Below are 72,089 nucleotides of genomic sequence, written 5' to 3'. Positions count from 1 at the left end.
GACGAGTCCCCTGTGCAGATAGCTCAAATTTGAGTTTTCACACTATTTTGCATCAAGTATTAACAAACAAGCCTTGGCTCTGATACCACTGTTGGGTTTTGAGCATTCTAACACTCCTAAGTGTACATGCAACCCTAATAAACCTTGGATCTATTTTTGTCTAATATTCATGAAAAATTGATTTTCAAGATTCATAATCCTATCTAGCATACATGGGGAACTTTTAACATAAAAGATGGCTAGAATTACATACCTTGTAATTGAATTGATTCCTTGAAAACCTTGAGAGCCTAGCACCCCAAGTGTGATGCCTCAAATGCTTCACACAACACTAAGTACACTTAGAATAAACCTTGAGAGAAACTAGAACACTTGTAAAATCGGTTGTGCCCTCTTTCTTCACACTAGTGGCCGATTTTGGTGAATAATATGATGCTTATATAGTGTATTACAATTAGGGTTACACCATGTAAACCTTAATTGTCATGACCTTTCATTTCTATGACCCATGGGTTATGTAACCTCCATGGAGCATCCTATGGGATTAAACCAACTTGATAACCCATGGAGCTTTGGCCCATTATATAAGTTATGGATGATTTACACAATCAACCCATATATTTAATTAGTCTTCTTTTGATCACATAATTAACTCTAAGTTAACTCTTGATCAATACTAACTAAATATTATTATTCTTATTATTAATATATTAGAACTTATAATATATTAATAAACCATAAGTGTCTTATTTCTCTCATTTAGTCTATCCAAGTGCATGATGCCATGCAACCCAAATGGACCATGTCGGGTCGGGTCAAGTACATACCAAATATAGTTATGGACTTAGACACTATATCCAACAAATAGCTTTCTTGTAACATAGGATGTCGGCACGATTAGGAATTAACTAGTCTATCCCAATAATGAAGTCGAAACTTTTTATGGATACTGGCATCAGGTCGATTGAGAAGGAAAAGTTATTTAGAGTAAGGGTACATCCCATGTATATATTGTTAGTGCACTCGGTTTTCCCATTGGCCATTTCTATAGTTAAGGTATATTTTAGTGGTTGAGAATTTTGTTTAAGTAGGTATTCGAATTTATGGCTCATAAAACTTTTCTCTACACCACTATCAAATAGAATGTAGGCGTATGAATTGTTGAGAAGAAACGTACTCGTTACTACCGTAGGGTCCGCAACAGATTCCTCGTTACCAATACCAGTATTCTTCCCACACTACTGGCATTCCTTGCCTTTGGATAATCCTTTTTGAAATTTCCAGTTTCACCGCACTCATAACATGCCTGGCTTATTCCAACGTCGGGAACTTGAGTGATCGGTTGCGCAAGTAACCTACAGAAACGGGCAGTGTACCCCTTTCTGTTGCAATTCTTACAGTGCATTTCACAACAATTTCCTGTGTGATGGAAATTACACTTGTTGCACTTCGGTAAATTTCTAGCATACTGCTTTGCTGGGGTAGGGGTAACAGGAACTGTAGTAGGAATAGTAGCAGCATGAACGACCACTATCTGCTGTTTCTTGGAAGGCTCTTGGGAAGATTGAACCTTCCTTTTGTTCTAGGACTTTTTCTTGTTGTTGTTGTTGTTGTTGTTGTTGTTGCCTTTGGGTTGTTCTGGAACGACAATCATGAAGCCCTAACGAACTCCATGATCTACTAGAGGTTGTGCCAGTTGTTTGGCACTATCAAAGGTAAAAGGCTTTGAAGCTAACACACTCTCTTGGATCTAAGGCAATAGTCCCTAGATATACCTTTCGATTTTCTTGCTCCAGAGCAACCATTCCAGGACATAGGATTGCTAGATCACTAAATCTATTGGTGTAAGTTGCTATGTCTGTACCTTTCATGGTAAGGCCCCAAAATTCTTGCTTGAGCTTTTGTACTTCACCCCTCAGGTAGTACTCATGCATCATCATCGATTGCAGATTCTCCCAGCCCAATGAGTTAGCCACTATAAGAGTTAGTTACTTTACATGGCCATTCCACCATGTAAGAGCTCGATCAGAAAAGGTGTAGACAACAAATTTCACCTTGCTCCGTTCAACGCATGAATAGATTTCAAAGACTTTTTCAGTTTTCTCTATCCATTGAGTTAGAGCCATGACTCCCCCAGTCCCATTAAAGGTTCTAGGTTTGCCATTTGTGAAGTCCTTATAAGTATACTCCTATGGGCATCCATGACTTTTACCGTGATTGGAGAGATGAGGACCACTCCCAGATCCAATGGCACTGGTTGTATTTATGTGTGACATGGCGGCTACCACAACTGTAGTAACCGCTGTTTGAAACATAGTAGTGTCAAATTGTGGAGGTGGCGGCGGGGGTGGAGTTGGTGTTGAGCTGCATTGACATTGACACACCTTGGATTTCTTCTTGGAGGCATCTTTATCTATAATGATATAAGAAAAATAGTGGTAAGTACTCTTTAGTGATCATGAGTCAGGTGATATCGAATAAGACATATCTTAATAGTGTTCTATTAAGTCATTTACAATTAATGTCTACAAATATAAGTAAACAATCGCAAATTTTTGTTTATAGCAACACTTGTACAGTATAATGTATTCTATACCAGGTTCTTCTACGCTCATTTAGTGTATACAAGTTGTATGTAATTAAAATTGAACAAATTGTTGAACATAATAGGTCTGCCTTACATCCACAACCAAACAAGGAATAGGGCCTAAAGCAGACCTATCATTTCTAGGTAAATAAAATTTTAATTACATAATGCTTATCCATATTAAATAATTATACATTTACCATGAGTAGTCAAAATGTTAAGAAAATTATGGTAACTCCCAATGAAAATAAGATGCTTTTCATTTGATACATTTTTTTGTACATACAGTTGAAAATATTTAACCTTGATATAGATTTACATAATATCTACATAAAGGAAAATTTGATAGTATTACAACCTACAAGTAGTGTATTCACTTAATCATAGGGTAGAATTTTACATAAAAATAAAAGTAATATACATATCCGAGATTCCATTTTATATTAAAATAGAAGTAGTGTAAACACTACTTGCGGTGAGTACGGTTCTTGGCAATGGAATCTGTATCTTGGTGCTCTTTTCCTCTCAAACGCCTCTCTAGTGCGGTTTGATGCTCCCCGAGTGCTCTAATTTCAGCTTGCACAACAATCATTTCTTCATGAAGCATCTCAGTGTGATCTCTAGTGTGATCGTGATCTCCGTCCAGACGAAGAAGGTTAATGGCATTAACTTGGGAGGAAGTGTTAACTTCCAAAATTCGGTTGATCGATATTCTTGATTGATCAACCTGGCGGGAAATGTGGTGTACTATAACAGGGAGGGCGCTGTCAGCTGATACTCCATTGCTGATGTTATAGAAGTCTCTATTCATACCAAAAGGAGGGCATTGTCCTTGTTTCTGGCTCCACCTATGTAGTTATTCACCCCATGCTGGTATCGGACCTTGGAAATCCTGTCTGGCTGCGGGGTTTTGATCAACCGACAGTGGATTGTATACTTATGGATATGAGTCTGTACCTTCTGAATCCTCCTCGGGATCCTCTTCAGGATCATTTTCAATCCAACCATTATTCCCTTGATTAGGGAAGTATGGATCTCCATGTGGGGGATATCCTGCCATAAAGTCTATATGAGAAACTAAAGGTAAGATGCATAGAAAGAATGTAGTTTTATAGTATTACAAAATACTCTTATAGTATTTTAAATTTGTATGTTAAAGGTTCTATATATGGTTTATTGGTAAGTTTTTGAAGCACCTGGTTCCTAGTGTGTAATCCTTGTAGTTAATATTTCTTAATTATGCTTTTTGCCTTGGACTCGGCGAGTTGAAGGACCAACTCGCTGAGTAAAAGCGGGATGAGACGCGGGGTCCAAGCTTTGGACTCGGCGAGTCGGTCCACGGACTCGGCGAGTAGACCCTGTTTGAGCAAAAACCCTAATCCGTGTGTTTGCACCCTATTTAAACGCTCTAACTTGGCCTCCTTTGTCCCTAACACTTCCAGAGAGCTGTAGAAAGAAACCCTAGCCCCCATATTGTTCTTGAGAGTGATTTTAGCTTTGTGAAGAAGGTTTGGAGCTTGGAAGAAGAAGGAAGAGGTTGAAGTGTGCAAGGAGGGGAGGTAGATCCGGAATCTACACTATGAGAAGCTTCCATTCAGGTAGAAAAGTTCTTACCTTGATCACTAGTTCATTAGATCCCCTTTTTTGTCCCAAATTAGTGGGTTTCAAGCCCTAAAACCTCAAACTCCATGTGTTTATGCTCTATGTTCTGAAAGGACTTCAGATTGGGACCTTATGGACATCTTAGAAGTGTAAAGTCTCTGTGGTTGGAGTTATTGAGGTCCCTATTGAGTGTATGACCTCTTAAAGAGCTTGGATTTGCCTTCTTGAGCTTATAAGGCCATGCATGCACGTAAAGTTTGCAACTTTACGTGATAAGCATGCCCTAGGAGCATAGATCTATGGTTTAGAAGCATTGCATGTCTCAGATTTGGTCTGTATGGGAAGTGGGTCGAAGGGACTCGGCGAGTCCCAAAGTGGAACTCGGCGAGTTCTATGAAGATGGTCTTAGACTCGGCGTGTTGGATGAACAACTCGGCGAGTCCTATGAAGATTGCCTAGAACTTGACGAGTTGTTCTTCAAACTCGGCGAGTCATATGAATTGTTACTGTATAAGAGGGGTCTAAGTGTTGAAGGTCTAACCCTTCGTATCTGCACACAGAATTAGCAATTTAACATGTAGCAATAGTCCCAGAAACCCAAATCCTCATAAAGGATGCTCTGGTGAGGATTTGGAAGCGAGTAAGAGATCTGCTCGTAGGGACTCGGCGAGTTGTTCTTGGACTCGGCGAGTCGGATCGCAAATCGGTTCAGTCGTCCCAAGTAGTGAGTCAAGGGTGACTTAGTGAGTGGGGAGAGGGACTTGACGAGTAGGACCGGGTTAGTAGGAGAAGGACTCGGCGAGTCTGTGCCATGACTCGGCGAGTCCAGTCAACTGGAAGTTGACTTTGACCAAGGAGTTGACCTTGGACCAGGGGTGGGTCAGTCATTTGACCCAAGGGTATTTATGAATGGCTAATCTATGTTTATGGATTTATAGCCGGAGGATTACCGGTGCAGTAGCCAGACGTTTAGCAGTCAGAGTTTTGGTAGCTACCTTTCGAGGTGAGTTTCCTTCTAGTAGCAACAGGTCTAAGGCACCAAGGTCGGCCCGTATAGACGATATGTTAGTGTCGGAGTGTGGGCATAGCCTGTATCTCATAGTTGAGTTTGATTATGATATATGCCAGTATGATAGAATTGTTTATACTCATTGTCTGTATGATACTTGTATGTTATGGTTTAGCAGCTGAGTGTGGCCGAGGCCCGTATATCTCTGATAGTGGAGTGTGGGCGAGGCCCGTATCTCTGATAGTGGAGTGTGGGCGAGGCCTGTATCTATCAGATAGCAGAGTATGGGCGAGGCCCGTATCTCTCAGATAGCGGAGTGTGGGCGAGGCCCGTATCTCCCAGCTAGCGGATTGTGGGCGAGGCCCGTATCTTTATGAGTGTGGGCGAGGCCCGTATCTCCTAGTTGTTCATTGTATGTTTGCATGGTATGAGGTATTATGGGGGAACTCACTAAGCTTCGTGCTTACGGGTTATAGTTTTGTTTTCAGGTACCTCTTCTTCAAGGGGGAAGGAGTTGGTGCGGTAGCGGCACATCATACACGCACATTGTTTTCCGCACCATGAGTCATTCTGGGATTTTGTACTTTGATAGTTGATTGTTTTCATGTTTCAGTTTTCAGACACGATGTATGTTATGAAATGGTTTGACCAGACAGTGTTTTAATTACAATCGTTTTCTAAAGTATTGATTTTAAAAAGAAAATTTTTGGACGTGAAATTTGGGTTGTTATAGTTTTAGACTTGTCGCAACACTACTATCACTCCCAAACACATGTTGGTCGTATCTCAAATAAATATAGTTGATCAGGCTATATTTATCCCAGATATGAGTACATAACTGTTCAGGTTTAATTGCAGTGTCCAACATCCAAATACTTTTATGTTGTTACTTACTGTGATGTGGTTCCTATATGTATGAATGTTAGTATACTTCTTATAAAATAATTGTATTTTAAAAGTATACTTGTAGTCAGAGCTCTTTATCCCCAACGTATTTATAGTTGTATATCTTTTATTAATTGATATACTGAGCTTACTATAAACAATACTCTAATACCAATCAGTCACACCCCCAAACCGGAGCGGCAGAAACATTCGGGGGTAGATGACTTCATGTTAAGTATCACAACACATGCATGTAATCAAAGTACAACAACCATTGCATTAATAAAGTATAAATTTTACATGTGTGCTCAATCATTGTATATTGACACCAAAATAGATATGGCAAAAGATAGAAAACATGACTCTATGCTGCTCCGTCTTCTCAAAATCCTAGGAGTGTACCTGTCTACTGGTTCCCTGAGAATACAAGTATTTTGAAAAGAGAGTATCATCATTTAAGTTTGTGAGAGCATAAGTATTTATGTTTAAAAACTTGTTTTCTGTTCCTTGAAATAGTGGGTATGTTTATTGTTCCAGAAAATCCAATATTTTCTATTTTAACAGAAAAGTAGTTTTAATACCATAAAACTATTTTGTGTAAATGTTGTTGTACTATAAAATAGCGTAACATAGTTTTAATTCAAAATAAAATAATAAAAAATGTTTTCTGTATGTTTATGTTTTCCAAATTCTGAAATTTTACTCTTTGAAAACCTTGTAAAAGTGAGCGTGCTTGGTTCCACCAGCTGTAATTGTAAGTCGTAGTATTATAGTGTAATTTGTATTATTGTAAAACCAGTACGTTGTATTGTACTCTTTTGTTTAATTATTCATAAACTAGTTGTATTCTTCATATCTTTTTATGAGTTATTATAACCATACTAAGATTAGTAAGCCTGATACAACGCTTTATGGGCGTTACAACTGTAACGACATTTGTCACTCATAGGCATACCAACCTAACTGTAGTGAACAGTTTGTGTGCAGGATTGTCAATCCTGTATAGAGTTTATAAAACATTTAAAATTGTTAAAAAGAGTTTATAAAACATTTAAAATTGTTTTAAAATTGCTTTCAAATATTTAGAAACCATTTATTTGTAAACACAATATTCTTGTGTTAGACTTGTATCCCCCCCCCCCCCCTTAAATATTAAAAATAGTAAAAATACAGGGGTATGAACTCACTTGATGAATGGTGATTCGGGCAATGTTTTGTTTCTAGGAATGATTTTTATTGACAAAACTGTGAGTTTTTGATGAAAATCGGGCTTTGCGTGGGTCAAGTTAGAAACTAAAAGACTATTTTCTTGTGGACTTCAGGTGTTTCGGGATATTCTTCGAGTGTTAGATATGTTTCCGGGACTTCGAGGGGTTGGAAGAAGGTTTAAGGAAGTGAGAAATGTGAAAAAGGTGTGAGAATGGTGTAAAATTAGCAAAGGAACCGGGAGGGTTCGTACCTCTTATATAAGGTGCGAGGTCTCGGCCGAAGAGGGGAGGAGGGGCATGTGTCGCCTTGCATGCGAGGGGGAGGGGCACGCGTCGGTAGCTTGCACGCGGAACACGTCGGACTTCGGACGCGCCATCGACGCGACACGCGTTGGAACCAGATTGGACCTCGCTTCGGATGAGTAATCAGGTCGGACACGGGGCATGCTTGCGAGGAATGGGGTCATCGCCGAACCCGGGCCTATTATATTCTAAAATTCTCGGTTTTTGTGTCCAAAAGTTTAAAAATTCATAACTTTCGCATACGAGCTCCGTAATTCGTATTATTGTAAAACCAGTACGTTGTATTTGTACTCGTTGGTTTAATTATTCATAAACTAATCCTATTGTTCATATTTTTTTATGAGTTATTATAACTATACTAAGACTAGTAAGCCTGATACAATACTTTATGGGTGTTACAACTGTAACAACATTTGTCACTCATAGGCATACCAACCTAACTGTAGCGAACAGTCTGAGTGCGGGATTGTCAATCCCATATAGAGTTTATAAAACATTTAAAACATCCATGCGTAGGTGAGATAATACTCTACAACTTTTGTTTAGACTCTGTTGGATAATTTTGAATTTTTTTTAATATATATTTTTAACAGGTCGGGATAGGAAATACCGTTAAAAATTCATAATTTCTTCATCTGACGTCCGTTTTTGGCCGTCTTTTTATCGTTGTACTACTATTGACGAGACATTTGATTCTCGTTTAGGTTGTGTCGTCTAAAAATAGCTCGATCCTTATTTCGAATTTCGGGCTGTGTATTGCTATGCGAATCTTAGAAAAATCATAACATCTTCATAAAAAGTTAGATTGTAACATTCTTTTTATGTATGTTCAAAGTTTAATGTATTCTACGACTTTCATTTTGATACATAAGGCTAAAAAACATTTTATTGTAAACTCACTTTTTATGCTACACAACGTTTTGCCGGTTTTGTCACGAATCTTCGATATGTCATAATTTCTTCGTTATAATTCGGATTTTGGTTTTCTTTATATTTTCAGAATTCTTGTCACGATCTCTACAACTTTATTCATCCCAATCAAGTTTATCTAACATTTTAATTTTAACGATCATTTTTATTATATCTTTAAAAATAATTAAATTCACAAAATTTTCAAATAATTTCTCTTTATTACTTTAATAATGAAGTACAAGTTGATCTATACTATTACACTGATTTGAAATAACGAGTCGTTACATTTTCCTTTTTTTTTTTTTTTTTTTTTTTTTTAAATTTATATTAATTGACTAAAATAACCTTAGAATAAAAATAGATGATATTTTTTAATTATCTTTAATTTAATAATATATATTAATCACTTTCTTAAAATAAAAAAAGTGATTGGTCCAAAATTAATCCTACATCCACACAATAATTAGTTAGAATACAATAACCAACGCATATATATATATATATATATATATATATATATATATATATATATATATATATATATATATATTAGAATTATAATTTTTAGGATTATAAATATTTATTTATACTTCTATAGACATACATATATGTATTTTTATGTTTTCAAAAATATAGAAGTATAAATTTGTAAGTTTTATTGTTTTTATAAATATAAATATATATTTTTTACATAGAGACACACCTTTGATTGTTATACTTCTACCTACATAAAAATATGTATCTATACTATTAAAAGCATATTAATATTTGTAAAAAAAATGCCATTTTTTAATGATACCTATACTTATAAAACTATGCAATATTTCTAAAAACTTTAACTGTATATTTATTGATTTTTTTTAAACATTTTTTCATATATATATATATATATATATATATATATATATATATATATATATATATATATATATATATATATATATATATATACACGTTTTTTCTATATGAATATTTATAATACGAAAAAAAACATAATTAAGATAAAAAACACAAAAATTTATAAACTTTAGAGTTTCTTTTTTAAATTTGATTATCATGGTAACTTTGAAACATATAATAATACAAATAAATAAATAAAAATCGAAAAAGTTTGGACATTACTAAAGGCCCTAAATTATCAACTAAATTGTGTTTTTAACCTAACCAAAATTAATTAGTCCGCCATTAACTCATCACAGCAATTAATACGATAATGTATTTATTTATTTATCATTTCGCTAAGAATTTGAAAGTTCAAGTTAGGTCGACATTTTTGTTTTAGAAATAAGACTGCTACATGTTTGTCTGTATTTCTTCATATGTATTTATTATTAGGCAAGATCCAAATAATTATTTAGCCATCATACACTTGCGAGAAGAATAACGAACAAGTTGAAGAAGTCACTCCAATGAATTAATTAATCGAACATTTCGTTTGTTTGTTTTTTTAATTATTACATTTATCCTGTCTGTTTCACTGTTAACATTATTTTATATTAGTTATATAAAGAAAAACTCAATAAAGAACCATAATTACGGGTTCTTCAAGGAACCAAATCTTTTTTTCAATTTCTATAGCTTATTCTTTATCGAAATTTTTTTTAAAAATATCTAAATTCATATATTAACAGTGTGAATGTGAAATATTTTTCGGATTCACCGTGTGAATCCGGATTCACGTTCTGAATTTTCGAAAATTCACATTGTGAATTTGACGTAAAAAAAATAAAATTTTATATCATTGGAAAAAGGATAAATAGTTATGAATTTCTGTATTTTTAGTTTCTTTTTTATAAAAAATAAGTTCTAAAAGTTGAAAAAAATTGGTTCCTTGGTTCCTTGGTTAATTATGGTTGTCTATTGAACCTCACCATATATATATATATATATATATATATATATATATATATATATATATATATATATATATATATATATATATATATATATATATATATATATATATATATATATATATATATATATATATATATATATAGGGTTAGGTTCATGTGAGACGGCCTAATTTTGTGAAACCGTGAGACGCATTTTTTTATATTTTTAAAATTTTTTTTTAGTTAATTCAAGTTCCGAAAATAATATTTAAAAAAAGAATTTTTCATTTTTCCATTTATTTTGCATTTTTAAATTATTTTTAGAATATATACAGTGTAATATTCTATTTAGAATATTTCACGTATTTTTCAAAAAAAAATAGAATTTTTTTTTAGTTAATTCAAGTTCCAAAAATAATATTTAAAAAAAGAAATTTTAGATTTTTCCATTTATTTTGCATTTTAAAATTACTTTTTAAAATATGTCAGTGTAATATTCTATTTAGAATATTTCACGTATTTTTCAAAAAAAAAAAAAAAACGGGATTTGGATTTTTCCATTTATTTTGCATTTTAAAATTATTTTTAGATTTGTTCTCATGGTTTCACAAAATTAGAATGTTCTCAAATGAACCTGAACCTCTCTTTCTATCTCTCTCTCTCTCTCTCTATATATATATATATATATCTATATATATATATATATATATATATATATATATATATATATATATATATATATATAATAAAAGATATTAATTAATCAAATGATAATAAACATTAAGTATGTAAAATATAAATGGTGGCTTAAAATAAAATATTATACAACGCAAAACACTCAAAACATATAAATAAATAAGAAGGTATTTGGCTATGCTTTATTAAAATGCTTTTAACTTTTTATTTTATAATTTATTAGCTTATTGTAGGTCAACGAAAAAATTTAATAAAATGTTTGAATTAGTTTATTCGGAGTCAAAATGTTATAAGTTGGTAATTCTTTTTATTGTTTGGCAAAATGACCAAAAAAGACTTCATATATATATATATATATATATATATATATATATATATATATATATATATATATATATATATATATATATATATATATATATATATATATATATATATATATATATATATATATATATATATAGGTGAGATCCGTTGAGAACTTATAGTTTTATAAGAACCCGAAAACTAAATGTGGAGCGTTGGATCAAAATTAATTCATTAAAAACATTATCGACATCTTAACAATCCCATTTAATGTTTAATTTTTGGTGTTACTGGAAACATTAATAAAAAAATCTAAAAACTAACATAATACATTAAATTTTCTGATGTTTTTTTTTTTTTTATAAAAAATAGTAATTTTCATTTTTTTTAAATGCAAATTTTTAATTAGTTTAGAAAGCATGAATTTAAAAAAATCTAAAAAAATAATTATTTAAAAGATACAATTTTTTAAAACCAATAAATTTTTAAAAAACTGGAATATTAAAAAAAACTGTAATTATTTTGACAAATTTATTTAACGTTTTAGGAAGATATATGCATATTTTTTCATGAAAAAAACCATGTTTATTAACTAACATATAAACACAAGTGTACAAGTAGTTTATTCGATACAAAATAAAATATAAAAAATAACAAATGCTACAAAGATTTAAACTGATGTCATTTCTTTGCGTCACGATTTTCATATTTTTTTCAATTTATCACTTTCGCCTCTTCAATATATTTCACAAATTCTTCCAAATTTACAAGAAAATAAAAAAAAAATATTGATTAATACAAGAACACTCACACACACACACACACACACACACACATATATATATATATATATATATATATATATATATATATATATGTATCATGTAAGATTCAAATGTGAATTGCATGTTATTTATATGTGAATTACATATGATTACTTGTGAATCACATGTAATTCATATATGATTTACATGTGATTCATGGTATTCATATGTGAATTACATGTGAATCACATGTAATTCATATGTGATTCACTTGTGATTTAGATGTGAATCACATGTAATTCATGTGCGATTCACTTGTGATATACATGTGATTTATATGTAAATTAAATGTGAATCACATGTAATTCATATGTGATTATGAATCACATGTAACTCAGATGTGCTTCACTTGCAATTTATGTAAATTACATGTGATTTATATGTGAGTTGCATAGAAATCACGTGTAATTTATACATGATTCACTTGTGATTTACATGTGAATCTATAATTTATATGTGAATTACATGTAATTCATATATGATTCACTTGTGATTTAAATGTGAATCACTTGTGATTTACTTGCGAATCACAAATAATTCATATGTGAATTACATGTAATTTATATGTGAATTACATTTGATTCATATGTTAAATACATGTAATTCATAGTTTTGATAATTAGAAATATCAACATGAAATTTGAAATAATAATGTGTAGATAATTAAAAACTTAACTGAAAGCATTTTACGTCAGGGGAGGGGTAATATTATACCCATATATAGGAAAATTATTCGAAGTACATCACCATGAAGCCATGTATTCTTAGGAGATGAAAGTATTCTCTCTATTATCTATTGAACAAAAGTACAAGAAACATTAGTATTTTCTCAAAATCTTATATTGATTAATGTCATGTGATATGAATAATTAGTAATTCTTATCGGAAAAACAAAACTAAAAGAATCGACTGGAAGGGGGGGGGGGTCATATTTACATGACACAGATAAATACATGCATTACTCTCTCAAACAAACTCAATGATTGGAACTAGACATTTTGCTATCTTCACCATTGTTTCATAAGCCACATCATTAATTATGGGCGATTGCACTATTGGATTTACAAAATTGACCTGAAATATAATCAAAAGTGAATTAGAATTCAGAAAGATAGTTTCTGATCCATGTCAATTTGATCATGAACTTCTCTATAGAAATTCATCCGATGAATATACACAAAACTTGTTATAAAACAGAAACACCTCAAATCCAAATCATAAACTCCAAAATAGAACCTAAAATAAGATCTTAGTTGTTCAAATAGTTGTTTTATTGAATTTAAAAAACATATCAGAACAGAAAATTAGTTGTATATTATACACACATCACGTAAAGTTTAAAAGTATACAAACTAATAGAATATTCATTTAACATTAATCATAAAAAAATAATATATACCTGTGAGTCATTTATCTCATCCGTATCCATAAAATCACCCTATTTTTTCAAATTCAATGAACATGGATCCTTGAGAAGTTCGATCTTGCTCAACTGAAAATCACCAGCACCCGCTACATGAACATGATGAAAACTAGGTTAGCCACTCAATCAAATATATCAAGCCACAAAATGAAAAAAAAAACTTTAAAATATTTAAAAGAAAAAAATACCAGCTGATTCACTGAGAGATTACGAGCACGAACATAACTAATGATGAGAAGATCAACAGTTGAAATCAGTAATTGACCAAGGAAAATACATGCATTACTGCAGCCAATGCCATATAACCTTCTTGTAATCTACCTTCCAGGACAACCTACCAACATCGAAAATATCAATCCTCTAAAGACCAAATATTTTTTCAAACTAAATAAAGTGAAATATCATGGATATGACACTAGTAGTAGTTATTGTTTCTTGGGTTTATTTATCTCTATTTCCCCTGTTCATAGTATTGTGAACAAAAGTGTGTAAGGGTACAATGAGATTAAAGCATCAAGCTCTAGATTTTAGAATTTTTTTTCTAAATGTTGTTTTAGTACTTGGGTGTAAGTAAGTAATTAACAACCCCCACCCTTGGTTTGTGATTTCGTCAACATGTAGATTTCTTACATAGAGAAGGAAGTTTAGAATTACCCTTTCATTGTAACACCCGAAATCCGGAAGACCGAGAAAGGAAAGGAAAACCCTAAGTCAAAGGGGTCAACTCGTCTAGTCCATGGGTGAACTCGACGAATCGGAGCGGGTTCCGCATCGAGATTAAGTGACCGACTCAACGAGCCGAAGGGACTGACTCGGCGAATCAGGTCTGGGTTGGGAAACCCTAATTTTCGGACTTGGTACCCTATTTAAGCATCAGTTCAGGCCTCCACCTCAGCCTCCATCACTCCCTTTACCTACTCTAGAAACCCTAAGCCTCCATTGAAGTGCTCTCAAAATTTCCTTGCCATTTTTGGGTGAGTTGAAGCTAGAAGGAAGAAAGGAACCTCTGGTGATTCAAGAAGGGGTAGTAGATCCAGAGTTGGTGTGATATTTCAGATCGTTTGAAGGTATGAAGCTCATACCTTGGCTGTTACTCATTTAGATTCCATTTCCTAGTTAGATTTTGTCACTTTTGTGCCATTTCCAAGGCCAATCCGAGTATTGTGCCTTTGAGGACGAAGAAGACTTTAGATCTGAGTACTTTTGGGTTCTAGAAGCTTAGAGTTGTTAGCTTTATCCATCCATGACTCCATACTATATCATCGACCTCCATTTTTGCTTGGATTGGGTGTTTTAGCTTCATAACCCTTTGCATGCACATATAGTTAGCAACTTTACGTGTGATGTTAGCCTTAGGAGTGCAGATCTATGATTGGGAAGCAATGGAATGAACTGAAATCGACAGAATGAAAATTATGAAGGTGGACTCGGCGAGTCTGTTCTTGGACTCAGCGAGTCGAGCCGAAACCCTAACTTCTTCTGGATGCGAGTCGAGTCAGTGAGTTAAGGCGATGACTCAGTGGGTTGGTCAGAACCAGGACTAGGAATCAGAAGTTGAAGGACTCGACGAGTCACGGGGTGACTCGGCGAGTCAAGTCGCGATTTGTGGGGGTTTCTGAATTCATGAACTCGGCGAGTCAATAGGATGACTCGGCGAGTAGGGTCAACCTGGAAGGTTGAATTTGAACATGACTTTAACTTTGACCATGGTTAACTTAGTTTGACTTCTGGAGGTTAGTTTGGGACTAAGTGTTATATTGATATTGAAGCTCGGGGAGCTATTGGATCAGCGGTTCGGGAGTTGTCAGATAGCAGTCAGAAGGGTATCAGTCAGAGCTTCAGCAGTGCAAGGTGAGTTTTCCCTTTGTGTGAACGGGTCTAAGGCCATAATGCTGGCCCATGTAGTTTATGAGTAGGAAGACCCGGGGGTTTGCTCTGGGTACTATATACTAGTATGATATTTTGGACAAGGTCCGTTGCCCGGCGGGAGCCCAAGAGAATGTTTACATGTTAGATTATACTTGGTGTCTGTGTGATACTTATATGTGCCTGGTAAGGAGGTGAGTGTGGGCGAGGTCCCATACCTCACCACTAGCAGAGTACGGATGGAGTTCCGTATCTCATTAGTAGTAGAGCAGGGGCGAGGCCCGAGATAGGAAAGGAGTGAGTGTGGATGGGGGCCCGTATATCACTAACAGCGGGAGCATGGACGAAGTTCCATGACTCACCAGTAGCAGGACAGGGACGAGGCCCAAGACCAGTGAGGCCTTAGAACAAGCATACAGTAGATAAGGATTAGTTTCATGTTATATATATTATGGTTATAGGTTGTATGTGTTTAGCGGGTAGGGCCTAGAGACAGGCAGGGTCTAAAAGAAACAGATCTGTATAACCGATCGAGGCTCGAAGCCAGGCGAGGCCTGTAGCGGCGGGGCTGTTGTAGCGGGCGAGGCCTGAGGTAGTGGGTGAGGCCCAAAGTAGCGGGCATGGCCCAGTGATTGTAGTATGTGATTATGCAGGGTATGTGGTAGGTTGGCGAACTCACTAACATTCGTGCTTACGGTTTTCAGTTTTGGTTTCAGGTACTTCCGGTAGCGGAGGGAAGAGCTCGGGTTGATCGCATGACACACACCATTGTTAACTCATCCTGGGATGTTATACTCTAATAATAATGTTTTGGAACAAAGATACTTATGTTTTTGATAGAATGATTTGATGACTTGTGGTTTTATTACTTAAACTTAAATGAAATTTTTAGTCTTGATTTTTGGATGTTACAAGTTGGCATCAGAGCCTTGGTTTAAAGGATTTAGATACATTGTCGGGTGTGTCTGAACTCAAACTGAGGACTTGGTAGGAAAAGTTTTCAAAAGAAAATCTTTTTTTACAAAAAGTATTTTGAGAAAAGGAAAAGAATTTGAAAAGACAAAAGAACTTGAAAAGAGAAAAGGGTGTGGTGCATGCAATCAGCCGAGCTCAAATAAGTACCCCAAAATACCCATAAAAGTTATGTTATGAGTATGAGAACTGCATGCTAGATTAGGAATAAGGATCTAGGAAGGATGCCTTATGTGCCTGTTATATGTGTATGAGCTTTATGAATTGCATGCTAATATAGATTTTTATTTATGATATAGAGCAGTTTGATTGAATTGTGTGGTTAGTTTTCCCCATTGTCTAAATGCTGCTTGCTTTGTGCTTAAGTGGAACTCTTAGTAATGTTAGTTAGCTATTACGTGAATATTCTTAAGTAACATGTAGCACAGGATGGATAAACTCATAGTGATAGATTTGACCCTATTGCATAGCTCTTGTCTGAGTCCAACCGTTCTAGGGATGAGTCCTTTACTCGAAGGATTATCTGATCTCTGTTGCATGTGGCTATATTCATGAGGTAGCTAGTTGAAATTACTGGGAAGTCTTCAGCAACTGAGGACGGAGTGAGTTGGAGCATACCCTAGGTCAAGCCTAGGATGAGATTAGTGTTGAGAGCAGTGTTAGTAGAAGGGACTTGGAGGAATTAAGGCAATTTTTGAGGAAAGTACGGATAGATGTGGAAGGTAGTATGGGCCCGTACTACTGAAAGCAGAGGATCCGTTCTCGATTCAAGAAGGGCTGAGATGAGGCCGGGAAACTTGTAGTGTGTGTTCGATCCCTCAGTAGTGATTTGTGATATGATGATTGGTGTTATGTGTTTTCAGCATAGTAATGTTGCGTGAGAGACCAGTGGGCGGATCATGCACCAGAGAGGGATCAGGCTCGGGTTCAGGAACCGAGCAGCTTGAGGAACGGATGAGGGAGTTTGTTTCAGCTGAGATCACGCACAATATTCTACACCAAACTGTTGTGATCTTTGGTACGGTCAAGGAAGGTATTTTAGAGCTTTTGGATGAGAAGCTGGGAGCCTTTCGCACTGAGATGATGGATTTGGTTGGGGCACGTACCTTGACATTTCGAGAGTTTAGAGCTTGTGGAGCACCAAATTATCATGGGGCTAGGGAACCCATTGCTAGTAGCAGGTGGTTGACCAATATTGCCAACGCTTTCCGTTCGAGCCGGTGTCCCGAGGGGGACAAGGTCAGACTCACCTCCTGTCTTCTGAAAGACAGAGCATGGGATTGGTGGGAGGAGGTTGGTCATGCCATGGGGGATGATGCCGAGTTGGACGCGATGACATGGAGTGATTTCTCGGCCAAGTTCAGGGCTGAGTTTGCACCCGTTATTGAGGTTAAGCAGTTGGCACGGGAGTTCCAGGACCTCCAGCAGACGACAGAGACTGTGGTGGAGATCACCACCAATTTCAGGGAGATGGCCCTTCTTGTCCCACAGTATGTGGCAGACTAGGAAATGAAGAAGGCTTGATATCATGAGATGCTGAGAAGTGACATCAGGCAGTTTGTGAGCAGGTCCAACTACAAGACACTGGAGGATATGATTGCTCATTCCAGGGAGAAAGAGATCGATTTGGAGATGGAAAGGAAGAGGAAGCCAGATGAGGTTCAGGTAGCCACAGGTTCCGGCAAGAGGCCCAAGGGGCTAGACGGGAGATCGGGGGATGTTCGAGGCCGCAGTCGTTGTGGTAGGTGTGGCAAGACGCATGAGGGTGCGTGCAGGAGTGGTAGTGGTGGTGATTCTGGATGCTTCAAGTGTGGCCGAACTGATCATTTCAGTAGGGATTGTACTGCTACGACCAATCAGGGATCAGACACGATAAGTTTCCATTATAGTGTCACACCCCAAAACCAAGAACGGCGAAAACGTTCTGGGGCGGAGGACGTCATGTATAGTATCACAACACAGTAAATGTAAATAAGTAAATAACATCATCCATTGCATTAAATATATAATTTAATACAAAAGTGTTCTGTACAGTTATAGACACCAAAAATAATGTAACACAAAATAATATGAGATGAGTCTTGAATGCACTCCATCTTCTCAAAAGCTGGCCTCGGTACCTGTCTACTGATGGCCTGAGAATACAAGTTATTTTGAAAGAGTTTATCAGCATTAAGCTGGTGAGTTCATAAGTATTTTAGTGTCAATGTTTGTTAGCAAAAACGTTTGAACCTGTCTCAATGTATAAGTTTGTAAAAATGTAAGTAAATGTTTGAAAGTGTTTGCAAAAGTTTGAATCTCTCAGAAAATCCTATATTTTCTATAAAAGTAACCTTCTACCAAGGCTTAACTGTCTTGTATACTCGTTTGTTGTAAAAGTGTGTAATTACCCAAGTAACTATCATTTAATAAAATATAGTTTGTACATTAATGCTGAAGTGAGATTATCACTAAAATATGTAATGGGTAAATCATTGTAGTACTGTAGCTTTGTATAATAAGAACTACTGTTGTACTAATTACTACTACCTTAAACCGGATTTATATTAAGGTATAATGTGATAAATTGCACCATGCTATCGACTGGTAACAATGACATAATGAATGGTCGTAATAAAGAAATGATGTTTGGCACCCGCAGACCTGCAGGTCCGGCTGTAGCTAGCAGCAAGGTGTAGGATAGTCAATCCAGTATAGATCTATACGCAAACTCACGCTCTCCCTCCAAGAGAATTCTGGCTACAACTCGGGCCATGACATTTAAGGCATGCTCCGACACAGTGGATCACAATTGTTAACGTATTCATGTATATGTAATGTTTCTCGTTCTAGTATAGTGGTATATGTTCATGTTTCTAGTATAACTGTATATGTACATGTTTCTAGTATAGCTGCATAAGTACTTGTTTCTAGTATAGCTGCATAAGTACCTGTTTCTAGTATAGCTGTATATGAACTTGTTTCTAGTATAGCTGTATATGAACTTTTTTCTAGTATAGCTGTATATGTACTTGTTTCTAGTATAGCTGTATATGTACTTGTTTCTAGTATAGCTGTATATGTACTTGTTTCTAGTATAGCTGTATATGTACTTGTTTCTAGTATAGCTGTATATGAACTTGTGTTACCCCGATGGTAACTAACTATTGATGTACTGATAAGTATGAATATGGAAGTACTTTTATGTCTATACATGTATCTATGATATATAAATAATATGGAAACGACCTTCGGATGGTCACCCGAAATCCCACCAGACCACATCCAAATCGAGAAAAAGGAAATAGGGCGGATGGCCTTCCTAAGCCCTTTAAACATTATTTATATATCTATACATATATGGGCATGAAATTGTATATATAAAAGCATAAATAAGTTTTCATAAGACATTTGAAGCATAAATATAATTTCAAGAGAAGATCGACTTAATGTCGATCTATAAAACAATTTGAAGGCATAAGTTGATGAAACAGTTTAAGTATAAGAAGCATTTGTTTGAATCACAGTCTATAAATAAGTTTGGATAGTAAAAGAGTTTGTAAAACATTTCAAAGTAAAGTAGTTTGATAAACAGTTTGAACAGTGGTAAAAATCATTGTTTTCCTAGTTATTAATCACATGTGATTAAATGCAATCACATGTGATTGAAGCAATAACTATAAGTATTTGACTTGTATTCCCCCTCATAAAGTATTTAAAACATTTAAAATCATTTCAAAGGTTGATTCAAGGGGTATGAACTCACCTGTGGTGAGTCGTACGAATTGCAGTGTCGGATACCGTGCTAGGTGGCAAACGGAGACTTGTTTACACGCACGAGCCTAGTTATCATATAATAAGCATATATATATATATATATATATATATATATATATATATATATATATAACTAATTAGACAAATAATAACTTAATAAATAAGTTAAAACACTTAGGAACATGTAAACACTTTTTATAAGTGTTTAAGGTCCAAATGGTTGCATCTAAGCTGCTACGGGACAAGGCAAAAGGGTTTGAAACATCAAATGGCCTTGCATAAGAATTCACCACCCAACAAACCCCACCCTTTGGAGTTTACGGCCGTAAACTCATGGGTTTATGGCCGTGAACTCCTCACATGGTGGTTTTGGGTGTTTTAAAGTGTTATCTTGATCCTAGAACACTCCTAGCTTTGTTGGAATAACACATGAAGTAGTTTAAGGCCCTAGAATGCTCCATAGGGGAGTTTACGGCCAAAGGACCTTATCCCCTAGAGTTTACGGCCGTAAACTCCTATGGGGTGTTGGTTTTAATTCATTTGAGGCCCTTGCATGTGTAGGATAGCTTCTATACTTTTATCTAAGGCTAATGGGGACAAGAGGCACACATTTGTGTCATTACTTGGAGTTTACGGCCCAAGATATGTTCCTTGGCCGTAAACTCCCTTTAAGGGATGTTCTTGATGTCTTTTATTCCTCATTCAAGTCCTAGGTGTTCAAGGGTAATTGTCATAAGGCCTAAGGTGTGTTTGTGGTGCATTTAGCCCTTGGAAAAGGGGTTTACGGCCCAAGAGAGGTTCTTGGCTGTAAACTCCTATAAACTTATGATTTTGAAGTGTTTTGATGTCCAAAATAGGCACAAGCATTTGAGGGTTAAAGTCTTTAAGCATTAGGGGAAGTTTAGGGCACTAAATGCCCTTAAAAAGGGGTTTACGGCCCAAGAGAAGTTCTTGGCCGTAAACTCCAATTACTTGTGTTTCTTGGTTGCTTTTTAGTCCCAAATGTTTATACACTAACCCCTAAACAAGTTGTCTAACAAGGAATCGGGACTAGGAAGCCTTAAAGTTCCATTTTGGAGTCTACTCCCCAAGAACGTTCTTGGGCGGTAAACTCTTGGATCTTGTAATCTAAACATGTAATTTGTGTTATAAAGCATCTAACAAGTATTGAAACACATTTAGTAAAGTAGACTCACAATCTGGGATGAAAACCTGAAGATCCGTCAGAGAGAATATGGCTTTTGTCTATTTGGAATTGTGAATAATGAATTAATTTAATTCAGAAAACTATTTATAGTCCTGGAATATTTTGACAGAAAATATTTTTATTCCCGATATAGGACTGTAACATTATGAAACTTGAAATGCTCAAATTTCACAAAACCAGGAGCATCCACTCTCCTGATATCTCCTTAAACATAAACCCTAATGTACACAAACTTGTTCGGAAAAGTGTGAAAATCACAGAAACTGGACTAGCTTATATTGGATAGATAATGTTCGTACAATGGAAATTTCGGGTTGTCACATATAGTCAGAGGGGTCACAAGAAGGCTCGGTGTCCGAGTTTGTTTCTAGCAGGACAGGTGATGGCACCTGCCCCTGCAACTTTGAGGATCACTGATGGCCGTCAGGGCCAAGCTCAGGTGCATGCGGGGAGGAGCAGGGCTTTTCAGTTATCTACAGTGGAGTCGCGAGCAACATCAGATGTTGTAGGTGCTTATCTTTTGTTCTCCTGATTAATTTTTATTCATGATTATATTGTTATGGTACTAAATTTTGATGAGTGTTTGTATATGAATTATCCCTGTTTGTGTTCGGATTAAATGCCATCTGCATACACTGGAAAGTTAGAGTAGTAGTTTGAAGGTTTTCCTTTAGAGTAGGTTCTCAGGATGCAGTCACTGTAGCAAGTGTGTGATTGGGATTCTAAAAGTATTCTATTAATCTTCAAAGGTGGATCAGAATTGGTACTATGGAGACGTGGATCATTAGCAGTAGTGAATATTGGGTTATCAGTTGGCTAGTTATTGGATGGTTGAGAGGGTTGGAAATCCTATCCAAGTAATAAACTATAAGGATCAAGTTGAATCGAAGTTGGGGAGAGTTCTCCCAGAGATTCAGGAGAAGAAGGGAGCGTGGATTCAGGATGAGTTTGCATTCTCATTAGGAAGGTAGACGACTCAAGTGGTTGTGCGAGTTGGGAGTTTGGGAAACTTCTCAACGTAGATTTCGTGTTTTCGCAATTACAGATGCCTGGTTTGGGAAAAACTAGGTGGGAGGATTGTCAGCAGGGTTTGAATGAGTCAGGGCGTAGATAGTAAAAGCGACCGACATGTGATGCCTTCAGATTGGCAAACAGTAATAGAGGTAACCTGGAGAGTGTAGTGAGGCTGCGGGTAAGTCGCAACATTTGTTAGTACCTAAGTTAGAGGAGTGTGGGCGAGGGCTCATATCTCCTAAGTTAGATGAGTATGGGTGAGGGCCCGTATCTCTTAAGTTAGAGGAGTGTGGTCGAGGGCCCGTATCTCCTAAGTCAAAGGAGTGAGGGCGAGGGCCCGTATCTCCTAGTTAGCGGAATTTGGGCGAGGTCCGTATTTCCTAGTTAGCATGATAGGAATCAGGAAAGGATAGTTCATAGAAGATTAGTAAGGAGTTGGTCTGCATTAACTAAAGAGGTGAGACCTTGGGAGGGTCCGCTCCAAGGTATAGTTGGGTGAGACCCGTGGGCGAGGCCCGTGTGTGAGTAGTAGGGCAAGTAGGACCTGGTAGAGACCTTGAGGTCAAAATAGGGGATCGAGTATCCTAAAATTTGTTGAGCCAGGGTGACAAGGTAATTAGAACAGTAGTAGATAGCAGAAGTTTCCTTCGGGAGTCGTTGGCAGCGATGAAGCAATTGAGATTAGGTTCAGTAACCGGTGGGAGTTCGGTGACCCAAATGATTGTAGATTAGTTGGGACCGGGGTGGTCTCGGTTCATCTGAAAGGCGGATAAGAGACAACAACATTTTCAATCAGGGGCAGTATTGATAAGAGATTTTTTTATGGGGCAGTTAGTTGATCGGTTGGGTAAGAGCCGTGTTTTCAGGATTGATGGTAATTAGAGTGTTCTCGGGGTTGTTATCTTTAGGGATTATTCTATGGAAGAAACGGATGGAAGGCCAATGGAAATGGTCGGTAGGAGACTGTTGTTCGGACAGGAGTGGCGAGAACAGATTGCGTGACAGCTGGTCGTAGCAGACTTCGAGGACGTAATCTAGTTTAAGTGGGGGAGAGTTGTAACACCCAGAATCCGGAAGACCGAGAAAGGAAAAGAAAACCCTAAGTCAAAGGGGTCAACTTGTCGAGTCCATGGGTGAACTCGACGAATCGGAGCGGGTTCCGCGTCGAGATTAAGTGACCGACTCAGCGAGTCGGAGGGACTGAATCAACGAATCAGGTCTGGGTTCGGAAACCCTAATTTCTGGACTTGGTACCATATTTAAGCATCATTTCAGGCCTCCACCCATGCTCCATCACTCCCTTTACCTACTCTAGAAACCCTAAGCCTCCACTGAAGTGCTCTCAAGCTTTCCTTGCTATTTTTGGGTGATTTAAAGCTAGAAGGAAGAAATGAACCTTTGGTGATTCAAGAAAGGGCAATAGATCTAGAGTTGGTGTGATATTTTAGATCATTTGAAGGTATGAAGCTCATACCTTGGCTGTTACTCATTTAGATTCCCTTTCCTAGTTAGATTTTGTCACTTTTGGGCCATTTCCAAGGCCAATCCGAGTATTGTGCCTTTGAGGACGAAGAAGACTTCAGCAGTGCAAGGTGAGTTTTGATGGGTTTTAGCCATAAGAACTTTCCTATGTGCGCATGCAAAACCCTAATGCTCGGATCTAGGCTTTCTAATAAACATGCTTTGAATCCAAGTCTTCTAATGACTAATTAGGTTAAATAACAACATTGAAACAGATCTAGAATCATACCTTTGAGTTCCTTGTTGCATGTTATATATATTATGGTTATAGGTTGTATGTGTTTAGCGGGAGGGGCCCAGAGACAAGCAGGGTCTAAGAGAAACAAATCTGTATAACCGAGCGAGGCTCGAAGCCAGGCGAGGCCTGGAGCGGCGGGGCCATTGTAGCGGGCGAGGCCTGAGGTAGTGGGTGAGGCCCAAAGTAGCGGGCATGGCCCAGTGCTTGCAGTATGTGATTATGCAGGGTATGTGGTAGGTTAGGGAACTCACTAAGATTCGTGCTTACGATTTTCGGTTTTGGTTTCAGGTACTTCCGGTAGCGGAGGGAAGAGCTCGGTTTGATCGCATGACACACACCATTGTTAACTCAGCCTGGGATGTTATACTCTGATTATAATGTTTTGGAACAAATATACTTATGTTTTGGACAGAATGATTTGATGACTTGTGGTTTTATTACTTAAACTTAAATGAAATTTTTAGTCTTGATTTTTAGATGTTACATTCATTCTCAACATAAAGATTTTTTATTGTCCTGATAGCACGTGGATGAATTGGGTAGAGCCGACCTGCAAAAAATGTTATTAAGATCTTCAACCAAATATGTTTGCATCAAGAACGCTTTCAATTAACGTTCACAGTATTGTTTTCTGAAAGGAAATTAAAGATTTTACTCATTTTTAACAACTAAAATTTTAAGGTATGCTTTAAAATTTTACTAGGAAAAAAACACTTTTTAGAAAATATTCGGTGTAAAAGATTTGTTGGGATTTTACCTCATTCATACTATCAAGTTCAAAGTGATGGTCAGGCAAAACAGCAAGCGACACCTCGTTTTCCTAATAGAATCCAAATAATTGAGGGGTAAAGGAAAGATACATAAGATCAAATAAATAAACACAACATTTCTTTTCTCATTAAAACACAAAATCAAAGCTTCATATGGCTACAAATACAATACAAATATATGTAAAAATTCATCTCCATAGATGGATACCTCTGTTTTATAGTGCAATATGCATCAAAAAACTGAGAAACAATGAATTTTTTAATGAAGATTCTGCGACTTCCCAAAAGTTAAAGAACTTTATGATAGAATATTACTAAACATAAAAAATTACAAAATATGGAATAAATATGGCTATAAGGCTAGCAATTATGTAATACTAATACTGGAATCTTTAATATGAATACAATATGCCTAAAAATGATTTTTTTTCCTTGAATTATTTTCCACTCAAAAAGTGTAAATTCCAAATGTATAAATCATATACATGTTTAACATATACATATATAAACATCTTTAAATCACAAATTAGCAACTCCTGCATTAACTAGGAAGCTGTTATATTATATGACGATTGATGAGCTTTTGAGTTGTGAAATGTATGTAAATTTGACATATCATAAATCACATGGCTAAAGATGAACCAAGTAAACATAATAATGCCAAACCAAATCAATATGAATTCATGAGCATTTATAAGTTCTTCATATTTGAAATAACACATGCACATACACACACACACACTACATCAGACATAAAATCTAAATCACAGATCCACACAAATCAAAAGAAATCAGACAACATAACAGAAATATGAGGGTAAAATACAGAAAATCCAATAATATAACATGTTCATAACTCAAAAGCAACTGATAGACCTTTAAATACACGTTTTATTCTGTAGCACCCGATTCCTGGTATGTATTTTATTCAAGTATATTTATCATTTTGACCTGGGACTCGGCGAGTTGGTGGCCTACCTCGTTGAGTAGAAGTAGATTGGACACGGGAGTTAAATGAGCGACTCGACGAGTCGGCGCTTGGACTCGACGCGTCCGCACTGTCTGGACGAAACCCTAATCTAAGGGGTTTGCACCCTATTTAAACAACTTACCTTCTCCCCAACTAGCCTCCATCGTCCCTCTTACTTCCAGAAGGCCCTAAATCGAAACCCTAGTTGTGTTTGTGTAGTATTAAGCCATTTTTTTGTGCACTTGGTGGTTGTGAAGCTTGAGAAGAAGGAAGGAGCTTGAGAGATTGAATTGAGGCTAGTGGATCTAGAGGTTGTGTTCCATCTCCAGTTCATATAAGGTAAAAAGCTCCAGCCTTGGTCTTCCATTTGATAGATCAATTTTAGGGCTTAAAACTTGACACATTTGAGACATTTCTAAGCTATTCGGGTTCCAGAGCATAATAAAGGGTAAAGACTTCAGATATTGGTCCTTGAAGGGTCCTCGTGGCATAAATGTGCCAACTTTAGGGCCATGAGAGCCCTATGCACCTTATAGACCTCATTTTTGGGTCTTTTGAGCTTAAAGACCCATACATGGACATCAAGTTTTTAGCTTTACGTGATAAATGGACCCTAGGAGGCCAGATCTATAGTTTTGATGTGTTAAGACCCATTTAAATCGACTGTATGGTATGGGTCAAGGATGGACTCACCGAGTTGTTCTTGGGACTCGGCGAGTCGAGGAGTAATGACCACTAAATCCATTCTGCAAATGGACCAGTTGTTAGAAAGGGGAGTCCCGTAGATGTTTAGACGCGAAAAAGGCCTTGAGAACCATGGGACTCGACGAGTGTATGAACAGACTCAGCGAGTCCAAGGCAATCTCCCAACTCTTGAAGATGAACTCGACGATTTGTTCATACAACTCGACAAGTCAAGGTCAGGACTTTTTCGTTAGTTGAAGGTAAACTCAGCGAGTTGTTCATACTCGACGAGTTGAGGCGTAAAGAAGGCCAGATGAAAGGATGGGGACTCGACGAGTTGGTGGCCCAACTCGGCGAGTCGGGTCTACTGGAGGCTGACTTTGACTTTGACTTTGATTTGGACTTAGTCAGGGGTAAAATAGTCATTTTACCCTAAGAGTAGATACCAGATTCTGACTGAGTGTTTTGTGGGGATTATAGCCAGAGGATTTCCGAAGCAGCAGCAGACAGAGATTTCCTACACAGCTTATCAGCAGCTATTCGTACGAGGTGAGTTACCTTCCAGTAGCGGTAGGTCTACGGCCACAATACCGACCCATTAGTAGGAGTTGTATGTTAGATGATTGTCTTTGTGATATTCATCTAGGTTTGCTGCTACCTGTTATGTTTTATGTGCTAGCATGTTATGATGTTATGTGATAGTAGTAGTAAGGGGTGAAATAGTCCTTGGTTACCGGTCGATAGGACCGAAAGGGTAGTTTAGTACCCAGCCATGCTAGTCAGATTATGATATATGTGATATGAAATTATGTGGTAGTAGTAGGAGGTGAAATAGTCCCCGGTTATCGGTCGACAGGACCGAAGGGGATGCCAACACCCAGATATGCTTGGCAGTATCCGGTCGACAGGACCGAAGGGGAGGCCAGCACCCAGATATGCTAGGGAGTATCCAGTTGATAGGACCGAAGGGGAGGCCAGCACCTAGATATGCTAGGCATTATCCGGTCGACAAGACCGAAGGGGTACGTCGGACACCCAGATAGGCCAGGCAGTATATGTATGTTATGTAATTGTATGGTATGTGGTACAATGGGTGAACTCACTAAGCTTTGTGCTTACAATTTTCAGTTTTATTTCAGGTACTTCTTCAGCGAAGGGGAAGGAGCTGGCGCGGTAGCAGCACATCATACACACATTGTTTTTCCGCACTTGAGATATTCTGGGATTGTACTCTGACATATTACTGTTTTATGATTTGGGTTTTCAGTCGTGATATTCATTGACAAAATGATATATTTTTACGTAGTTTCCTTATGAATGTTTTTATAATCAGTTAATTAAAATGAAATTTTTGGACTCGAAATTTGGGATGTTACAAGTTGGTATCAGAGCCCTGGTTCGAGGGATTCGGACACACCCTCGGGGGTGTCTGACTCTAATCAAGGGATTGAAAGTTTTTTACAAGAAAATGGTTTTCTAAAAGATAAGTAAAGGAGTTTTGAGAAAGAACGAAGTGTGTGATGTACACGACCGGCCGAGCTCAAGTAAGTATTCCCCAAAGTACCCATACAAGTTTATGTTATGTTTATCAACTTCAGTAGAACAACATGCTAGAATAGGACTAAGAACCTAGGAATGATGCCTTATGTGCCTGCCTATGTGTTTCAACTTATGTGAATTGCATGCTAGTATTGAGTAGACAGCAGTAGGGTAGCCTATTTGGGTTATGCCTGATAGTATGAGCATAACATTGTATGCTAGTACAGTTTCCTATTATGAGAATAGGATTGCTTGAGATCGTTCCCTTTTGTCTGAATTTTGCTTGCTTTGTGCTTTGTGGGACTCTGAGTGATGGGAGTTAGCTATTAGGTGAATACGTTAAAGTCACATGTGATCAAGGTTGGATAATCTTAGAGGATTGAATTTGACCCTATTTCGCAGCTCTTGTTTGAGTCCTAACCATTGTTGGGATGAGTCCCTTACTCGAAGGATTATTCGGGCCTCGTTGCAAGTGATTGAATTAAGGTAATGGCTAATTGGCATTACAAAGAGGCCTTCAGCAGTTGAGGACTGTTTTGGGTGGAGGTAGAGGCACCCTACGGCGAGCCTAGGATGGGAATAGCAGAGATCAGTAGTAGTAGAAGGGACTTGGTGGAGTCGAGGCAGTTCTTGAGGAAAGTATGGATAAATGTGGAAGGTAGTATGGGGCCAAGAGTGGCTAACGAGGGTTCCACTGAAACACATTGACCGGAGGGTCTTATTGAGTTATGGCCAAGAGTGGCTAACGAGCTGTGTATGGTATTTTGGGGAACTCACTAAGCTTTGTGCCTACTGTGTTATGTGTTATGTGTTTAAGGTACCTCTCATGATCACGGGAAGGCGTCGGCTTGATTGTACAAACACGCACCGGAAAATGTTTTATAATTTAGAGGATCCTAGAGTTTATATATATATTGTTTCCTTTTGAACATGAGTTTTGGGAAATGACATTGTGGCACTTTATGGTTTATTTATTAAAATCATGTGTTTTTGGGAATCAAAATTTGGTCAAAATTTTACATCATTACAGAAACCAAATATTCATCAACCCCTAAAATCTTCACCCAAAGATGTCAAGGGAAAGGGAAAGCTAGTTGAAGAGCCCAAAGTTCCAACCAAAAAGTCGATATCTGATTCTAAGAGAGTAGAGAGAGAATTCGTAAAAAATCAAATTAAATCTAAAAGCAAACAATCTGATTAAAAGAGACAAAACTCAAAGATAATAAGATTAAAGTTTTCACCATTAAAAGGAAATATGAAACAACTTTGATTAAGAGAACTTATTTGGTTGACCTTGCTATTACTTTTCATCATTCTGTAAAAGGCTCACCAGGACCCAAGCAACTTTGGGTTCCTAAATCTGCTTAATCTTTGCAGGTTATTTGTGATGAGCAGTTTGACAACAAATAGTACATAGACAGTGGCTGCTCACGTCACATGACTAGGAGAAAGGAAGAGTTAAGGGAGTTTCGTGCACTGAAAATGGTGGAAATGTAAAGTATGGTACCAACTCATGTGGAACAATCAAAGGCTATGGGATGATTACGAATGAAGATTTCTCAATACGAAAGGTGGCTTATATGGAAGGACTACAACACAACCTAATCAGTGTTTCTCAATTGGTTGTGGGAACATGCTTGAAAGTAAGCTTTGATGACAAAGGTTCTGAGATTGTTGAGAAGGAAACGAAAGTTGTTCTTTTGAAGTCTCCAAGGAAAGGCGAAATGTATCCTCTAAATTTGAACCCGATAAAAGGAAAACCTGCTATCTGCTTGCTAACGAAAGCTCACTCCGATAATAGCTGGCTATAGCATAGACGACTTTCGCACCTAAATTTCAAGGATATCAACAAGCTCATGCTTGGTGATCATGTGCGAGGGCTTCCTTTATTGAAGTTCCATAAGGATCATTTATGTACAACATGCAAAATGGGGAAGCAAAGTAGGAAAATCCATCCAACTCGAGTAAACACGAAAACCATTGAACCTTTAGAACTTCTACATATAGAACTTTGTGGACCTTCTGCAATCGAAAGTGTCGGTGGTAGTAAGTATATTCTTGTTATAATTGATGATTTTTTGCATTTCACTTGGGTGTTCTTTCTTAAACAGAAATATGAGGCAACTCCTACACTCAAGAGTTTGATAAAGAAAGTTGAGCTTCAGCTGTGAAAGCTAGTTCATAATATTCGTAGCAATAATGGGCTGGAATTTAAAAATCAAGACTTTTAAGAATTTATGGCTGATAAAGGAGTCACACACAATTCCTCTGTTCCTTACACCCCACAACAGAATGGCATATTTGAAACACGAAATTGTTCTTTGTGTGAAGCTGCTCGAACAATGCTTACGTTTGCTTCGCTACCGTTGTATTTCTTGGCTGATGCTATTACAACTGCATGCTTTACCTAAAATAGATCCTTTCTGAACAAGCGATTTTCTCTTACTCCATATGAAATTATTAACAATCTAAAACCTAACGTTAAGTTTTTCCACGTCTTTGGTTCCAGGTGCATCATTTTCAATTCCAAGGAAAACAGGAACAAATTCAATGTGAAAGCTGATGAAGGTATCTTTCTGGGGTATTCGCTGAATTCCAAGGCATTTAGGGTCCTCAACAAACGCTCAAAGAAGATAGAGGAGACCTACTATTTCACATTTGATGATAACTATTTGAAGAAGATTCAGCAAACCGAAAGCCTATCGGAGGAAATCTTTCCAAAGCCAAGTCAGTAACGGTTCCTATCTCAACTCTACATGATGAGTTTATGCTTCTCTTTGATAAACCAGAAAAAGCTATTTCTTCTTAACATAAAGCAGCAGAAAACAAAGAAGATGAATTCAACAAAAATCATCGACGATGATATGAAAGATATGGAAAACGAACCTCCTAGTTCAAAAGAACCTCTAAGTTCAAGCGAAACAGCAACAACACACACACCATTGCAGGGGGAGGGTTCATCTTTGTCTTCTACACTAAAGTGCCTTTTGAGGGGGAGCATCCATCTCCAAGTACCACCCATGAACATCCAGCTGAGGGGGAGCAATCTAAACCTGAGAGCGACGAGCCATCATTATTTGAGGGGGAGAATAAAGATGCGAATGATGATTCGGATGTACAGTCTGAATTAGAAGAAGTAAATGCCAAACTGGATCCTTCTTATGATCCAAATTATCCTCCACTAACGAAATGGACTCTAGATCACTCAAAATCTCAAGTCATAGGTGAATCATTTGCAGGTGTCGTCACACGATCTTAGTTAAAAGCGAAGCAAAATGCATTATTCGCTAAGGTGGAATTTTGTATGTTTAACTTATTCGTTTCTAAGGTCAAACCCAAAATTGTCAACACATCTCTTGATCAATCTGATTGGGTGCAAGCGACGCAAGACGAACTCAATGAGTTTGAGCAAAACAAAGATTAATACCAACTCCACCAGATGCATCACTTTTTGGTTTAAAATGGATGTTTCGCAATAAGGTGGATAAAGAAGGCAATATTATTCGGAAAAAGGTGAGACTCATGGTTAAGGGATATTGTCAAGAAGAGGGTATAGACTACAAAGAAACCTTTGCACCTATTGTGAGTTTGGAATTGGTTCGTATCTTTCCAGCATATGTATCACACAAGAATTTTGAGGTATTTCAAATGGACGTCAAGTATGCTTTCTTGAATGGAGAACTGGAAGAGACTGTATATTTCGAGAAACCACCGGGTTTTGTGAACGAGAAATTTCCCAATCACTACTACATTTTGGATAAAGTCGTTTATGGTCTAAAGCAAGCACCAAGAGCCTAGTATAAACTCTAACTCGCTTTCTTAAAATGTCAAAATTCAAACAAGGTTCGGTTGACCCAACCTTCTTTCGCAAGAAAGAGGGTGACCACCTAATGATCATCCAAATTTATGTTGATGCCATCATATTTGGTTCTATGAATCCTTACTGGAGAAGTTTTTATAAATTAGGAGGCTTACACTAAAACCTTACTGGAGAAGTTTGGCATAATGGAAGACACAAGAGTGAAATGGACCGAATTCTCACTCCAATTCGCTTCACTCATTTCCTATAAGCGAACTCTTGGCAGTTTAATAAACTCTCTTATTGGTTTGGAACTCCTATATCCTTTTTGTACTTTATGTATACTATTTCGTTTATACACATTTTAATTTTCTATTTTTATTTCTTTTTTAGAAAAACCAAAATCTAGAAATATTTCACTTTAATTCTGTTTTAATTCTTCTTCAGAAAATTCAAAATAACAAAATTACCTTCTTTTGTGTTTAGTTTTATTTCTTTTCTTTTTCACAATAGTTTAAAATACCAAAAATGAATAATAGCGAAGCTGATGACAACACATATCCAGAGTTATTCTATTTTGCTTGATGAGGCAGGTATACCCTTCATTATCTATGCATTAACTAAGTGTCCCTAGAAGCATGTTGTTGTATGTTGTCCAAAGCCTCACTAGACTATTTGTGAAGCCTTAATGAATCGAATCTACCATTCGTTTCTTCCAAATTAGGCTGCTAAATTCACATTAGTCATGAGCTACCTTAATCTTCTCACAATGAGTTAAGAGTTATCTGCTTAGTCACTCTAACACAACAGAGGTACAATTTCTTTCTCTGGAACCATCTCACAATTTCTCCATTTAATTCGTCTTCATCAATGTAACGCTTGAGACTCTTAGCATTTACCACTGAGGTTTATGGTTACACAACATCTGTGTTGATGATCTTAGTTTCGTTTTACCATGTGCTAAGTGACATGCACAATCCAACACCATAATGAATTGAAGGTGAACGATTGCAAGTTCTAGTTTTTCACCCACGAAATAAAAAATACCATTTTTATGGTTTGTACCACAAAATCTCTTTTATTTTTGTGAGATCTTTATGAAGTGTTCTATTACCAAGACATTTCTTCCCAAAAAATATAGTTTCGTTTTGTTTTTGAGATTTCTATTCAGAGTTACTGCCAAATATCCCAACCTACTTGTTGTTTTAGGCTATACTGGCCACACAAGTACTTCACCCAACTTTCGAACTTATGTCAAGTCTTGTAGTTTAGTTGAAGTGAAAGCCACCCTTACAACCGAAATTAAAAGATGCCTTTCAATGTTTCTTAACAGAAAATTAATCGTACTTTAACAGGAAACCACACAGGCACTTCTTAGTCTCTCTTGACTATGAAGGAAGCGATTCGTGCCCAGAATTCTCAGTTTCGTGTCTCTAATGACATCACTTAAATCCCACAAATATAACTTGTTTTATTTCTTTTCTTTGGCACACTCTTGCACGAAAATCTTTTGATTTTCCAAAAGTCTTGTTCGTGGCACTTATGGCATGTTTAGTTTTGCAGATATATTGATGTTCGCTTCAACAAGTTTTATTCAAGCGAAAGGGAAATGGTGACCTATAGTGAAGATTCGGAATTGAAACGTTGGGAGCAAGTAAATGCTGACTCGGAAAAAGTTCAGGATAAGAATTCAAACCAAAAAGCACGTGAAATTTGAAACGCCCCTATCATCACACCGTCTGACACCTTTTTAGGAGGAATAGTTGTCAATTGTGCTTTTTCAGACATCGTTTCAGAGAAAATCATGCAATCGTCATCACAATTTTTCTCTCTCTTGGTTAATCATATAAAGGGTTTTCACGCAGCCCATATTCTTCTTTACCACTCACAAAAACTCTCAAGCACTCAAAAGGCGATTACTTACTGTTCATCTTCTCCAAGAACCTGCAACAATGGCCGATTCTTCATCTATTCAAGAACAAACCACTCAATCCTCTTTTCTCACTATTAAGCCCAATCAAAATCTTATCTTGGATTTTGCACCGTTCAAATACGATTCGTACTCGGTACCTATCGTGGAATGTCTCAAATACTCACCGCTTGTTACCGCCCTAACCAAGGTTGAGATAGTTCCAATTTCGTTGTTGTCAATGGCTTATTCATCTTCAATCTACCTGAAGGAAGAGGAAAAAATTATCATGGAGATCTTAGACAAAAAGACTTCGATTACCAAAGCTCAATTCTACTCTCTTCTAGCGCTAGCCTACGATGACTCAATGATCAACCCAGAGTCCATCTCTACTGCTCAAATCTTCGAGATGTTCTATCACATGGAGTATACTGTAACAACCCGAAATTCATATCCCTAAATGTAACCCTTCTCGCAACCCGTTCCAATCATCCAATCGCCGTTTCCGATTTCGTTTCCGTTTCCGAACTTTTATTAAGTCGTTAATGTGGATTTTTATTTTATGACTTAATAAGTGTCTTAATAACCTTAGAACTCATTCTAACGTCTCATATAAATGATCGGAACATTTCTAGAATCAGCCATATCGGGTTACGGCAAATTAGCCGGGTGCGACCAAAAGCCCCGTCTAACGCCGGTATCGGGTAGAATTCTAACGTGTCCCGAACTTGGACACTATTTAAAGTGATCCAAGTCTCCATTTTGAAGCTTTTGCTCCATTTTACAACTTTCACTCCAACCTCTCTCCTCAAACTAGATTTAAGGGTAAAAATCTCAAGTTTAAGGCTTCAAATCACCAAGGTACCTTCCCTAATTTGTTTTGCAACCTCTCTAGCCTTCAAATTCGAGTTCAAACCATGGATTAGGACCATTACCATAAGTTTATGGCCCTAGAACAGTCCTAGGCCGTAAACTCATATAAAGGGGGTTTTTGGAGCAACAAAACCCTTCCAAACCTCAATTGGACCTTGAATATGGCTAGAGGACTTTATGAAATGGAATTAGAATGCCTCAAACCAAGATTTAAAGCTTTGTATATGAGTTTACGGCCCTGGAAGGTGCCTAGGCCGTGAACACATATTTAAAGGGGTTTTAAGCCATTTAACCCTTCCAAGACACAAACAAGACTTAGATATGATTTTTAGAATATTGGAAATGGACCTAGAACACCTTAAACATAAATTTTGAAGGGTTTGTGTGAGTTTACGGCCAAGGCTTGTGCTTGGGCCATAAACTCCTTAAACAAGGGTGTAAACTCACTTCTAAGGTGTTAGAAAGCCATCCAACACCACCAAAAGCCTTGGAATAAATCATAGAACCAACCAAAAATAGTTCAAGGGCTTTAAACACATCAAAACCCCACATTTGAGAGTGTACGGCCATAGAACATGCCCCATGGCCGTAAACTCCTAAAAGGATGTCATATGGTGCCCAAAATTCATTTCTAGGCTTGTTAGAATTTTTAGAATCACATGTGATTAATTTTGAGACCTTAAAAACACTTATTCAAGAGGATATGAGAGTTTACGGCCATAGACCCCATGCTTAGGCCGTAAACTCCCTTAAGTGTTGTATTTGGTGATTTTAATTCAATCCAAGCCTTAGGTAAAATTATTCCAAGCATTTCCAAGTGTTAATACCCATATGTGATCCATTAATCACCATAAACCACCCCACCATGAGTTTACGGCCGTAAACTCATGGGGAATGGGTGTTTAGGCCGTAAACATCATTAGGGAGTTTACTCTTGGGGAGTAAACTCAAATTCCAAGTCCCTCGCTTCAATTCCCGTCCATAGATGTCACCCGGGTCACTCCAAACACCCGTTTTGAGGTGTTTTCGTTTGTTGGAGTGTAACTTCATATCTAATTAGAATTTGTGAATCTAATTAGATATATTTGTATGCTATTACATATTATATAGGAACCTCACGTGTTATCAGGCCTTGATTCGACGTTTAGCATCCGAAATCGACACATATCCGCGTCCGGTGAGTTCATACCCCTACCCTTTTTCAATGGTTTTTCAATGTTTTCAGGGGGGGAATACAAGCAAAAGTACAAGAATATATTGTACTCAATCACATGATTTCTGTTAAATGGCTTCATAATTGTACATTTTAAGAATTGAAAACCTTTTAACAAACTGTTTTAATTTGCAGAGTTGTTTGTTTTAACCCGATTTTCAATTCTTATTATACATTGTTATATTGTGTACTTTGCATTTGATTTTTCAAACTTAAACTGATAAGATACATAAACCGTTGTAATATCTGTAATAAAACACTAAGGTTCGAGTGTAAAAGACAGATACCATTAGAAAACATAAAACATCTGTATGTCCTTAATAATACACCTAGGATCGAGTGTAAAGGACAGTAATCATTAAATAACACCTAGGCTCGAGTGTAATGTCCTTAATAATACACCTAGGATCGAGTGTAAAGGACAATAATCATTAAACAACACCTAGGTTCGAGTGTAATGTCCTTAATAAAACATCTAGGCTCGAGTGTAAAAGACAGGTACGTTAGAACTCAGCTAGTCATAGATACTACTTTCCTAGTCGAAAAGTAAGGAGTAATCTTAAAGATTGGAGACACGTCCTTGTAACACTTCCATGGCACGAGATAGCGGAGGACTAACCCTGTAACCAGAATCTCCGTTCGTAGGAGAGCGTGGCTTGAGTGTATAGATCTATACGGGACTGACAATCCCACACCTGGCTGCTAGCTACAGCCGAACCAAATGGTTCAAGGGTGACGAAAGTCATAAAAGGATATTGGCCATGGTCCGAGTCGTATCCAGTCTGAGTATGGTTAAGGACTCGCAATCTAAATTATTAACGTTATAAACTAATTTGCTAGCTTTATGTGCGTAGTAAAGCTAATGTACGTTCAAGAATGACAGCCACACATACACACACATTCAGGAAAACATGGGGTTTTCCTGGGGAGGACACTAATCATAACCAGAACCGGTAAAAATACACACACAAATAGTCAGGGAAACATGGGGTTTTCCTGGGAAAGACACTGAACATAATCAAAATTGGTAATAGTTCACACCCACAGTTAAGAGAACATGGGGTTCTTCCTGAGTAACAGTAGTACGTATCTAGAAAAGTGTAACAAGTTAAACAACTGAACTACAATTCACAAGAACAATTATATTTTCATTGTACATCGTTTACTTTACTTTCGGATTTGGAAACTAACTTTTCATAAGAAAATATGGGATTTTCTTGGATAACCACTTTTTCAGGAAACCAAAGGAACTTGTACATTTTCAGAAAAACTAACCGCTTATGAACTCACCAGCTTTATGCTGATTTTCAAACCGCTTGTATTCTCAGGTTCACATTAGACAGGTACCCGACGATCTCTTTTGGCGAAGACGGAGTTCTCAGAAGACTCGTTTCGTGTTGTTTATATATACTATGTATCACATGTATAACTTATGATTTTGAAACAAATGTAAAACTTTCATATATGTAATGTAATGTTTGTTTTACTTTACTTACTATGTACATTGGATTTGATACTCAACGTGGAGTCAACCCCGGTGTTGGGCTGAAGTTCTATTAGATGTTGCGTCTTTTGGGCTCGTAGATTAGCCTTGTATTCTCCGGTTTGGGCCTGTCCAACCGAGAGCCTTTTATGTATAGTATATAAGTTAATGCTTGCATGCATATTAGAAAAAGATTCAAGATTTCAGATTTAACATTCCAGAGTTTTACGATATTGCTTTCTTGTAATATTCTAATCCTTTACAGTTGATGTTCTTAATCGAGCTCTTCTAAGGATTTTATTTAATCATTCGACACCATTGATTCAAGCTGTTTTGTTCTTAATATTGCTTTCTGGTTTGCTATTATTATTGCGTTCTTGCTGTTTCTTATTCATATACTTGTTCAAGATCTAATCGATCTTCATAGATTAAAAGTTGTTTTAATCCCATCAATTGGTATCAGAGCAGGAGGCTGTGTAATCGATACACATCTTTTCTGTGAAAAAGATTTCCATTAGGGTTTTCCGCAATCATCGATATTTATTGAGCCGTCATCTTAATTGACGTATCTTAGTATTTATTGTTTTGCCCTAATCTGCTTTATTACAAGTCTGATCTTTGAACAGGTTATTACGATCATAATGGACGCGACGCAATCAAACCCTATTAATATTTCCAACAGCATTGGTTCGACGACAAAGATTCCAATCTTATACACCCATGACTATGAAGTATGGGCACATCATTTTGAAGATTACGTGATTGGATCGGAGGACAATGGTTTTCTCATATGGGAAGCTATCATCAACGGACCGTTTTCTCATTCCGCGACATCCAGCGTTATTAAGACGCAAAAGGAGTACAACGATCTGCTTAAGGACGTGACGAATATTGCGCAAGATGAAAAAGACAAATTCCAGTGCAATATTAAGGCACTAAGGTTGATCAGATTTGCCCTTCAGTCCGACACATTCAGACTGGTCAGCTCATGCACTACGGCGAAGGAAGTGTGGGATAGACTTCGCGAACTGTATTCCACAGACGAAGATCTTGAACATTCCATCCAAACCTTGCTTCTATCTGAATTTGGTGAATTCAGGCAAGGGACCGAAGAAACTGTGACCCAAACGTTTGATCGCTTCAATCATCTTCTCAGCAAGATGATCAAACACGACATTGAAAGGAAGCTCATCGAACAAAAGGTTACTTTCTTGAACGGACTGCGATCTGAATGGAGAGCAGTTGTTTCCACAGTCAAAGCCCATGAACAGTTTAAATCATATTCTCTGGCGAAACTGGTGGGTATTCTAAAGTCCCAAGAGAAGATTGTGGTTCAAGAGAAGAATGTTGTCTCCAGTCTTGGTTCATTGGCCCTCCTATCTAAAAGTAAAGCTGTGGTGGAGGATGAAGAGCTCAACTTGGAAGAATATGACCTCTCAACTGAGGATTATTCCATGATGGTATCCAATCCTAAGAGGTTCATAAAGAAGAGATTCCCCAGCAACAAAAACCGAAACTGGCAGGGAAGTTATAGCTCTGAAAAAGCAAACAATGAACCGAAGGCTGAGGAGTCCAAAAAGGAACCGAAGGCAGATGGCAATTCCGGAGTAAACTGTTTTTACTGTGGTGGCAAGAACCACCATGCTAAGGACTGTGTTCTTAAAAAGATGGCTGAAAAGGACGACGGAAAGGATGAGGAAGCCGTGCTGCAGAAGAGATTGGATGAGTTGAGAAAGAAGAAATCTACCGCTAACCCTTCTATTAATGCTGTTATTGTGCAGGGTTCGGTTAATGATGATGAGTTCGGTAGCACCGAAGTTTGGTCTACTGACTCAGAAGACGAATAAGTGCGGAAGCCTACTCATGGAAAGGCTTATATGGCTAAGGAGGAAAGCAGTGGTGGAAAATGCTTCATGGTGTCTGGAGTATCTCAGATGAGGGGATACAATACCGATGGAGGAAGAAATGGACCGAAGGTGCAGGACGATATGTGCTTTACGGCCAAACCACTCAGCCAACAGTTCAATGAGCTTGATGAACTGATAAAGAAGGTACAATCTGTTTTTATTTCATCTAAAGTACCATCATCCTCATATGAGAAAGAACTAAAAAACGTTAACACAAGAATTTCTCATTTAGATAGTAGCTTAACTCAAACTCGAGTCACCAATTCTAACCTGACTGATCAATTAAGCAGGGTGGCGTCGAAGAGTGAGGAGCGGCGTATGTGGATTGAGTTAAAAGAGTCGGAATTAGTTAAAGTTAAAGACGAAAACATTTATTTACAGAGAGACAATTTGAAATTGTTGAAACAACGAAATGTTTTTTGTTTAATAGCTAAACGTTTATATTCCAATATTACTCAGCTTCACTTGGACTGTGAGATAGGCAAAAAGATCCATCGTATGATTTTACCTTTCCTAGAATTTAAGGAAGATGAAATCGATGCCGAAGCTTACAATTGTGAGACTGTGATTTCGTCTGATGATGTCAACCCAACTTATCAAATTGGACTGGACAAAATTGAGTCCTTCATTAAATCCAAAGACCATAAGGACATGCTCAAAAATCTTTTGGACGAAAATGACAGACTTAAACTGAGAACCGAAACCATACAAAAGTTTGACTCTCTAAACGCCAAAGTAAGCTCAGAAAATAAAATCGATGTTGAAAATGCATCTGAGCTTAACGAGGACGAAAACATGAGTGAAATTTCTGTAGAGGATACGGTTGACTGCTCAGAATTTGTTAAAAGCGAAACTGAAAACCACAAAAATCTTATCTCTGAAAATTCTGTGGAATTCGCTAGATTGTCCCAACAAAAGTCCCCGAAATTAGTAGAAAAAGCTGTTGTGTATCAAAAGGTCAGGACCACTCCGAATCAGGTATACAAAGTGACTGGAGTAACCGAACATCAAACAGCTGAACTCATGGCTATTGTTAACGAAGACAATGCTGATGGCTGTGATGAGTTCTTCTGGGAAGCTCCTATTGACAATGGAAACGAAACCGTTGACCTATCTGAAAGAACCTCCTGGATGAAGAAAGGAAGATACATACCTGAACCCTTGAACAAGCCTGATAATTTCAGTGAACCAAGCACAAGTGGTACAAAAGATACTCCTCAAGAGGTTGATCGTTCAACAAAAGAAGACATTCCTTCAACGCCAACAGCTCGAAGTGAAACTTCATCAGAAACTCCTTCCACTTCCTCAGGGCAAACTGAATCTTCTTCAGATATTCCCTCTGCTCCCTCGGCTCAAAGAAAAACTCCTAAAGTTCAAAAGGAACCAGCCAAGATGACATCAAAAGCGAAAGCGAACGTTCATCATCAACCTAAACAGATGAGGGATAAAAAGATAGAAATGAACCTAAGATACAGGAAAAACCTTTCTGAAAGGAAACAATTCTGGCACTCCCAAAATGCATACTATTCACACAAGGACAAGAATCTGAAGTATGAAAATAATCCCGTAAGAAAGCCTGATAATTCCAACAACCGAAAGCCAAGGTTCGGTTCGCAAGAAAACAACAACCGAAAGTCAAGGTTCGGTTCGCAAGAAAACAACAACCGAAAGTCAAGGTTCGGTTCACAAGAGGATTTCAACCGAAACCAAAGGTTCGGTTCCAAGAACAACTCCAACCGAACGCAGAGGTTCGAATCTAAAGTCAAAAGAGAACAAGACTCGAAGGTCAGCCCCTCTAATGATCAAAAGCAAAAGGGTCACCTTGAGTCATCAGCCAGGAAATCCTCCCCATCCAAATTCTCACGTTCTAATTCTTCTCGTTCTTCTACTTCTACTCATTCATCTCCATCTTACTCTAAAGCTAATCCCGCTTTTCCTCAAAAACCTCATTCATCAGCTGAACAGAAGGGAAAGCAAAAGGTCGATGAATCCAAACCTGAGTCCAAAGCAAACCAATCCAATCTTAACAAAATAAAAGTCTTCACCATTAAAAAGAAAGATGAAACAACTCTAATTAAAAGAACATATCTCGTTGACATCTCTCTAACTATTCCCGTTCCCATGAAAACCTCACATGGACCCAAGAAACTTTGGGTTCCTAAATCTGCTTAATTTTTGCAGGTTATAAGTGACGAGCAGTTTGACGAAGAATGGTACATCGACAGTGGCTGCTCGCGTCACATGACAGGGAGGAAAGAGGAGCTCAGGGAATACAGATCTCTTGCAAATGGTGGCAACGTTAAGTTTGGAAATAACTCTTTCGGCACCATAAAGGGATATGGGATGATAACGAATGGTGATTTTACCATAAGGAAGGTGGCCTATGTGGAAGGACTTCAACACAACCTCATCAGTGTATCTCAGCTTGTTGGAGGTACAGGTCTCAGAGTTTCATTCGATGATGAAGGTTCTGAAATCATAGAGAAAAAGACACAGAAAGTGATTCTGAAGTCAGAGCGAAAGGGTGAAATGTTTCCTCTGAACATGAAACCCATCAAAGGAAACCCAGCCATATGTCTGCTATCAAAAGCTCAATCCGACGAAAGCTGGTTGTGGCACAGAAGACTCTCTCATCTCAATTTCAAAGATATCAACCGACTTGTCACTGGAGGTCACGTTAGGGGTCTTCCATTGCTCAAGTTTGACAGAGAGCATTTATGTGCTGCATGCGAAATGGGAAAGCAGAGTCGTCAAAGTCACCCATCCATAATTAACACAAAAGTTGTTGAACCACTCGAATTGCTTCACATCGATTTATGTGGTCCTTCATCTATTGAAAGCATCGGTGGTAGCAAGTACATTCTTGTTATCGTTGATGACTTTTCTCGATTTACATGGGTGTTCTTTCTAAAGCTCAAATCTGAAGCGACTCAAAAGCTGAAAGTATTTATCAAGCAAATTGAAGTCCAGCTCAAGAAGGTCGTTCGCAACATCAGGAGCGACAATGGTCTCGAATTCAAGAACAGGGAGTTTAAAGAGTTTCTTGCAGAAAAGGGAATTAGCCATAATTTCTCAGCTCCCTACACACCACAGCAGAACGGGATAGTCGAAAGACGAAACCGATCTCTGTGTGAAGCTGCCCGAACTATGTTAAGTTTCGCTTCCTTACCTCTTTATTTTTGGGCTGATGCTATTTCTGCTGCTTGTTATACACAAAACAGGTCCTATCTCAACAAGCGATTCACGCTTACACCATATGAGATATTAAACAACAGGAAGCCCAATGTGAAATTTTTCCACGTTTTTGGCTCAAGGTGTTTCATCTTTAACTCAAAAGAACACCGCAACAAGTTTGATGTCAAAGCTGACGAGGGAATCTTTCTGGGTTACTCACTCACTTCAAAGGCGTACAGGGTCCTAAACAAACGATCAAGAAGGATTGAAGAGACATACTATGTGACCTTCGATGATAGCTATGTCAAGAAGCTACAGGCCATAGATGACACTGCCAGGGAAATCTTTCCTCAAACTGGTCAAGTCACAGTCTCAATCGCCAATATGTATGAGAATTTTCTGGATCTATTTGACGAACCGGAAAAAGCTTCTCTCTCCGAAGCAGGTGCAGCTGACAACAAAATAGATCATATGAAGCATATTGTCGAAGATGCTGCAAGAAGAATGCATGAAGGAAATTCGCCCACTGATGAATCTCCAACCAACAATGCTTCAGTCGAGGGGGAGCCAAGCTCACAAGTCCAGGGGGAGCCAAGCTCTACTACTTCACCCAAAGGTCCTTCACCAACCGAAGGTACCTCTCCAACCGAAGGTGCCCCTCCAAACGAAGGTGCTTCAATGCCTGAAAGTCCAGCACCGCAAGAAACCCCTGAACCTCATGTTTCTCAAGACTCATCAATTGAGGGGGAGCATGATGATATGACGCTTGATTTCGATAGCCAATCTGAGCCAGAAGAGATGATCAACGCTGAACTAGATCCAACCTTCGATCCGAATTACCCTCCTCTTACAAAATGGACCAGAGATCATCCTATCTCTCAAGTAGTTGGTGATGTATTTGAAAAGGTTCTGACCCGATCTCAACTGAAGGCAAAACAGACATCCTTATTCTCAAAGGTTGAGTTTTGTATGTTTAACTCATTTGTATCAAAAGTTGAACCGAAGACAGTGAACACTGCCCTCGATCACTCTGATTGGGTTCAAGCTATGCAAGACGAACTGAACGAGTTTGAAAGGAACAAAGTCTGGCGCCTCATTCCAACGCCTCCAGATGCTTCAGTTGTTGGTCTTAAATGGGTTTTCAGAAATAAAATGGACAAGGAAGGTAATGTCATAAGGAACAAGGCTCGTCTGGTGGTCAAGGGATACTGTCAGGAGGAAGGAATAGATTACGAAGAGACGTTCGCTCCAGTAGCTAGGCTAGAATCTGTTAGAATATTTCTGGCTTATGCTGCTCACAAAAACTTTGAGGTTTTCCAAATGGACGTCAAGTGTGCGTTTCTCAATGGAGAACTTGAAGAAACTGTGTATGTGGAGCAACCTCCTGGGTTCGTGAATGAAAAGCATCCAAATCATTGCTACATTCTGGATAGAGCTGTGTACGGCCTCAAACAAGCTCCGAGAGCCTGGTATGAAACGCTTACAAAATTTTTAAAGATGTCCAAATTCAAACAAGGTTCGGTTGACCCAACCTTCTTTCGCAAAAAGGAAGGTAACCACCTTATGATAGTTCAAATTTATGTCGATGACATCATCTTTGGCTCCACGAATCCCAGCTTAACAGCTGAATTCAGAAAGTTGATAGAGACTAAGTTTGAAATGAGCTCAATGGGTCCTATTAACTTTTTCCTTGGTTTAAACATAAGACAGGGACCCGAAGGCATCTTTATCAATCAGGAAGCTTACACAAAGACTCTCCTAGCGAAGTTTGGAATGATGGGAGACTCAAAAGTCAAAGTCCCAATGGCATTCGGCACCAAACTTACCCCTTCACTAGATAAACTGGCAGTCGACATCACGCTCTATCGTCAAATGATAGGCTCACTGATGTATCTAACTGCTAGCAGGCCTGATATCATGTTTTCTGTGTGTTATTGTGCTCGATTTCAGGCTAACCCACGCGAACCTCACATGCTGGCAGTGAAGAACATGCCTCGTCATTGATCTGAACCCACTGGCCTATGATCCCTACATGTCGCCGGTTATCGAATGCCTCAAGTACTCCCAGATTGCTCCGGCATTGTCCAGAATTGAAACAGTGCCACTGGTGGCTCTATCTCAGGTCTATGCGACGGCCTACTACGACAAGGGCGTCGACCGAGTATTCTTTGAAGTGGGAGATCACAAGACTTCCATTTCTCGCTCCCGTTTCTGCACGTTGTTAGGGTTTGCCACTGACTTATCGCGAGTTAACCCGGACACGATTCCGGTTGGAATGTTCTACAGCATGTTCTACAACATGGGCTACACGGAAGTTCTCACCTCCGTCGCCAGGTTCAAGAAGTCATGCCTACCGCCCCAGTGGAATGGGTTATTTACAGTCCTCTTCAAGGGACTGTCAAAGAGGAGCTCAGGATCTGATGGTGCAAGTCGTCTTTTTTCTTTCTATCATGTACGGAGTGTACAACGGGATAAATCTGGATTATGGGTTTGTCCTATGGCAACAGCTGCTTCAGAGCCTCTCTTCTACTTCTCGACACTCCGAGGTGTCGCTGGCCCGATTCTGGATCTTGATCACAAGATGGGCTATGGACAGGTTTGATGTCCCAACTGCTGATGGTGCATCGATGTCTTCTATTGGTACGTTCCATACCAAGAAGATCATCGTCTCGGATGCATCAAAATTCTCCTTCATTGGCTCCATCCCGGAGACTATGTATGGAAGTGTGCCTTCAGACAGTAGTATGATCAAGGCGCTCAAGGAGTTAGGGCCATCTGGTCCGAGGGAACTGACACCGGACATGCTGCGCTCGATTCATGATGCCGACAAACCGGTGGCCAGGGGTAAGAAGGCAGACAAGGGGAAGAAACCATCCAAAGCCCCAAAACCTTCTCCCAAGAAACGCAAACAACCGAAGGCTGCTTCATCCCCACAACCGAAAAGGAGGAAGACCCAACAAAAAGCGAAAGCTCGTCATTCCCTCCTCCTCAAGTGAATCCGAAGGTGGGAGTTCGGACTCTGAGGGATCCCAAGGAGACGAATCTCCTCAGCGAGGTAACACACCCCCTCGGTCCCCAACCCCGGATATGGAACTTCACCAATCACCAGTTCCTTCCCCTCCACCCACAATCCCTATTTCCATTCCCACCATAAACCCCACTATTCCCCTAACCTCTATCCCTATACCTCCACCCATATTCACCACATCAACCGAAACACCACCTGTAACCGAAACTCCTCCAGTAACCGAACCTCCACAAACCGAAACCCATATACCACCACCACCCGCAACTAACCCCCACCCACTCAACCTGAACCAACCAAACCCACAACACCCCCAGCTTCACCACCACCTCAATCTCCAGAAGACGCCTCCGATGGCGATGATCAATACCTTGGTGGTGATCACATGAACTTTGATTCGGTCTACTATAGTCCGTTTCAAGTTCAGAGTGATGAGGAGGATGATGCTCCAGTGACAAAGAAGCATCTCCGCGAGCTTAACGAGAAGGTTGATCAACTTCTCGCCTCCTCTTCCAACCAGCAGTCATCCTTATCTGAAGCTGCCCTTCAGAAGATAGTTGATGCCTTCTCCCGGGCTCAACATGATTCAATGGCCTCAGCCACTGCTGCGATAGACGCCTCCACCCGAGCTTGTGAGGCTGCGACCGAAAAAGTCGATAAACTATTCAATGACGCTACAATCCTGCTGCAGTCTATGCAGGAAAGCGCCAAAGCCACGAAAACAACTCTGGAACCAGTTGTTCATCAATTGGCCCAGTTTGTAAAGACGGAGTTATCCTCGTTCGCTACCCTCAGACAGAACCTTAGCGACGACAACTCGGCACTTCGTGCCTCCATCGATGCCCGCTTGGCAAAGCTACAAGAGGATCATGCGGCTGAAAATTCACTGATGGACGTCCTGGCGAGTAAGACTACCGCCCTTAAGGTCAAGAGCACCCAACTTTCCAACTCCGAACAACAATTGGAAGCTCTTCGATCCGAGAGGGAAGTCATAAAGACATGTGTTTCGGATGTCCACGCCGCTCTCTCAAACATCCTGGAAGCACACGACCCCATCCTTAATCACTCAGTGAGGCGTACCCTCGCTGAGAAACTCTCTCCGGCCATGGACCTCTTGAGTAAAATTGAAGGCCTACCCAGTTTCGTGTCCATTCCGAAACAAGGGGGAGATGAGAAGAAAGGATCGAAACCACCTCCGTCCTCCAAAGCTACTCACACAACCGAACCACCCCCAACTGGTCATGCCTCGGGTTCGGGTGTGAAGAACAAAGGCAAAAACATAGCAGAGGGTGGAGATGAAGATGAAGATGAAGATGAAGACAAGGAGAATATTGCGGACATGTTAAAGAGAAAGAACAGTCGCAATACTGATGACGATGTCAGTCGTGTGGCACGTGAAGCTGAAGAAGCCGAACGTAAACAAAAAGAAGCCCACGATCTCCTTGAGAGCCGAAAGCTGCTCTTCCCTGCCTGGACCAGGGATCGCATGATAAAAGAGGCCATAGAGACTCCAAGCATACTATGGCTCGAGCCGGTGATATCATTCGACTGCAACAACTCGGTCGATTCGCAGTTTGATATGCCGCTGACTCGAAAGGCGTTCGTCTTCCACGCCTTCTCCAATATTTTCGAAGTCCCGCATCCGAACGATGAGCTTGACAGGGAGCTCATTGACTTCTACCTGGAGGCCGCTCGCCCTTAATACCTTACATGGAGCGCCCATAAGATTGTCAATGTTCGGGTGATGAAGCCTTTTGCCGTGGGGAAATTCACAAACGTCAAGTTCAAGCTTATCCGAGGATCTGCAAGAACTGCTCACATGATCACCCTGGCGGATCTGCCCAATCTGAACCCTCATGATTGGATAGTCTTGTACAATATCCTGCTGACAAACGAAGCTGAATATGGTCCCATCTTAGACCATGTCAAAAGGATGCTGGCATGCTATATCATGGAGGTGGCCCTAATGGATCAGGAGGTTGCCACAGTTTTTAAGAAGAAACCAAAATTCAAGCCTGTGGGATCGGCCAGTGATCTGAATCAAATGCAAATGGGCAAGATAGATTCGAGGCGAAACTCTGTGATGTTCACTAGAGCCGAAGGACAGAAATGTCTGTTCGCTTTAGCTGACAAACATCTTTACACTACAACTTGCTTGGAGCACATCTTATTCATCATCAAAAAGTGTAAAGACAATTCGGCTGATGATATCAAGTACTTCAATGATATGATCAATTGGTACATCCGGTTTAGACAGACCATCCTTTCCATAACCAAGTGTCTGTTTAGTACCGTGAAGAAGAAGGTACCAGCTTCAGCCGCCGGCCCAAGTACGAAGTGAAGGTCTCGCTCCAAATTGACGCAAAGGGGGAGATTGTTGGGCTGAAGTTCTATTAGATGTTGCGTCTTTTGGGTTCGTAGATTAGCCTTGTATTCTCCGGTTTGGGCCTGTCCAACCGAGAGCCTTTTATGTATAGTATATAAGTTAATGCTTGCATGCATATTAGAAAAAGATTCAAGATTTCAGATTTAACATTCCAGAGTTTTACGATATTGCTTTCTTGTAATCTTCTAATCCTTTACAGTTGATGTTCTTAATCGAGCTCTTCTAAGGATTTTATTTAATCATTCGACACCATTGATTCAAGCTGTTTTGTTCTTAATATTGCTTTCTGGTTTGCTATTATTATTGCGTTCTTGCTGTTTCTTATTCATATACTTGTTCAAGATCTAATCAATCTTCATAGATTAAAAGTTGTTTTAATCCCATCACCCGGAAATGTTTCCGCCTTCGGTTTTCGGGGTGTGACAGATTGGTATCAGAGCCCTTGTTTATAGTGAATGAAGTATACCAAACCTTACATGGTATAAAACTATAAACATTAAGGGGCCTAAAAGCTCTGAACTAAAAGTATCCTTCAAAATATAAGTATTTTCAAAAGTATATAAGTATACCGACCCGTCGAGATCCATAACTACAAGTAGAACAGAACATAAGTAAATGGGTGTTGCACGCTACGGTTAAACCTGGGCAGTAATGTAGTCGTGTCTAGGATCAATATAGCCTGGCTAACTATATTCATTCGAAACACGGCCAACATGTGCTTGGGAGTGACTGTAGTAAGCGGCATGCCTAAAACTTACCCTAATACCACAAACATCGAGCCAGCGTCATAACGAATCATGAAATACTATGGGAGTATTTCTCGAGCCAATCCTTGGTAGAAATCCTCGTTCATGCATTGTTCTTTGATCATTCCCTTAGCGATAATTTTCCCTCTTGATAACTCTTTCCTGCTTTATCGCTTATTCAACATATATCTGTCATATCTCTTGATTCAATTCAGAGGACTTATCATCCTCTCTTTCTTGATCTTATTAGATCAAGATGCCTCCAAGAAAGAGACCCAGATCCAAGACCAACAACCCTCCACCACCACCTCCTCCTCAAATCGACCCTGTAGTATTCCAGGCAGCTGTTACAGCCGCAGTGGCAGCTGCCATGTCTCAACGGAACTCTGGCGGTTCCGGTGGTTCGGGAGGTGGTACCCAAACCCAAAACCATGAAAGTAGTCAGGGAAGCCGGAAAGAGGGTTCCTATAAGGATTTCATAAAAATGCAAAACCCCCGTCCTTTGATGGCACTGGAGGTGTCATTTCCCTCATCCGATGGTTCGAGAAGATCGAATCTATCTTTGAAATCTGCGCCTGTTCAAATTCAGACAAGGTGAAGTTTGCCGCTTGCACCTTTATCGACAAAGCCTTGACTTGGTGGAACGGCCGAGTCAAATCCTTAACCTTACCTGTAGCCAACGCCATGGGTTAGGAAGCCATGAAGGAACTTCTGCTGGCTGAGTACTACCATCAGGGCGAAATGCAGAAGTTAGAACACGAACTCTGGAACTTGAAGATGAAAGGTTCCGACATCACTGCTTATACTTCCAGGTTCGACGATTTGGCATTACTCTGTCCGGGAATGGTTACCCTGGAGAGTAAGAAGATAGAGAGATTCATTTGGGGGTTGACCCAGCCAACTAAAGGAAACGTCATAGCTGCGAGGCCGGATACATACGACAGCGCCAAACGCCTAGCTCAAATCCTAATCGATCATAGTGAAGACCTTGAGGAGACAACTACCACTCCTGAGCCGACAATGAGGAGTGGGAAGAAAAGAAAACTTGGGAAGAAAGAGAAAAGTCAGACATCGCACGAGTCTTCAAAGAGACAGCAAACGGTGGCAGTTCACGCTGCCACTTCCCCTGCGACTGTTTCTATTGTTGGATCTTCAACTCGGAAACCTACCAGTAGGTATACTGTAACCCTTCCTAGTTGTGACAAATGCAACTATCATCATCTTCCTTCCGGTCCATGTATCGAGATAATTTGCAACAAATGTGGTATAAAGGGTCACATGGCGAAAAACTGTAAGACACCAACTCAATCAACAAGTCAAACTTCCGGAGCGGGCATTGGTCGGGCCTGCTATGGTTGTGGAGAAGTGGGGCATCTCAAGCGAAACTGTCCTAAGACTGTAACACCTGGTAACACTGGAAGAGTTCTAGCGATAGGACAAGATGAGACAGCCACCGATCCCACCGTTGCCACAGGTATATTTCCCCTCGTTAAATTTATATGCCTATGATTCTTTTCGATTCTAGCACTGAAAGAAATTCGTTAACCATCCATTTTAACATTTTCTAACCCCTGTCGTTTGCGAGTAACCTAAAATGTATATCTTCGAGATGGTTATCACGTGAGAACGAGAACGCTTGTGTCGTATCCGTAGATTGTATTCTCAATCCGAGCGATTATTCTTTCCATTCGACCTATTGTCAAACTTTTTACGAAATGCTTTGATGCCACCCTTAGCATGTAATGACCGAGCCTCATTCATGCTGTCTTTCCTAGTTTCGAGAAAGCCATTCGTTCTAATCTTCCTCCGACTCGACTCTCATGATCTTCGTGCATTGAAGCTTAAAAAGTTTTCCCGTGTATCCCTCGTCCGAGTAATCACCGAGAAACAAGAAGTCTACGATTTTTCCCCGATACTGTTTCCAAGGAATTCTTGAGAATTCTTTCTGAACACGTAGTCCAATCTCGCATCAATCTAATCCCGGGAATTTCCTCGTAGCCAAACCTCAGTAAGCACGATGTGTGCAAGACAGCAATCAGGGTATGATACGATCACTATGAGGTAGTAGTGGCGCCCTTCGGTCGAACCAATCTCTTGGTCATGTAGATAAGCAAAGCAGTCATACTCGTAGATCCTTCTAAAAGCTAAGGCAATAAAGAATTAGTCAACATCGGGAACACCCATGGAAACCTGTCGATTCTTGGGTCCCGTCGGCTATGATCGTAGACTCACGTAGAAGTTTCCCTTAGAACCATCGGAACCTTAGTTATTCTGCCATGTGAAAGTGTACCTACTTGTTGGAGGTCTTATCCTGGAAAGACATAGTACGTCTTCGGAAGTGCGGAAAACTTAACTTGTGGAACCTTAGACCCTTCGAGATCTTCGTTAGGAATCGATTCCATAGCCCTCTCCGAGCTATCTTCAGGACTCAGTAGCAACCATCTGGTGTTTCGCACCTTTATTCGTAAGGCTTGCCGACCTGACGAAACCCTAGTTTTGAGGAGATGAAAACCAATGAAAATACGAACTTTCGTGTTTGAATCAATTGAGATCGTGGATTGAGAGGTTAACCATGTGTAACAAAGCCATATCCTAATAGTGAGGGTTCGCTAGAATGTTAAGCGGAGACCCGAAGCAGTAAATTCATCCCCATATCTTTTTTCCACTTCATGATCTATGTTCGAATCTTTGAATTTCGGGACGAAATTCCCTCTAACGGGGGGATAATGTAACAACCCGAAATTCATATCCCTAAATGTAACCCTTCTCGCAACCCGTTCCAATCATCCAATCGCCGTTTCCGATTTCGTTTCCATTTCCGACCTTTTATTAAGTCGTTAATGTGGACTTTTATTTTATGACTTAATAAGTGTCTTAATAAACTTAGAACTCATTCTAACGTCTCATATAAATGATCGGAACATTTCTAGAATCAGCCATATCGGGTTACCGCAAATTGGCCGGGTGCGACCAAAAGCCCCGTCTAACGCCGGTATCGGGTAGAATTCTAACGTGTCCCGAACTTGGACACTATTTAAAGTGATCCAAGTCTCCATTTTGAAGCTTTTGCTCCATTTTACAACTTTCACTCCAACCTCTCTCCTCAAACTAGATTTAAGGGTAAAAATCTCAAGTTTAAGGTTTCAAATCACCAAGGTACCTTCCCTAATTTGTTTTGCAACCTCTCTAGCCTTCAAATTCGAGTTCAAACCATGGATTAGGACCATTACCATGAGTTTACGGCCCTAGAACAGTCCTAGGCCGTAAACTCATATAAAGGGGGTTTTTGGAGCAACAAAACCCTTCCAAACCTCAATTGGACCTTGAATATGGCTAAAGGACTTTATGAAATGGAATTAGAATGCCTCAAACCAAGATTTAAAGCTTTGTATATGAGTTTACGGCCCTGGAAGGTGCCTAGGCCGTAAACACATATTTAAAGGGGTTTTAAGCCATTTAACCCTTCCAAGACACAAACAAGACTTAGATATGATTTTTAGAATATTGGAAATGGACCTAGAACACCTTAAACATAAATTTTGAAGGGTTTGTGTGAGTTTACGGCCAAGGCTTGTGCTTGGGCCATAAACTCCTTAAACAAGGGTGTAAACTCACTTCTAAGGTGTTAGAAAGCCATCCAACACCACCAAAAGCCTTGGAATAAATCATAGAACCAACCAAAAATAGTTCAAGGGCTTTAAACACATCAAAACCCCACATTTGAGAGTGTACGGCCATAGAACATGCCCCATGGCCGTAAACTCCTAAAAGGATGTCATATGGTGCCCAAAATTCATTTCTAGGCTTGTTAGAATTTTTAGAATCACATGTGATTAATTTTGAGACCTTAAAAACACTTATTCAAGAGGATATGAGAGTTTACGGCCATAGACCCCATGCTTAGGCCGTAAACTCCCTTAAGTGTTGTATTTGGTGATTTTAATTCAATCCAAGCCTTAGGTAAAATTATTCCAAGCATTTCCAAGTGTTAATACCCATATGTGACCCATTAATCACCATAAACCACCCCACCATGAGTTTACGGCCGTAAACTCATGGGGAATGGGTGTTTAGGCCGTAAACATCATTAGGGAGTTTACTCTTGGGGAGTAAACTCAAATTCCAAGTCCCTCGCTTCAATTCTCGTCCATAGATGTCACCCGGGTCACTCCAAACACCCGATTTGAGGTGTTTTTGTTTGTTGGAGTGTAACTTCATATCTAATTAGAATTTGTGAATCTAATTAGATATATTTGTATGCTATTTCATATTACATAGGAACCTCGCGTGTTATCAGGCCTTGATTCGACGTTTAGCATCCGAAATCGACACATATCCGCGTCCGGTGAGTTCATACCCCTACCCTTTTTCAATGGTTTTTCAATGTTTTCAGGGGGGAATACAAGCAAAAGTACAAGAATATCTTGTACTCAATCACATGATTTCAGTTAAATGGCTTCATAATTGTACATTTCAAGAATTGAAAACCTTTTAACAAACTGTTTTAATTTGCAGAGTTGTTTGTTTTAACCCGATTTTCAATTCTTATTATACATTGTTATATTGTGTACTTTGCATTTGATTGTTCAAACTTAAACTGATAAGATACATAAACCATTGTAATATCTGTAATAAAACACTAAGGTTCGAGTGTAAAAGACAGATACCATTAGAAAACATAAAACATCTGTATGTCCTTAATAATACACCTAGGATCGAGTGTAAAGGACAGTAATCATTAAATAACACCTAGGCTCGAGTGTAATGTCCTTAATAATACACCTAGGATCGAGTGTAAAGGACAGTAATCATTAAATAACACCTAGGTTCGAGTGTAATGTCCTTAATAAAACACCTAGGCTCGAGTGTAAAAGACAGGTACGTTAGAACTCAGCTAGTCATAGATACTACTTTCCTAGTCGAAAAGTAAGGAGTAATCTTAAAGATTGGAGACACGTCCTTGTAACACTTCCATGGCACGAGATAGTGGAGGACTAACCCTGTAACCAGAATCTCCGTTTGTAGGAGAGCGTGGCTTGAGTGTATAGATCTATACGGGACTGACAATCCCACACCTGGCTGCTAGCTACAGCCGAACAAAATGGTTCAAGGGTGACGAAAGTCATAAAAGGATATTGCCATGGTCCGAGTCGTATCCAGTCTGAGTATGGTTAAGGAATCGCAATCTAAATTATTAACGTTATAAACTCATTTGCTAGTTTTATGTGCGTAGTAAAGCTAATGTACGTTCAAGAATGACAGCCACACATACAAACACATTCAGGAAAACATGGGGTTTTCCTGGGGAAGACACTAATCATAACCAGGACCGGTAAAAATACACACACAAATAGTCAGGGAAACATGGGGTTTTCCTGGGAAGGACACTGAACATAATCAAAATTGGTAATAGTTCACACCCACAGTTAGGAGAACATAGGGTTCTTCCTGAGTAACAGTAGTACGTATCTAGAAAAGTGTAACAAGTTAAAAAACTGAACTACAATTCACAAGAACAATTATATTTTCATTGTACATCGTTTACTTTACTTTCGGATTTGGAAACTAACTTTTCATAAGAAAATATGGGATTTTCTTGGATAACCACTTTTTCAGGAAACCAAAGGAACTTGTACATTTTCAGAAAAACTAACTGCTTATGAACTCACCAGCTTTATGCTGATTTTCAAACCGCTTGTATTTTCAGGTTCACATTAGACAGGTACCCGACGATCTCTTTTGGCGAAGACGGAGTTCTCAGAAGACTCGTTTCGTGTTGTTTATATATACTATGTATCACATGTATAACTCATGATTTTGAAACAAATGTAAAACTTTTATATATATAATGTAATGTTTGTTTTACTTTACTTACTATGTACATTGGATTTGATACTCAACGTGGAGTCAACCCCGGAAATGTTTCCGCCTTCGGTTTTCGGGGTTTGACATATACTAAAGTTCTCACCACCATTACCAACTTCAAGAAATCCTCTATCCCATCACAATGGAATGGTTTGTTCACTTTACTTTTCAAAGCTTTTTTAGAGAGAGTTGCTGGGTCGGATTGTGCCAACAAATTATTTATGACAATCCTTTATGGTCTCTGCCATGGGATTAATCTTGATTATGGCTCGGTGTTGTGGGCTTAGTTACTGTAGAGCATGAACTCATCTTCTAGACACGCCGAAATTTCTTATGGCCATTTTTGGACCTTAGTGGTGCACATGTCTCTTCAGAAGCTTAATGTTCAAATTATGGCAGATTCTTTGATGGCTTCGATTGCCACATTCCACACGAAAAAGATCATTATTGCAGAAAACTCTAAATTTTCCTTCATTGGATAAATTCCTGAGTCGATATATCGAAGTGTGTCAGGGGCGAGTAGAATTTTGAAGTCCTACAAGACGAAGCCAGTTTCGGGGCTGATAGAGATAACTCTTGAAATGAAAAAGTCATTGGACAAAGCTGATACTCAAAAGAAAGGAGGTAAAAAGGGAGATAAAGCGAAAAAGGGAAAGGGAGGTCCATCTTCTCAAGCACATACTCTTAAAAAGCAAAAGGGTGCTAGTTCTAACCCTTCGGCTCCTAAGAAGCGAAAGCTCAAAAAGATGGCCATGCGCCAACCTTCCTCCCCAAGCGACAGTGACTACATTCCTTCCGATAAGGAGGATGTTGACAAAAACAAAAGTGAAGACTCTCTCTCTGATGAATCGCTCCATGGTCATTCGCCTCCACCATCTACGAACCAAGAGGTAAAGCTTGATACTAGAATTCCCTCTCCAAATCCTTCTCCTACTCATACTACTACACCTGTTACTATCGCTCCCTATCCACCTCCAGTCTCTACCCAACCACCCACTTCTACTCCACACCAAAACCTAATTTTTTCTATATCCACTACCACCACTTTAGCCGAACCTACTGTTGATGTCGATGCATCTAATGCGGGGGCAAAGACATCAGGTTTTCCCACTTCCACTACAACTGACGTTTCTCCTCAACATCATGGATCAGAAGACTTTCTTGGGGCAAAGGGCTTTGACTTTGATTCATTTCATTACAGTCCTTTCTCTATTCAAGAAGATAGTGATGAAGATTCCCCTATCACTCAGAGGGATTTGAAAGCTCTAAACGAGAAACTGGATTCTATCCTTGCTTCTTCTACTGCTTCTTCTAGCTAAGCTTACTTCAAATCCGCTGTAAAGGGTATGCTTGACACGTTGGTTAAGGAACTTGCTGCCAATCTTGATAAAGCCAACAAAGTTGTTGAAGACTCTGCTCAATCGTGTCTGAAAGCGACCGAGAAAGTCAATAAACTAATCTCTAACATGAAAGCATTGATAACATAGATCAACACTGCTGTAACAACAAATGCTTCTAATGTGAATGATGCAAATTGTCAATCTAAATGCTTCGCTTCATAAAGAACGAGAGTCTACTGAGAAGCTTCGGGCTGACAACTCTGCATTTCAGACATCAGTTTCTTCCAGATTTTCTCAATTTCAAGCCGATTTAGCTGTCAAAAGCAAAGTCATGGATGAAATTGCACTTCGCACCACTCAATTGAACACTTAATCAATGAATCTCAAGCAAGAGAAAAAGGAGATTGATGAACTCAAGTCTGAGAGAACAGTTATGAAAAGCTGGGTTAGTGATGTCAACTCGCTGTTATCCAACCTCCTCGAAGCCCATGACCCGATATTCATAATCACCATTAGAAGGCACCTAGCTGACAAGCTTCGCCCTGCCATCGCTCTGTTAAACAGGCTTAAGGGTGTTCGAGAGGCCCATGTCCCTCCAAAACAAGGGGGAGATGGAAAAGATGCTAAGGCAGGGGAGAAGCAAAAGATTGATAAAGGAAAGCAACCAATGGGTGAAGATGAGGAAGATGACGAATATGAAGAAGATAAATTAAAAATAAAGGCTCGTGATCTAGAACTGAATAAAAATGCTCGCATAGCGAGGTAAGCCGAAGAGAAAGAGAGAAAGGAGAAAGAAGCTCACGACACAATGGAATGTAGAAAACTACTGTTTCCCTTGTGGATGTTGGAGCGGATGATGGCCTTATCGTTTTTTATCTCGCTTTTGGTAAACCGCAATATTTAACCTGGAGTGCCCAGAAAATCACAACAGTTAAAGTCATCGGACCTATTGCTACCGGCGGTTTTGTGAACGTCAAATTTAAAGTGACAAGGGGTTTAGAAAATTGTCTGCATGAATTCTCGCTGGCAGATCAACGAATCTCAACCCCCATGACTGGATTTTGCTGCTCAGTCTTCTGCTCATCGAAGAACAAAAATATGAACCTATCATTGCCCATCTGAAGAGAAAGTTTGTTTCCTACATTTATGAAGCGGTGAAACTCGACATTGAGATTGCCAAGGTTATGAAACGAAAGCTCACATTTAATCCAATCGGCAAAGCCAGTGACATGAGCGAAATGAGTATGGGCAAAATTAACATGGATCACTTAACTGTGATGTTTCAACGAGGGACTGAAGTTGCTGGAACTTTTCAGAGATGTCTTTTTGCTCTTCCTGAAGAACATTTGTTTTCTACGACTTGTATGGAATATGTTTTGGAGATTATCAACAAGTGTAACTTGAATAATGATGTCGCGAAGAGGCACTTCAATGACATGATTTGTTGGTATATCCTGTTTCGCAGGACTTTGCTTGCTGTGATTTCCAAACTCTTCAAGACCATCAAGAAGACACAGCAGTGAAGCATCTCTTTCCTCAATTGACACAAAGGGGGAGATTGTTGGGTATATTGAATTGCGTCATTGGGCTATTTTAAATATGTCCATTATGTACAGGGTTTGGGCCTGTTCAACTGTATCTGTTATTAGGGTTATAGTATTTATAGTGTATGCATGCACCGTTGTTGGTAACTGTTGATTGATATTTTCTTGTAACCCTAGCACGCGTCTACAGTAGCAATTCTTCAAGAGCTCTTTTGAGGCTGTGCCTTTTAATCATTCGAGATTAGTTGATACATCTCGTGTTCTTATTTTCATATTGTGCTTATACTATACTTGTTAGAGTCGAATTAATCTAAGAGGATTTTAATCCTAACATAAGGAACATGAAGTAAAGCGAAATCATAAATTCTAAGTCAATAAAATCTTAATTATACATAACTTTAACATATACACTTAGCAATTACAAATCTACCAACAAGGGTCCTTTGTTTTCACATGATTGTTTCTGTTAAGAAGGCATTTCTCGATTATTAGTTTATATAACTATCGAGGCCTAAATGTTGTTGTTCTGGTCTTATAGAGCAATAAAATACTCCTATAGTATTTTAAATTCATGTTTGGTTCTAAAGTTCCTCTTGTATATAGAGTTGGTAAGTTTTAGACTTGTTGTAACACCACAATCATTCCTAAACACATGTTGGTCATATCTCAAATAAATATAGTTGATCGGGCTATATTTATACCAAATGTGATTACATAACTAACAAGCTTAACCGTAGTATGCAACTCGTCTTAAATACTTTTTATGTAGTTCTTACTGTGAAGTTGTTTCTAGTATGTATACTTTTATAAAAATATTAATATATTTTAAAAGTATAACTATTGGTCAGAGTGTTTTTATCCCACTGTGTTTATAGTTGTATATCTTACATGGTTTGATATAGTTAGTTCAATATAAACAATGCTCTCATACCAATCTGTTCGACCCCCAAACCGGAACGGCGGAAACGTTCGGGGGTTGATGACGTCATGTAGATTATCACAACAATTGAATAACAATAATCAAAGTAACAAAAACCATTGTATAGATAATATAGAGTTTACATTGTGTTCGTAACATTGTTTGTATGACACCAAAAGTATATAGCAAAAACTATAAGACATGTCGCTATGATGCTCTGTCTTTTCAAAACCTGTAAGTGTACCTGTCCATTGGTTCCCTGAGAATACAAGTGATTTTGAAAGTGTATCAACATTTAAGTTGGTGAGTTCATAAGCATTTTTGTCTTAGAAGTCTGTCTTTATTCTTTGAAAATGTTAGTGCGTTTCCTCCAAAAGATCTAATATTTTCTTTTATAACTGAAATGTAGTCTTAGGCCTTAAGATCAAAATGTATGTATGTTAGTGTAGTTCGAAATAGTATATTGTAGTCTTATAATAATTATAAAACCCTATAAATGAATACTTCTAAAAAATGTATGTTGTACTGTATTAGGAAAATAATGTACTGTGTTGGGAAAATAGTGTACTGTATTGTATTTGTGAAAACCCTTTGTATGTGTGTGCCTGGAATCCACCAGCTGTATTGTAATGTAGTGTTATGTAGTTCTATTATTAAAATAAAACCACTGAAGTTATGTTTGTCCCGTAAACCAAACTGTTTAGTTAATGCTTATTGTGAGTGATATTATAACCATGCTAAAATTACTAGTGGCCTGCACGACGTTCTTCGGACGTCGGAATGTTATGACATTTGTGACCCCATACATGTTGGTCTAACTGTAGCTAACAGTTTAGGTGCAGGATTATCAGTCCCGTATAGATCTATACACAAATTTACGCTTTCCCTCAAGGAGACTCTGGTTATAATTTAGTAGTTTAGCGTGTACTCTAGTAGGTACAACGAAGTAGTGGCTCACAATCTTGTATTAACTTGTTTACGTATAGTATGTAAATGTTCTATTGTTCTTATAAATGTATGTATTCCCCTTTTGTAGTGTACTCGTAGTGTAAAATAGTTATACTTAAATAATTAATTTAGCATTGTACCTTTGAACTTAGTAAAATCGTGTAACTGTTCCATAAACTATACCTATTATAGTTTATCATATATGTTCTTTTTTTGTTTCTTGAACTAGTAGAGTAGTATTTATGTTTCATAAGCTATACCTATTATATTTTATTTGTATGTTCTGTAAGTACTGAAATATTTATGAAAATACCCCTTTGCTCGACATATAACAAAGAGGATAAAGTTTTACTTAGATAACTTTTATACTCATATATATATATATATATATATATATATATATATATATATATATATATATATATATATATATATATATATATATATATATATATATATATATATATAATTGAGATTAAAAAGGCAGTCGGACAAGTGGTTCTACCCTATGCCCCCAACCAAACATGGAACAGGAGTTAAGGTGAAAACACCAGTCCTAAGCATGTTGAATCTTATATATATATATATATATATATATATATATATATATATATATATATATATATATATATATATATATATATATATATATATATATATATATATCGGTAATAAAAATTGTTGAAACAGTTGAAATAATTTGGAATAGCTTGAAACAATTTAAAATTGTTTGAAATTGTTTAAATGTTAACACAAGATTCATTGTATTTTACTTGTACTCCCTCTAAAACATTGAAAAATGATGAAAACGTAGGGGTATGAACTCACCTCGAATGTGCGTTCTTGTTTGGATACGATGTGGCAACGATGATCCTCGGGTTAGAACCCATGTGCTTAGTCATATCCTAATAATAATTATACACGATATCATATTTAAATTATTGAAATAATAAATTAAATAATAATTTAAAATGTTAGACAACACTAAATTATGTAAGAAATACCGACAAAAATCCTTAGGAATTATTTGAAGGTGTTCTTCGTGTTCTTGAGTGAAATATGAAGGTTTGAAGATGATATGAATGTTCTTGGGTTTTGGATAGTGTTCTTGAGGAAAATAAGGAGATTTGAAGATGGTATGAATGTTCTTGAGGACTTTATGAAGATTTGAAGGAAATCTGGGCAAAATCTTATGAAGATATGATGATTTCGTATGAGTTTTGAGAGCAAAATGGGAAGGACTTTGGTGTGAAAAGTGAATTGTAAGGATTTGTTTCGGCTTTGTACATATATATAGGAAGTGTTTTCGACCTTAATTGGCCATAAACTTGATTTTTTGGTCCTATACGTGGTGATTTCGGTCACACATGACCGAAAACCCCATGTTTCTGTATTCAACAACGGAAAACCCATTCTTGATTTGGTTCCCTAAACCAAAATCTCAATGTTTTAGATTCCTAAAACAAAAAACCATGTATATATTATAAAATATCATGATTTAATTTAATTGTTAGATATGATATATGTTGATATGTGATGGTGGGTGGGTTGAGGCGATCCTGCTTTGTGTTGAAGGCCAGTAGACCCAGGGTGTCCCGGATAGACTGAAGGCTTGGAGAAAGTTACTGATAGGCTGGAGGCCTAGTGTGGCATACCAGTCATGATGAAGGTTCTATGAGCGCATCAGATAGACTGCAGGCCAGTGGGTGGTTCCAATCAGACTGAAAGCTCTCTATGCATGTTGTTTATTGTTATTATTTTGGTTGTGTGTTGGGTTGGTACTTTGGGGGAACTCACTAAGCTTTGGGCTTACAATTTTGGGTTATATTTCAATTACCCCAGATGATCGCAAGAAGGCAAATGTGTGATCGTGCACCTCCTCGTGTTCTGTTTTGTGAGTTCGGGAAAAACTATGATATTAAACATGTTTTGAAAGCTACATTGTAAACAATTATGATTTTTGGTTGGTTTGAAAAAGTTTAAATTTTTCACAAATTTTATGGATGTTACACTCTTTGCCGATAGGTACATTTCATATAGGAATGTATTACACACATCATTCCATTCTTGCCCTTTATTCTTCTTATAAAAGTGGTTGATAAGTCAGCGTACAAAAGCATATGCTGATGAGACCTCGCAATACTTGGTCAGTGAATGGCAGTTTAAACCGATAATATTTAAATACATCACAAAATCACTGGATTGCTAGGTGCAACTCTGATATGTTGATTGGTTCCTTCATTACCATTTATGTTGTTGTTGTCAAAAAGGGGGAGAGATATTTGTATTATCTAAAGAGGTGTTATATCTGATCTAAAGAAGAGCCAAATCTAAGGGGGAGCTGATATCCGTTGAGACTCATCATACTAAGGGGGAGCAGATATCTATTGAGACTCATGATACACTACTGATTACTAAAATTTATTGAAGCTGAATAATTCTCAAATTATGACCTTGATACACTGCTGATTACAAAAAATTACTCGTGTTCTTTACATTTCCGTTCCTTATTTTGTTAGTTTGTTCTTTGTTAATTATACTTGAAGTGTATGATTCAAACCTTCAAATATCAAGGGTCCAAAAGGATAAGAGAGGCAGTATTTATACGCAATCCAATGACTTCCGAAATAGAAATCAAGAAAACATGATCGTTTTATGGGCAAAACATGATCGTGTTTTTGCCTATAATGCCCCCAAAAATCACTTTTAATGTTGCTATTTCAGATACTTTTCTCAAAAGCAAAATCGTGTTTATGGGAAAACACATGATCCTGTTAATGCTTCGAGGTCTTGAAACTTGATTTCTGGCTTCGAAAACTAGTGAAGTTAAAGCACGATCATATGTTGAAAAACAAGATCATGTTTTCTAAAAAACATGCGTTTCGAACGTGAACTCTTCAGCTCCAGAAAATCTGAACAAACTTCCTACTCCCTCAGGTGTTGTAGTTCCATTAAGCTACTTCCAAAGCACCGATCCACTTGAAATATCTAAAAACGACATAAAAACATGAGCAGTACGAGAATTCTGACGATAAACATGAGTTGGATATTATTTAAACCAATGCATATGAAATAACGTAAACTATGATGAAAATTTCTAATAAAAACTATCCTAAAAGATGCATAAAATGGCATTTATCATATTATAACTTAAATTTCATTTAGAAGCTCTCGGGTAAGAATTCTGCATGCGAACTTTTCGGACTTTTGTCTGGAAACTCTATAAGTTAAGCTACATCTATATTTCTTTAATTTTAACTTACATTTATACTCATAGTCATTATTATGAACCTATAAATAAGATTTATCAATGATTCCAGTCATAATACTGATTGATCTACTTGCGAGGGTGATGTCAAGGTTAGATTTAGTGAGGTGTTTACTATGTATACCAAATGGACCCTACCTCCGATACGATCTTACCTAGTTATTCTTTATTTGATAAATATTAATGTAAACATTGTGATTATTGAGCAATCTAGACTATCATTATTATAGTCGCGAGATATAAGACTAAGACTTAGTGATATTCATATCTAGGTCTATTGAAAGGAAAATTTATGGTGTTAGACAAAGCATTTTCCTAATCATAAGTCATCCACTTTTAACAAGTGAATGCATAGGTACTTTCATCTTACATATAGGTACAAAGTAATTAGATGATTAAATGTTATATGTGCTTATCATGTGTTCTTTGTTGGATTGAGTAACTAAGCCCATAACTATACTTGGTATAAACTTGAATTGATAGGAGCACAGTCCTTTTAGGTTTCCCTCAAACCTAGTAATTGACTATAATAACTTATATATATATATATATATATATATATATATATATATATATATAGAGAGAGAGAGAGAGAGAGAGAGATTGATTTATTAATTTATTATATGATTAATAAATAAATGATTTGTTAATATATTATGAGAATAATATATTAATTAGAAAAATTGTTTTTTAATTAAGAATTAATTAGAAATTAATTGGCATTAATTTTGGGATTAATTGGATTAATTAAAAGTAGAAAGACTAAAGGTGACAAGGTTTAAAAGTTGAACATTGACCAATTCTAGAACCTCCCATAGAGGGGGCGAATTGTAGAATGTCTTCTAGGGTTTCCTTGGGCATTAAGGGTGCCTCGGATACCTTAGGGAGGAAGTTAAGGGATTATCGTTATCTTGGAGATACCTTCCTTATCTAATACTTTACTAACACCTATATAAATCCTTCATGGGTTTGAATTTCATCCATGCCTTCTAGAGAAGGGTTAGGCTAATATTTCCATCTCTCTCCTCTCTCTCTTTAATTTCCTTGGTTGCTAGGGTTTGGGTGTGAACCATTAGAGGCACGACACTTGTGGTGCTTGCCTCCAAAAGTTTTTCAAGAAGGTTTTTGATTAGTTGTTTACTACAATAACTAAAAGATATGCAAACCCTAACTTGTTTGTGTTTTTTCGAAATTACCCCAGTATTCATAGGTTTCTTGTTGTCCAATAGAATGTTACCTCAATAGTGTTATGACATATATCTTTAGGTTGAATGTACCCTTAAGTGTTAAAGATTTACCCGTGTTAATACATGTAAAACCCATTAGTGGTATCAGAGTGTATGGTTGTCTAACAATTGACATTGCTTGAACTTGAACAAGGAGGAAAATATAATCGTCATTGTGTTCCGACACCACGACATGGTATCTTCCACCGCAACGTGGTGATCTGCAATTTCGTGTTCTTTTTGTTTGACCACGACGTGGTAATTGCTTACCACGATGTGGTGGACGATCAAATCCATATCTCATGAATTGATTACGATAATTACCTTAAATAATATTTTAATTATGTAAAATTGAATAATTATCTAAGTATTTAGATATCCTTATGTTGAATTCATGAATTATCCATATGGATCTTATTATTAATTTAATTAAATGATTAATTAAAAGATAATCAATAAATCTATAAAATGGTTTAAATTTAATTAAATTAAAAGTTTAATTTGTTTAAAGATTAAACCTTGCAATTTTAAAATGTTTTAAATACACCTTATACTATGTATATATAATTAAAAGTTTAATATTATATATATATATATATATATATATATATATATATATATATATATATATATATATATATATATATATATATATATATATAAGAATAGTCAATCAAATCGCTAGTACACCTCATTCACGAAACCATGCTATAAATAGGTTATAAGGAAGCGACCTATAAAATAGTCATTGAATGGGTGTCCACTCTCACCCACCACTTTCCTGTATGGTGGAGGGTCGTTAGCCGAACTAATTTGATAGGACATAATATCATTAATAAGTACATTACATAAAGTAACTAAACAAGTTCTTAAATCCCATTCTTAGTTACTTTAGGAAAAATGTGAAGTTGCATACTAATCCATAAAATTGCACATCACACTTTATAAGTCGTTAGTAGAGTGTGTATGGTTAACTGACACACTAATGGGGGACTAATAAAGAGTGGTAGTGGGTGTCTTGAAAATTATCGTTGATTAATGTAGCACGTGTGGCTAACCGACACATTAAAACGATATGATAAAATGACATCGATAGTGCCAAGCTAATTTGCATGGTTATTCACATTTCGTTTGTGATCCTCGACATCCCAGTCACAAAAGTAAGAGCATAATCTGAGAGTAAACATGCCATTGATTAGATTCAATGAATCTCAAAAGATCTAGGAATTTCATAAGATTGAAATTGGTAAAATCCTTACTTACCTAAAATAGATTCCAATTTGATTACGCATCCCTCTTCAAATACTCTACTTCTGGTACATCCATTATCTAACTCCATTATCTTAACAAATTTCTATTCATAGACTCTTAATACATGATGTGATGATCATATTTTGATGGTATTGCAGGATCTAAGAGAAAGAAGGAAGTTTAATAAAAGTGAGCTAATTTTGATCGTGAGAGATGGATTTCAGTCACATTATTCGATAATAAGAATTTGGAAGCTACTCCTTAGGAGTTATGATAATTTAAGGGCAAGTTCCAAAATTTTCGTTTATGACAATTTTTTTGGATTAGTGTCTAAGCCCGTAACCATATTTGGTAAGTACTTGACCCGGTTATGCATGGTCATTTTGGGTTGCCTTCACCATAGCAACTTGACAGGGTGATTCATGGAGAGAGAGAGAAGGTATTATGGTTATTAATATATTATAAGAATAATATATTAAAAGAGAAATCATATTATTTGATTAATACTAGTCATAAATTAATCAATAATTAATTTGGTGACTAAAAGAGATTAATTGAATTTTGGGCTGGGAAACCTAATGGATCAAGGGGTGAACGAAATTATGATGGGAGCCCATAATATTTTCGTCCATGGCCTTTAATCCAGAAGGTTCCATGGGCTGCTTAGGGTTTAAGCTGTCCATTAAAGTTTTTGACTGAAACCCTAGATGCTCACAGTATAAATAGGACCCCTAGGCTACAGAAATCGGCTACCGTAACCCTAAGAGAGATAGAGACGATTTTGTGTGCCTCATTCCTCTCTCAAATATTACCCTCTTTCAAGTTGATGTTTGTAAGCCATTAGAGGAGTTACACTTGTGACTCTAAGCTCCAAGAACAAGAAGATTCAAGCAAGCAACAAGAGGTAGTGACCTAGATCTGATTTGTATCTTTAATTTCGAATTCTTCTCATTAGATCTAGGGTTTGAAAGTCTTGGATGAATGCATATACAATTAGAGAAACATAGATCCAAGCATTTGGGTTTGCATGAGCACATAGGATGTTCTTTTGGCTCAAACCCATCAGTGGTATCAGAGCATATGTTTGGTTTCTATTGTATTGATGCCTTGTTTATTCATTCAAGACTTAAAATCGATTTTTATGCTAAATGTCTGATGAACTCGACAAGTTCCATAAGGAAGTCGACGAGTTGGATGAACTCGACGAGTTCCGATGTGGACTCGAAGAGTTTAGCTATCAGACAGAAAGATTTTCGGGATTTCTTGCTGTTTTGCTTAAGGATACCTACCTAAGTCGTTTTAGTTTAATAAAATCTGAATTTTATTACCTTCTTGTCAATATCCTTAACAAAACAAAAGATAATTACCAATTATTTGAATAATGAATTCCTTATTTGATAATATTTGATTATTTGAATTTATTTGGTGAATTATCTTATTGATTAGGTCAAATTTAGATCATCATTAAATTAATTATTTAATTTAAAATTATTTACTATTTGATCCTTTGTGTTTTGAAAAGTTCAAAACTTGTCCTCAAGTTTTGAAATTTAAATTTTGTGATTAAAATGTTTAATTTGAACTATTTAAATTTCAAACCCTAGAATTTTACATGTTTAAAATTCAACCTTATACTTTATAATACTATAATATATATATATATATATATATATATATATATATATATATATATATATATATATATATATATATATATATGGATTGCTTAAAATGCTAGTCTTACCGTTAGTAGGCCTCATTCACGAAGCCGATCTATAAAGGGAGTTATGGCCTATAAAATGGTCGTTTAATGGGTATCCACTCTCACCCACCGCTCCCTTGATTGGTGTAGGTTCGTTAGCCAAACGGGTAGGATAGGGCAACCCTTTTTCATTAATAAGTATAATGAATTATTAAAGTAACTAAATGTTTTTTTTTTAAAATTCATAATCTTAGTTACTTTAGGAAAAAGTGAATTGATGTAATTCCATGAAATTACACTTTGCACCCTTGGTAAGACGTTAGTGGAGCGTGTGTGGTTAACCGGCACACTAATTGGGTTCTAAGAAAATGAGGCAAAGGGTGACTCATTGTTTTTATAGTTCGATGGAGCGTGTGTGGTTAACCGGCACATCAAATAGGTGACTGTAACAATGAGGGCACCATGTACATTTGCGTGGTTATTCCCACCCGCTTTTGTGATTCTCAGCATCCCAGTCACAAACTTGAGGGGTATATCGAGATTTAAACATGCCATTGAAAAGTTCAATGAATCTCAAAAGATCTAGGAGTTTTTCAATACATTTAAAACTTAATCTTGTTTTTGTTTTTCATGATGGAGAATTAGTGAATCGTCATTCACTTACCTTGAAATTATTTACTTGTTATATTATGGCATCCCTCTTCTAGTATGTAAATAATGTTGTTGGATACTAAACCTAATTTCTCATTTGGTGTTTAATTGGGGATTCATTTCTAATCAAACTTTGTCTTTTTCTATTACAGATGTCGAACGTTAACAATGCTTGCGGCTCCAACTCCTCCAGCTCGTTCTCACTCATGAACTTGTGTGGGAGAGTGATCTTCGACAGGTCCAACTTTAATGATTGGATCCGTAACATACGAATGGTCACTCGCTACGAGGATAAAGAGTATGTTCTCGATGAGAAGCTGAAGGAGATCAACGTGAACACTGCCTCTCCCGATGAGATCGCCGCCTTTGAGGCCCACGAACGTGATGCCACAAAAGTCCAATGCATCATGCTATTGACTATGACTGCAGAATTTCAAAAGTCCTATGAGGACATGTACTCGTATGAAATTCATCATGACTTGTTGGACTGGTACCACCAGAGTGCAAGGCAAGAAAGGTACGAGATCATCACTTCGATGATCACTACGAAAATGGGTAATGGAGAGTCCCTTACCGCCCATCTGCAAAAGATGCAAAGATATGTTGATCGCTTGCTGAAGTTAAATGCTAACCTCGATGAAGAGCTGGCAATCAACATCATCCTTCACTCCTTGCCTCCCTGCTACAACCAATTCCGCATGACCTACCACATGAATAAGGAAGATGTCACCTTGAGCAAGCTTCAAGGATAAGTCTATTGCATCCACTCCCAATCCTACTGTTGCGCCTGTCTTGGCAATAGGTCAAGGGAAGGGTAAGAAGAGGAAGGCTCCCTCAAAGGGCCACCACAAGGGAAAGTCCCAAGATGGCCCCTCTTCTAGTGGAAACAAAGTTGGTTCTACTAAAACCAACTCTAACCCTAAGGAGGCAGAGTGCCACCACTGCCACAAGATAGGGCATTGGAAGAGAAGCTGCCCAGAATATTTGCAAGCCATCAAGGATGGGTGTAACAGCCCAAAATCTTAAGTATTGTTAAATTGCATTTTGGGGTGTTTTAAAAGGGGGACTCGGCGAGTTGGAGCCAGACTCGCCGAGTAGGGTCGCAGAGTTGGTCGCGGGTTCGCGACTGGACTCGACGAGTCTAGGTATGGACTCGGCGAGTCGACACTGTTCAGCAGAAACCCTAGCCGTTTCGTATTGGGTCGTATTTAAGGGTTGTTATGTCGTCATTTCACGTCTTTTGGCCGATTGTGGAGATCCCTAGACGTCTGTGGCATCTAGAACAAGCTTGAAGACCATTATTGACCTTGAAGAAGTTGTTAGGCAAGAAGAAGAAGAGTTTTGGCCAAAGGAATATCAAGAGGATCGAGTTCTGAGGTTTGGAGACACAGAGAGGGTGTTATTCAGGTAATATTTCGAATTATCCTCTGCTATGTTGATGTGTTATGGAATTAGGGTTTATGAAACCCATTTGGTGATTTGATGGATTAGTATGTTGTTATACAAGAGTCTATACCCTAGTAATAGGATGATTAGAGGTCCAGAAGTCCCATGAGTGTGTATCTCGGGAAAAACGTATCTCAGGAAGCAGTTGGATCGACTGCATGGCGTGGACTCGCCGAGTCGGATGATCAGACTCGGCGAGTAGCTTGAAGATTCACTGGGACTCGCCGAGTTGTTCTTCAGACTCGGCGAGTGGAGTCGGGGTGGCCCCGCGATTCTTCCAGGGGTGACTCGTCGAGTCAAAGAGGATACTCGACGAGTAGAAGGGGAATCTCAGAGGACCGAAGGACGACCAGACTCGCCGAGTCGCCAGGGAACTCGCCGAGTCCAGTCGAGCTGACATTGGACTGTTGACCAGAGTTGACTGGTGTGATTCTTAGGGTCAGTTAACGTGGAAGATAGAAGTATTAAATAAGGGATATATGATGTTACAGGGAGCTTGTAGCTCGGAGGATCAAGTGCAAGGGATTTTAGAAGTTGCTATCTTCTAGTGACCGCGAGGTGAGTCTTCTCACTATACCTCACCCGGAAGGGTTTGATTGTGTGACCGGAAGGTCAAGTATGCTATGTGTTATGTTATATGCTATAAATGGAAAGCTAGCTGCTACGCGTGATATACATGCTTGTATATGGGCCGGAAGGCAAGGTATTATGTGACAGAAAGGTCTGGTATGGTATATGGTGGTTTGATTGTATGACCGGAAGGTCAAGTATGTTGTGTGTTATGTTTATATGCTATGAATGGAAAGTTAGCTGCTACGCGTGTTACACATGCTTATATATGGGCCGGAAGGCAAGGTATTATGTGACAGAAAGGTCAGGTATGATATGTGATATATGTGCTTTATGTGTTAGAGTATTTGTATTATGTGTTATATATGTGTATGGGCCGGAAGGCAATTATCTTGTGGACCGAGAGGTCCGGGCCGGAAGGCGATATTATGTGGATCGAAAGATCCGGGCCGGAAGGCGATATTATGTGGATCGAAAGATCCGGGCCGGAAGGTGATATTATGTGGATCGAAAGATCCGGGCCGGAAGGCAATGTTATGTGGACCGAACGGTCCGGGCCGGATGGCGTATGTGCGTAAGGTATATTGGGGAACTCACTAAGCTTCGTGCTTACGTTGTTTATGTTATGTTGTTTCAGGTTCTCACAGTAACGCGGGATGACAACGGTTCGATTGTACACACCGAAGAAAGAATCGTGTTTTGGAGGATCCTGGTCTTCTTTTATAACGGAAATGAAACTACGTTTTGTAATTTGAATGTGAATAAGATTTTAAACAAGTGTTTTTAATATTAAAGTGATTAATTAAATAAAAATTTTATTTCTGGAAATTTGGGTGTTACAAATTGGTATCAGAGCCTTGGTTTGAGGGATTCGGACGCGCCTACGGGTAAATCTGGACTCAAACTGAGGAAGTAAGAAAAAGTTTTCCAAATAAATGGTTTTTCTAAAAGTGAATAAGAGTTCAAAGAGAAAGCAAGAAAGAGCAGTGTGTACAATCAGCCAGAGCCAAACGGTGATTTCCCAAAATACCCTTACTTTTGTATTATGAAATATCTATTATGCACTTTATGAGATATTATTGCATGCTAGAGACAGGCTAGGTACTTCACATCTTAGGACTAGAGTGGCCTGATTTGTGATGCCTTAGTCTAGGGTTTGCTGTTATATGTGCGTTATGCTTTTATGTGTATGTGATGAGTGAGAGTATCTAATTAGAACGCACAAGGGGTAAAGCTACGGAGTACAGAGGTACTTCCGAGGATGAGTCGAGAAGGTGGAGCTACCACAGATGGGGAGTCCTATGTATGCTTCAATGCTCGAATGCTGCTTGCTTTGTGCTTTGTGGAGTTATCGATGATGGGAGTCAGCTACCAAGTGAGTATGACGATACTCAGGAGGTAGAGGGCTGGCATCATTGGGAACTCTTCAGCAGCTGATAGCAAAGAAGTGGGAGGACAGCGGAAGGGACTAGGGAGTAAACCGAGCCAGATGAGTGCGTTGGTAGAGTAGAGGATTTCGCTGGAAAGCGAGCACGCGCGATGAGATTGGTGAAAGAGCAGGTTTATCAGCTACTTAGGAACTCTGGAATGGTCCGTGTGGAAAGTATGGGTAGATGTGGCAGGTAGTATGGGCCCGTACTACTGAAAGCAGAGGACCCATACTTGATACAGGGGGCATTCTGAAGGTCCTAAGGAACAGATTGAGGGGTGATGTTATGGTTCGGATACCATACATCGGAGCGGATACAGAGTGATGTTATGGTCAGGGCACCATACATCGGAACAGATTGAGATAGAGGTTGTGGTTCGAGTGCTATACATTGGAGCAGGTTGAGGAATGGTACTATGGTTCAGGTACCATACACCGAAGCATGTTGAGGAAGGATGTCATGGGATGAGTACCATGGTTCATAGTGGATGATGCTTGTGGCTATCTTGTTATCCGGTTATCGATCGGACGAGCACGAGCGAGCGGGATGCGAGGATTCGCGAGATCCGGCGTAATGAAGTTGCTGCATTGTTGCGGGTTGAGTCGCCAGAATTGTTTGGGTCGATCAGGACCACTATGATTGAAGTAGTTTGATGAGCGATATGCGGCTTTCGCAGAGACGGCTGCCGCGGCGGTTACAGCGGCTGTAGCAACGGCAAAGAAAGGGACTAGTCGGGGTTTTCAGTATCGGGACTTCTATTATGCGAAGCCTCCCACATTCGATGGAGTTCAGGACTCAATTGTTGCTATGAGAAGCCTCCCACATGTGAAGCCTCTCCACGAGTTTATGCCCTACTGATCAGAGGGTGGGGTGTGCTCTGAACCTGTTGAGGCTCGGGGCGAAGGATTAGTGGAGATTGTCCACGAGGTCATTCTCCGATGCGCAGAGGGCTGCGGTTTCATGGGATCAATTCAGAGGGATGTTCAGTACTCGCTATGTTCCGCGGGATGAACAGGAGAAATTGGCTCGGAAGTTCGTTAAGCTGAGGCAGGATTTGGAGTCGGTGATTGAGAGCACCGGGATGTTTGTTGAGAGGGCGATGTTTTGCCCTGAGTTCGCTTCGGAGCAGGCTCAGATGCCCGATATTCGAGTAAGCTCAAGGGGGAGTATCAGACAGTTCGTGTCTGCGCAGAGACGCGAGACCGTATTGGTATCGCAGGAGGCCGCCATGTGGCGTGAGTTAGAGGTTGAGTTGCAGTAGCGGGAGATGAGGCAGGCCCCGATGCA

The sequence above is a fragment of the Lactuca sativa genome, chromosome 1, assembly GCF_002870075.4.
Source record: "Lactuca sativa cultivar Salinas chromosome 1, Lsat_Salinas_v11, whole genome shotgun sequence".
In the NCBI taxonomy this organism is placed as follows: domain Eukaryota; kingdom Viridiplantae; phylum Streptophyta; class Magnoliopsida; order Asterales; family Asteraceae; genus Lactuca; species Lactuca sativa.
This window is presented reverse-complemented; position numbering follows the sequence as displayed.